Source organism: Etheostoma spectabile, chromosome 8 (genome assembly GCF_008692095.1).
Source record: "Etheostoma spectabile isolate EspeVRDwgs_2016 chromosome 8, UIUC_Espe_1.0, whole genome shotgun sequence".
NCBI classification, from domain to species: domain Eukaryota; kingdom Metazoa; phylum Chordata; class Actinopteri; order Perciformes; family Percidae; genus Etheostoma; species Etheostoma spectabile.
In genome coordinates this window covers 22,861,028-22,933,116 of record NC_045740.1, presented here as the reverse complement: position 1 = coordinate 22,933,116, position 72,089 = coordinate 22,861,028, and the positions used below count along the sequence as shown (strand labels likewise).

The 72,089-nt window shown below is 40.7% G+C and overlaps 2 long non-coding RNA genes across 2 annotated transcripts in view; both read right to left on the bottom strand.

Annotated features, from left to right (window-relative positions):
• LOC116694454 (uncharacterized) overlaps positions 1-23,784 on the bottom strand; it is a 26,263-nt gene extending 2,479 nt beyond the window's left edge. The window contains exons 1-3 of the long non-coding RNA XR_004333162.1: positions 23,774-23,784; positions 17,463-17,473; positions 3,195-3,202 (exon numbers count right to left, since the gene is read on the bottom strand). This is a non-coding gene — a long non-coding RNA (uncharacterized LOC116694454). The remainder of the gene's footprint in view (positions 1-3,194; positions 3,203-17,462; positions 17,474-23,773) is intronic.
• A 9,141-nt stretch (positions 23,785-32,925) lies between these two features.
• LOC116694451 (uncharacterized) lies at positions 32,926-52,045 on the bottom strand. Its single transcript, XR_004333158.1, has 3 exons — positions 52,026-52,045; positions 38,712-38,717; positions 32,926-32,979 (listed from the first exon to the last, which is right to left on the bottom strand). It is a non-coding gene; the product is annotated as an uncharacterized LOC116694451 (long non-coding RNA).
• Between the last annotated feature and the right edge of the window lie 20,044 nt (positions 52,046-72,089).

Here is a 72,089-nt window from a genome sequence, read left to right as displayed (position 1 = left end):
TGTCTTTCTAGCCTTTACATGTTATTTTTTATCCTGGCTGGAACTTGTGCCTTTTTCAGTGTTGTTGAGCATGAAATCCAAACTCTTACATTCAAGATTTATCCACTTGATGTCCATAATTTATCCCGTTTTTGGTCATTTCTGCCGCTAGCTCCGTGCTACTGTCTCCAGTAAATCCTGATGCATTGCGAGTTTGTTTTAAGAGTATAAAGCGGTAAACATAGATAACTCCAGGTCAGAATACTCTAATGTGATCAGAGATAGTCTGTTACCGTTCTACAGAGAAGAATGGTGTCACTGTTTTGAGATTTGGCATACATTTGGGCCATTTTTGAAGAAATGTAAATAGTTTGTTCATTATGTTTATTTTTGACCTGGATGACTCCAAATATATAGAACTGTTTTAGACAATTATTAATAAATATTTGATACTACATGAAAAATACTTATGCATTCAACACAATTTTGCTAATAATGGTTGTATATGTATTTTTTACTTTACTTTCTTTGTTTTCAATACAGGGTTACAGGATTCAGTGTAGGCTGTGCTGTTTGGGGCAACTGCCCCTCAATGAGGTAGTCCTGCAAGTTATGCAATTTCTGAAGAACTGTCATCAGGCAAGGAACTGTCCTCTTCCCTGTGTTTATGCAGACTGTGTGTGCTCCTTTAGGACAGAAACATCTCTGAAAAAATATTTAACTAGAGACCATAGTCAAGCCCTTTCAAAGCAGGTGACTGCAAGGTTAACTTGTGAACTGTGCTCTTTTTCAGAGACTTGTTGTGATACACAGTATTTTGCATATTTGAAAGTACACATGCACAATAAGGAAACTGTTAAATGTCCCTTTAAAGTCTATAGTTTTCAGTCAAGTGTGTACAGGACTTTTTGTGCACATAAGAGTCAGTAACATCCCCTCTGTACCGTTGACAGTTTCTGAGAAAACCTGTATCAAACTTGTATTCAAGGCACTTTAAACTCTGAAAGTACAGACTCTGAGACACATTCAGACAATCTAGACTTAACAGATTATTTCATTGAAGATCAAGACCTACATGACCTAAAACAACAACTCAGGAAATAATAAATGAGCTTTGTAGTATTAGCACAGTTGTAGAAGAGTGCACACCAAAAATAATTGAAAGTGTACTGATCAAGCAGAACTGTGCAGTCACTGCTGATATCACTGCTGCTATAACCGAGATAGTTAAAAAAGTAAACCCCCTAAGTTTCTTGTTGAAAGACGGGCCTTTTGGCTCTGAATACAAAAGAAAAACTTTTTACAAGAAACATTTGAAAGTGATTGAGCCGATTGAATATGTTTTAGATGCATCTTCAAGACGGAAATTTGTTAATATTCCAATTTTGAAAGTCCCGACAGAGCTCTCAAATCATAGTAACGCGTTAGATAAAATGTTGGAGACAGGACATATTGAAACAGTTGAACACTTGTCTCAGTACAACACATACAGACACAGTCTATATTACAAAGACAATATTTTGCCCTCATCAGGAGATCTTAGCATTGCCCTAAGACTGTATATAGACAACTTTGAAGTTTGCAACCCACTAGGAACATCAAAAAGCATAAGGTCTGTGCAGTCTATTGGGTGATTTCAAATGTACCTGTACAATATAGATCATCTTTACAGTCAATCTACCTCACACGTCTGTGTGAGCAATGATGTGAAGAAATATTGGTATGGAGCTTTTAACTGTTTGTACTTGTGTTTTATCTGTTTTAATGATTTTGTGTAAAGCACTTTGAATTGCCCTGTTGCTGAAATGTGCTATACAAATAAAGCTGCCTTGCCTTGCCTTGGAGCCAGTCTTGAACCACTGATTAAAGACCTTGAAGTATTTGAGCAGCAAGGATTGTATGTTCAGAAATTGGGAAAAACTGCTAGAGGTACAGTGCTGGACGTGTCTGCAGACGACTTGGGGGCCCACTCACTTGCTGGGTTTAATGAGAGTTTTAATATCAACAAATTTTGCCGGTTTTGTTTAGCTTCGGCAAGATATTGACTTTCACGAGGTAAAGGAGAGAGTAGTTCTTCTTCGGATAGTTGAAGCTCACAAACAGGACCTTCTGGAATTAAACAAACGTCAGTTTCCGTGAATGGAGTAAAGAGTGACTGTGTTCTCGATAGACTTTCTCATTTCCACACAATCCAGGGCATAATCCCAGATTTTATGCACAACCTTTTTGAAGGAATAATGCCAAGGGAATTAAGTCTATGCATAAAGTCTCTGGTATCTGTTGTGGTTTGGGATTTTTGTTTGGGTTTGTTTTTCCCTTCTTGCCTCCTTGTGTGTGTTCTCGGTTACCTCCCCAGTCTTGTGTGGTTGTCTCTTTCTTGTGATTCCCCGGTAAGTGTCTGTTTGTTCTACTTCCTGTTTTTATTTTGATAGTGTAGTTTCCTGTCTTGTCTAGTCTTGTCCAACTTTGCTTTGTGCTTGTCTGATTGTCCTGCCCCGCCCTAATGTGATACACCTGATGTCTCACCTGTTCCCCATTACATCGTTACCTCTTGTACTTAACCTCAGTGTTCCTTTTGTCGTGTGCTTTGTCGTTTTGCCCTGTCCCTGTATGCAGCCTGGCTCCGTGTCTTGTTGCATGCGGCATGTCTCCATTTTGCCTGTTATCCCGCCAGTCCTCCTGTCTGTGATCTCGTATGCCCTCCAGCCTTTCCCGTGAGTTTCCCTGTTGGCGTTTGGTTCCCGTTTGGGATTTTTGCCCTTCCCTGTGCCGGCTTTTGGATTTATGTTGAACTGTTCTACTCCTGTGTTTGCTCGGCCTAAGACAATAAAGCCTTTTTTACGTTTCCTGCCTCTCTGCGTTTGGGTCCTCCTTCCACAACCGTAACAGGTATCCAAAAGTACTTTACAATTGATGAGCTGAATTTAATTGAATCCTACCCTTTCAAGTTTACAGATAAAACCAACAGACCTCATCCAATTTCAAAGTCTTTTGCATCGAAAAAATATATTGGTGGGAATTGCCACTAAAACTGGACATTGAGACTTCAGATGATCGCTCCCATTATACCAGTAGATGACGTAGGTTATTCTATTAGATTTGCAAGATATAGTAGAGCTTTCGACTAATGGAAATTTTTCAGTAGACATTGACATACTTTGAGTGTAAAGTCTCAGATCACAGGTGCCTATTAGGAAGTGTTTCCTGATTTCCACCTCTTGCGCTAGCATCACTTCTTAGAACGTTATCCAGAAGTGATTTGGAGATTTGGTCCTCTGGTTGATTCCTGGGCCATTAGATTTGAAGCTTTTTTTCTAACGGTGGTGCAGGATTCTCACACTTTCAGAAACATCTTGCTCACTCTATCAACAGAACACCAGCTTACTTTAGCTTAACCTCTAGATTTGCCAAGTTTTTTCAGACCTGATCTGAAAGTTCAGACCTGATGCTCTTATATGGAAACATAAGTCTTGTGTCTCTTGCAACCAATGTCTGCCTTTATGGCAAAAGGGTATTCAAAGGGTAGGTTTGTGTCCGTAGGGCACACCAGTGGCCTGCCTGACTTTGGGAAGCTGGGTAAAATTGTAGTTGTGTCCAGCAAAGTGTCTTTCTTGATAGAGCCATATCATGCATGGTACATGAAGCACCTGCGGAGTTATGAGTTGATGAAAAATCAGTCTTCTGAACTGGTGATGGTGCAATTACACAAACTAACTGGATATCAACCCCTGTATCCATTCACAAAAGCAGGCAAACTGATGGTGACATCAAAAGTTTTGTACTTCATTAAGGTATAGTTGAGCTGTCATTTTACTTAAAATGGTCTGTTCTTCTCCTTGCCCTGAAAAACATATGCAGTATGTCTATAAACGTAAAAACAGGTTTTAAACAGAATAAAATGTGTCTGAATGTCCATGGTTATTAATGTTGGTTCATTTAGTCTTACATTCTTTTTTTTGCCAGAGAAGTCTTGAGAGTTTCAAGTTGTCACTAGAAGATGCTGTTGCATGAGATCATTTCCGTGATTGTTGCAGATTCTGTTGACGGCCTGAAACTGTTGAAAAACTGCAGTTACGCTCTTCATTTGACCTTCAATGTGAAGATAAGGATTTCAAAGACTTCTGTAATCTCACGTGTTGACAATCTACCAAAGGACAAGGTGACATTGCAAGTTGTTTCTGTCCCGTCTCTTCAGACTCAAGTTTGGACACTTTCAGTTCTGCTGTACCATCATCTCTGGCAGCATCCTCTTCAGCTCATTCATCATCTCCGACGACATCCTCTTCATTGAGGAGCCAAACAGAGTGGTTTGCAGGTTGGCTTTCACAGCAATGGCCAGCTCATTTTCCCATTCCCACCTTCTCATATGACGTTGATCTGAGGCTCAGGCAGGGCAATGATGCTTTTAGAGAAGGTGGAGCACTTCTATCCATTTCAAAGGACATGAAGTCTGAGATTCTGACTTGCTGAAACAATATATTCTTTCATGACCTACCCTACACTTGAACATTTTAGATGTGTAGCCAAGGCACTTGCTGAAAAACACCCTTGCCTTCAAGAACCTGGCTCCACATGTGGATGATATGGATGGAAACACAGCATAAAGTTCAAGATGGGCAATTACAGACAGAAATTTAAAAGTTTGGTCTGCCGAGAACTGGAGGTTACTTCTGAGAAAAGGAGGTGCTGGGGACACGCAAGGGAAGAGAAACAAAGTGAAGAAACCTAGACTGTCTGAAACAAATGAACTTCCAGAGCTCCCCCAGGGAAGAGACAGCAGAACTCTTGAAGAAGACAGAGAAAGGATGGTCCAGGAGATGAGAAAAAAAACCCCAAACCTGGCCTACATCAATGATGCAATCACTGCCACATACGCACTAAGAAGACAGGAGATCGTTGAAGAAGAGCCATCTGTAGCCAAAATGAGAGTCAGATTACCTGCCATTTTACTGAAAGACAGGTAAAATGTGTACATTTTTTTGTAGTCATAGCAAAGTAGTAATGTTGTATTGTGTATATTGCTGGGCTTTATGCTAACATTCCCCCAATTGAGCACGTGTACTCCTAAAGTAAAATATTTGACGTAGCTCCAAAAAATTTGGAATCATCTACGCATCCCAGATGCTTGTTCTCTTTTCAACTCATATTTCACACTCCTCTCTCATTCTTCAACAGAAAAACGGAATGCATTGCTCAATGTCCACAAAACATTTAATAATTTTTAGTCAATTTGTTTACTTATTACATTATGTACTTACACTCAGTAGTTCTGATCACTTTAATTTAGTTTATACTATTATACAATATGCAGAGTTTAATTAAATAGGTTCTGCTTACCTTTTTTTTTTGAGAGCTCTCTGTGACCAGTCTTTCTGAGTTTTGCACACAATGCCTCCTTCGTCCCGTTCCTTCAGACGTGGACAGTCCGTGGAATCTGGACCTGGAGTTTAACAACTATTAATCCTGATTCCGTGGGATTCCTAAAAATTTAATCACTACTCGAAACCATCCTCTGCTACCAAATTTGTTGCGAATCCCACTTGGAGTGTCCAAACGTCGGGACTCAATTAGCTAAGAAATCACTCTAGCTTTGATTATGTATTAAAATGATTTATTAATAAAAACAGAGCAATGCATTCCGGGCAGTTATACGTGCACGGTCCTATTAGGAACATGACTAGTTCAGAGGTTCCCAAAAAGGCCCTTAACCAGAGGTGCACAGAAGTTTATAAGGGTTCTCCTCAAGGGAGCCCTATTGGTTAAAAGCGTCACTGGGCAGATCATAACGCCTTAGCAACAGTATTTCTATTGGCTGGGTGGGCGCGGCATCCCGTTTCAGTCTTCAGGAATGTGTCTGTGTGTGTGTGTGTGTGTTTTGGGGGTCGTTTCCTGTGAAAGATCCCCTTTGTTCTCCTCATTGTGGAATCAGCACATGGCTTCTAGCCTTACTGAGTGTGTTGTCTTCCTGCTAGTCGTGGCTAATGCTTAACAATAGGATGTCGCTCCCACCTGGATGCCAAGTACAAGTATCAACATACTTCTCTTTTATTCAGTGTCTGACATGAGCTTTGTTTCATTTGCTTATGCATAAGTTTATTCACAGTACCTAAATATGATCACAATACCTGAGTATCATTTCCCACAAGTTCCACTATACCTGAGTATAATTTCCCACACCTTCATTTTGGTCCTCCTTCCCCTGCTAGCCATAACACTTGTGGCTAATTCTGGTGCATTTACAGCAATGTTAATTAATGTACATTGTCCCTGTCAAAAGAATTAATAAAATAAGTAAATGGAACTGTTTCATCCTCTTTTTTTCAATCAACAGACACAAGCAATAACTTGTTATGACTAACATAATATGACACATTAAACATAAATTGATCTTTCCTGTAGGCCACTCTTATACATTATATTAAATAATGCTTGAACTGATATGAATTAGATATTTTTATTTAACTACTTAAATCTTAGTAGTACATACTGATTTGTTAAATTTACTGCCTTGTTACTTGTATGTAATTAGCCTCTATGAATTATCATGACAATATAACAAAGCAGTGACATATCAGTCTGATGTAAACATTAATACAACTCAATAACCTGTCACACAAGCCAATCTGCCACAGGACACAGATTGTTGAGGTTGAAGTTAATATTAATGAAACATTTACCTTGAGACAGGTCTCTGCTGTACATCAAATGTCTGACAACGTGTCAGTTGAAGTGCTGCAATGTGAAAATTTAGGTGACTTTTAACTTGAACTAAAACTGTAATCGTCAAGGAATTCACCAGGCTCATGTCAATAGACATCAATAAGTTCTATGAGGGTCTGGACAGCCATCTGCATAAACGTCTTCAGTCAGTCCGGTTGAAGCGCTTCAAGGAAGTTCAAGAAAGGACATCCTTAATAGAGAGTGTCGACAAGGATGTAAGTACATACAGTATTTGTTGTAGTTGTAATCCGCAATAGTTGTGCATCCCCCCCCTGGGAAGAAGGACCAGGATGTAGATTATGACAGGCAGTAAACCTGTGATTAATGTGCTCTGATAGACACTTTGATGCAGACTGAACGAATAAGAAAATGCTCTGTAAGATGGAGGAGATGGAGAGAAATTCTGGGTTTGTTAAATAAAATCTGCCAATGAGAAGGTCAGAGTTTAAGTTACCTCTTTGAACTGAAAGCTCAGTTTCCATCATTTGAGGTTTGACAAAAATCAGAGTTCTGATATCAACTGATTTCACGTATTGTGTTTTTGCAGGCATCAAACCAAAAGGAAGAGAGCAGCAGCTATGCAGGGACTGCTGGGTACGTGAAGGAAAAGACATGAAATATACGTTTGAGGTGATTCACCGCCTGTTAATGGGAATCGGATCTGAGATGTCCACTCTCTAAAGAATAAACTGCTCAGTTAGAGACATGGCTCAGGAAGATGTGTCTGCATTTGGCCCTGCAAGTGTTCTAATTTTTTTTCCAATTTCTCCACTATGTCGTAAGAGGAAAATAAATGTAAAGCCGTTCTGTGGGTCACAACAGGTTTTTACATTTTTATGTTCTAACAGATATCTCCTGCTCTCTGTGGAGGAAATGTCTCTTGCAGACACTGATTTGTATTTTATATATTTGATATTACATCTACAGTATATTTAGATATTAGTTTGTAGGGATGAGCCGAGTACTCGGCTGAAACGAGTATCCGGTACGGATAAAGCACTTTTGCCGAGTACAAGTATTATACGAGTAATATGAGTCAATATCCGTGCTCGGATTGAATACCACTCCTCAACTGACCGCGCAGCGTTCTGTGATAGTCACAGCGCCCCCCCCACCCTACACACACACGCTCGGCTCAATCACACACACACAGAACACGGAGAACAGCGCTCCCTCTCCCTCCCTTTCTCTCTCTCTCTCTCTCTCTCTCTCTCTCTCTCCTCTCTCTCTCTCTCTCTCTCTCTGTCAATCAGGTCCGCGGATCTGTTCCGTTAACGTTTAGGGTTTCTTCAGCTTCAGGTTGGTTTTTAACTTCGGTTTGTAGTCCTTACATAGTAACCAGTAGGTTTCTGGTAACCGTGGGGTTTGTAGTCCTTACATAGTAACCAGTAGGTTTCTGGTAACCGTGGGGTTTCAGACATGCTGCTTGGTTTAAATGCGACTCGCGTTGCGTCTGTCGTCGAAGATATATTTTTTTTTTAACCGTCTGCTTGCTTTATTAAAGTCAATGCAGATCTGAGAAACAGCATCTCGATGCTGTCATGTAAATAGTTTTCTAATCAGCATAAATATAACAATTTCTGATCAACTCATATCAATTGCATGCTTAAATAACATACCGGTTAAAGCCCCGCACATTTCAAGAGAACCCGACACACTTCCGGGTTAAATTCTGTCCACTTCCGGTTTAGGCCCCGCCCAGTCCGAGTACAGATACGGATACAGATAATTCATGTGGTAAACAGGTACAGATACAGATAATGCTGTACTCGCTCATCCCTATTAGTTTGCTTGATTTTCAAATCTGGCAATTTCTGTAAACTCATGTAACTTGGCAATAAAGCATGAGAAAAAAATGTTGACTTAACTTGATGAAATAAGTTCAACCAACATCTTTTTTTAGTTCTATTAAGTAATGTTTTCCAGTCCACATTACTTGATACAGAAAGTTGAATCAACAAATCGCGAGTTGTATCAATTATTTATTCCATGTTGAGCCAACTTGATTTGTTGTAGGAACTTGATGAAATAAATTCAACCAACAGCTCTTAAAGTTATCTCATAATATTTTCAAGTCCAATTTACTTGATACAGGAAGTTGAGTCAACAGATTGCATGTTGCATCAACTAGTGTTTTGAAGTGTATAACCTTGACACTGTAAGTTGACTCAAATTAATTCTGTCAAAGCTACGAAATGACTTGACGTAGTTAAGTTGAGTCAACTAATCATTTAAAAAAAGGAAAGGGATCATTTTTGTACTTGTCCGTAGGATAAACTGTTTTTTCTATTTAAACACTGCATATTATAGCTTATGTTAGATTACTTTGTGTAGACAGCGACTGCCAGACACTCCATGCTGTACCTTTTTCTGTTATCTTTCCTCTCCTTCTCTGTCCTCTTTGTCACTTTCTCTCCACCCGCTCTCTGTGTCTCCTGCGGTATGAAAACTTTATTAGATGCCGGCAGAGCCCTTGAGGGTAAACACTTTGAATGTCTCTACAATTATACTTCTAATAATGGCTTCACACACAGGCACGCACACACACTGAGACACACATGCAGCCGGGGGCTGACAGTGACACAGAGGAAGTGTAAGTTACTCTGTCAGTCAGTAAGGCTATTAATCTATGTCACCTAAAGCTGGCGCGTGTGTGTGTGTGCATTTTTGTGTGTAAATGGGAGCCAACAGTTGGCAAGAAACCGCTGTGTGTGTGTGTGTGTATATCTTGACCTAGACAATCTGTAGCTGGTCAACAGCAGGGAGCAGTTTAGTCAGCACGTCACCTCAGATTTAACTTCCACCCGTTGTTTCTGTGTGGGAGAAAGATTATCTATCTATCTATCTATCTATCTATCTCTCTATCTACAGAGGTTAATGCTTGTGAAAGGTAACATTTTTCAGGTCTCAGTAGCAAATAGCACAGACTGAGGTCAAGGTGATCCTGTCATGTCTCCTCAGCTGCAGTTTTCATACACAGTCCTCAGCCTCTTCATCATCTCAGCATTGATTCCTGTTCAGTGGGCTGAACCAGGCAGCTTCAAAGCGCCATAATCACATTCTGATGTAAAGAGAGAGTGAGCAGGATTCTAAAACTGAGTGTGTGACTCGAGCATCTTTGAAGCAGCGCTAATAAATGTCCAAATTTCGTCGCCCACACTAAAGAAGCACAAATAAACTTGCTGCCTCATCAGAAAGCTGTGAAAAACTCTTTTCAAAACTGGAAATGGTTGTCCTCCTGTGTGTGTGTGTGTGTGTGTGTGAGAGAAAGTTACACCTCCACATGGAACAGAAAATGCAATGTTTTGCAAAGAACAGGGGTAAAATGTATTTACTCCAATTACTATAGCTTTCCTGAGCATTTTTGTGTTTTAGTTTATCAACAAGAATTTCCCATTAGGTGGTAATGATACTCCCCACTAAAGAGGCAAAAACACTCTTCTAGGCTTTCTATCACTTTATTTTAGAATCTGGATCAACACTGCACAAACAAGTGGAGAAAACAAAGTTAATTAAATGCTTAAAATCCTCCATTCCACTTCCCCATCTTGCTAAAAAGATCCCATTGGTGCTCTTTGGATGCTTTTATATAGACCTTAGTGGTCCCCTTATACTGTATCTGAAGTGTCTTTCCCAAAATTCAGTCTTGGTGCAGAATTCCAGCCACTAGATTCAGTCCCACAATGAGATTTTCTTAGGATATGCCATTTCTGAGTCTGTAGTTTTTTTTGGGGGGGGGGGGGGCAACAAGGTGGAAGCTGTGGGTGTGGACTTGACCAACTGCCACTTTGCTTGTTTGAAAGCCATGATGTCTCCCTTTCATGGGTGGGCCAAATTCTCTGGATGTGCAAAGCAGAGAAAGACCTTTGCCCCTTATGACGGGCAAGGTTACCTCTTCAGGCTCAGAAAAATGTAACATCCTTGACCAGAAAAAACAAAAACAGTCTTCAGTTCAAGGCCAACAATAACATTTCACTTCATGAAGCATGTTTTGAGGGTTATGAACTTGTGGGTTGGTTTTGGGCGCAGTGCATAAAGTTCCACAAAAACGTCTTTGAAATACCTCATAAGTTCTCAAACGTTGCATGGATACTGGAGATTCAGCATGCACGTCACTCAGAGTAACAAGCAGCGTGCTCTGGCCAGATTGCAGAGATTTGTAAGCACTGGGTTTCTCTCTCTTGCTCCACTGCATGTGATTCATGGCAAGCACACAGCTTCATTCAGTGCATTCTCAGGACCTTGTGCACACTACTCTCTGTATGACAGACAGAATACCAAAATTAAGAAACTGTCTCATTTACTGTCATTTAACTCATTAAAATGACTTTTATTTTGCCTTGGTTTACAGATTGTTAAATGTGCGTGCTAGGATCACCTGACGCATGTGAGAGGTAACATTAGCATGTGGCTTTTTGAGACCTAGATTCACCAATGAATGCTGGACATTAGCGTACCGATAATAAGTAAATGGGGCTTTAAAAGTTGATGCAAACTTACTTCCAAAAATTGTCTTTATAAGAAGTGTATGTATTTAGGACTGTCAAATGTATTTGGGAATGAACTGGTAGTTTTTTTTAATGTTAAAATTTGTTATGAGCTGTAAACCAGTTGTAACTTTTTATAAAACAAAGTTACTTGCAACACGCCAACTGAGGCAAGAAAACAAAACAACAAACTTGTTTAATGCACGTGTTCCTAAAACATTAAACTTATTTTAACCACTTTTGCCTGTGTCAGCTCCATCAACAAGTTGTTGATGTACTGATCAACCACTCTCCTCCGTTCAAACTGAACAGCTCCAGGAACTTGTCTAGCTGAGACGTACATGTAGATTCCAGTGGAACTGCACTGCACCTTCCAAACGCCCCCCCCCCCCACAATTAAACGGTTTTGGATAACATAATTTCTCACAATATGTATTATTATACACACTCTATATGTGTTACTCTGAGAACGAGCCTTGGGGGGAGTGGCAATGCTCCCTGGAGTAGCTCTGACGGTCTCCTTGAGAAACAAAAATCAAAAGGTAAATACTATTACAATACAATAATTTTATATGGAAAGAGTTTACAAAAAATGTACACATGCGTTTGAAGTTTTTATTTACCAAACCTGTAATGACTAAAAGAAAAATGTTCCAGTTCTTGTAAGGGTCTTGTCATGTTACTTTAAGCTTATGAATTCATAAATGCTTCGATAAAAATTTGCACACACAATCAAATCAATCTGTTTGCTGATGCTGAAAGCCAAAAAAACTATAATTACAAAACAGAAAAACTTTCATTGCCTATATTTTTTCTCTAAATGGACATTCTTTCCGAGTTCACCTGTTACTGTGGGCGTGTCCTGACAATTATTTTGCCATAAGTCCTAAAACTGAGTTTTGTGGAGTCAGTTTATTGTAAAAAAGAACAATTTTATGGCAGAAAGGTGCATGTTCCTAAAACATTTACACTTTTCATGTTTCTGCAACTTAATCTTAATTGAAAGAAACAAACATTTTAAAATAACGTATGGCCAGTTCCGGTGAAGGACTCTGAGTGTAACAGAATTTCTATGTCAGTATGATTTATTTTTTATTTATGACATTATTCACTAGGTATGACAGAAAAAAATAAGGTCCAACTTTGGATTCCAAAACAACTCAAAATGAGGAACTAGGAAGCTCTACTTGAGTACACTAGTTAAGGTTTTTTTCACTCCTGATGGAGGTACAGGAAGAAATGCTCTGCTTTGGATCATCTCTACACCCTATCCATCTCTCTCTCTTCCACTGACCTTCTGCCTCCCCCGTCCTCCCTCCCTCCATCCTTCTCTCTGTTTGATGAAGAGAATGAGAGGAAAGATAGAGATTGCACCCTGACGTGAAAGATGCCAAATGTCTGGGTCACTAACACACTGAGAGCCCACCGCTCTGTGTGTGTGTGAAAGTAGAACAGTAGGGGAATCAAATGAGGGAGTTGAAGTGTTTTGTTAAACCCTCAAATGCGCGCACACACAAAAACTTGCAGGGTAAATTGTGGGTTCTGAGGTGATCTTTCACCTTTGTTAGTAGAACCACTTTAGTATTAAATACTGAAATTACACCAGACTGCTTTGTACTGTACTCATCTAACATGACATTTTGAAAGGAAAGCTCGTAGAAATAGACAGTTCTAGTTTCCTTTCTATTCAACATACTCAACGTGAGATCATTGAGAAACAATACTGAGATCCAAGGCATTGCCTAAAGCCTGAAATTGCACTTTTACCCTCAGGGTGAATGTACCGTTGGATTAATGTATACCATTTTTTTGTATTTGTTGAAGGTGTTTTCCATTTATAGATTACACATTTACAAACGGATTGTCCATCGGTTCATGCATATAATATAGACAAATCTATATCCATAGTAAAGTCTTTATAATAAGTAACTTTAGCTGTAAGTATCACATACACAGAAAATGGACCCACGGATACACAACTCAAAAATGTAAAACAATAGTTTATTAACAATGATTGAACTCAGCAACCAGGAAATCCAGAAAAAAGACAAGAGTCAAAATCCAAAGGAATAAAAAAACTCAGGCAAAAACGCTCAAAAGCTGTAAACATGGGAAGACAGAACTTAAGCACACAAGACAGGGGAGACAATGAGACACAGGTGCAACACATTAGGGCGGGGACAGGTAATCACACAGGCAGGGAAGATATAACAGAAAGCAAAACAAGACAACTCAAAGTAGAACAGAATAAAACAGGAAATGGAAAACCAACATACACAGGGAGGGGCCATGACAGTACTCTTCCCTTACAGGCCGACACGAGGCGGCCCAGGGTCCTCAGGATGTTACTAGTGGAATTCCCTAATGAGTTCAATGGCAAGGATATTGGTGGCTGACACCACCAGATCTTTCTTGTAATCCTCCCAGTCCACAAGGTATTGACAACCTCTCCGGAAGAGCGTGAGTCTCTGTAGTAATGTTCCCCTCAGAAGAAGGCAAACCTGTGGAAGTCCAGAGATGTATATCAGACCAGGGTCTAGAGGGCACAGAAAGGGGACGCAAGAACCCTGCTGGAGGTTAATGAGATTTGTTCTGAGCACAAACAGGACAGGCTGCCAAGTACATCTTCACAGAATCCCCAAATTCCGGGCCACCAGAACCATTGCCGCACTACAAAATAGTCCTCTTTACTTCTGGATGACATAAGAACAGAACACTGGAGTGGACCCATGGATGATTTGAGATCTAAGCTCTGGAGGAACAAACAGGAGAGTCGGCAGACAGGCAAGGCAACAGCAGTTTGTGTGACTCTTTCCTCCACCTCCCATGAAATAGCACCAACAACACAGGATATTTGGAGAATGGTCTCTTCTGACTTCAGGGGAGACCCAGAGTCAAACAGTCTAGATAAAGCATCTTGGTTTGACATTCTTGGAGCAAGGACGATATGACGTGTGTGAAGTTGAATCGGTTGAAAAACAGGGCCCAACTGGCTTGACAAGAGTTCAGTTGTTTCTCAGACTGTAGATACTCCAAGTTCTCATGATCCGTACAAACCAGGCACGGCATATCAGCATCTCAGAGTACATCATTAACAAATGCTTGGAAAACAGCAGCGGCATTAGTTAATCCAAAAGGCCCGACTCATAGTCAATCAATAGATTAAAAATAACGTGACCATTTCACAAACTGCTGTGAGACCGTGTTATGACATAATACACATCGTACAGCCAGAGATACTGCTTTACGGCCAGCTCTGAGTCACTTCCTTTTTTGTCTCGAGGCATCAACAACACAGCTGACAGGTTAGGCTCTCCCTGTCAATGCACGTGCTACAAAGAGCTTTGGTTTGCTAATGTTTTAAAGGCCACGCTGAAATATTCGCACGCACGCTTTGGATGTCATCAAGCAGGATCTCTAGTTCTAAACCTGTAACAAATTGAAAGGACATAAGTACTCATTCATTCAACTTTCAACCTATAATCCATCTTGAACTTGTAAAAACTGCAATCAAATTTGAGATTTCTCAACAACTTAGCTGTCTAGCTCCATAGACTCCCATAGGATCACCCCCAGTGGAACTCTAGTGGCACAGTAACCAAATTCGGTACATACAATGGAGCTTAATAGGGAGTGAACAGGCGCTCCGTAGAAGGGCTCTGGTTGTAACACAAAATAATCCGAGCAGCCTGAGTGTAAGGAAAAGGGCCAAAGCTGAGAGCAGGAAATCTGTTCAAGCAGCAACATATGAGTCCAAGCAGAAAGGTTGAGCACAAGCAGAGCAAATCCAAGCGCGAGCAGTGGCTATTTGAGTGTGAGAACAAGATTTTGAGGGAAATTATTACAAAATCTGAACGTAAAATCAATGACAAATGCTCTCAAATTGAAAGAATGCGCTCTTGAATAAAGATAGGAACTAAACTCTACATGTTAACTGGCACAAAACCAATGAAAGTGTTAACACTCTTTGCAAACGACTCTGCTGAGAAGGTGAAGATCAGGAGGATCACAATATCATGAAGCACGTCTTAGCAATCAAGAAAAGAATTCTAATATGCACTGCATCAAGCTGACAGTGAAGACAGAGACACGCCGAATGGTTCCGTCGGTAGGTGTCCTTGCATACGAAAGGGAAGGGGTTGTAGATAAATGTTGTTCTCCACACAGCTCGCTTCTCTCATATATCTCCTTTAGTCCACAGCCAGCCATGACTGCACCAGACAAGGCCAAGCTCTCAGTCCGTGTGTCTGTGTGTGTGCGCTACATGTGAGTGTTTATGAGAATGGATGGGAAGGGTGTGTTTTCTGACTCTGAGGCCAACCGATAACTCTTGAGATTTGCTGCTGTGTTGCGTGTGGGGATTGTTTGTGTGTTGTTGCGTGTTTGTCTGTGTGAAATGTTAAGCAGTACCTGAAACACCTGCCCCTCACACTGAGAACTTCTAAGATTCCACTAAAGTTCTGCAAGAGCTGCATTCACTGATTTGTGAAATGTAGATGTTTATTTATAGTTAAAGATTCTTTTAAGTTTCCAATGTCCATTTTTACTTTCTAGCCAGTGTCGACGGGGACAGAGAGCTGAAATGTGACTAAACATGAAATATGTATCTTACCTCTCCCCCTCTTATCACAACACTACACGTCTTCTCTGTCAGAATTCTTTGGCACTGCTTGCTTCTGTATTTCCCCAACAAAGCATTCACACAACACGTAGCAAATGGATTCTTTTGTATAGATTTTTGAGAAAATGTGTTTAATGTTTCTGTATATTGGACAGTTTATTGTAGTAAATAGCAATGTCACACCACCTGAAACGTCGACTCACACATGTTGGAGAGGCTGGATAAGCAAAAAGCAAAAACTGTGACACACGCAAACAGTGCAGAACGTAGGGTGGTTATGGCACAGTGAATATGCTACATGCCTTGGGTGTGGTAAACCTGGATTTGAATCCCACTCCGTTACATCTACCAACGTGTCCCTGAGCAAGACACTTAACGCATCTAGTTGCTCCAGAGGCGTGTGACCTCTGACTTATGTATAGCAATTGTAAGTCGCTTTGGCTAAATAAGATGAAATGAAATGAAAATAAAATCTAATTTAACTGAGGCAAAGTAATAAACAAATAAAGTAAACAGCAAAGCCACAGCAAGCTGCCAAGTTTTCCCCTTCTGCTGAAGGCACTTTAAAATCTCAGCCTCACCTGACTGGAACATACCAATAGCACATGTAAGTATAGGGTTAGCTAACATAGAACGAAAGAGCAACATTAGGCTCGTTCGAGATGAACTGCGCCTCGCCTGTAAAGTAGACGAGAGCAGGCGGGACAAAAAGCTGCGGTAAAGACGGACAGTTTCCAGCCGATTCCAGCCGCCTTCAGACTGGACAGGAAGTGACAAAAACACTGTGGTGCGATTCCGATTTAATAAAATATAATCAGACCCACATATCAGCTGGTACACAGTCTCTAGTTGTTTTAATTATGACAGAGTAGCTTTCAGAATCCTCTACATGCGATCTGTTGCTGATTTTAATTAACAACACACTGAACATGATCTGTGATCTGCTCAGATTTAGTTTCTCTGACTTCTAAACGTCACTATCAGCCACACAACGTGAGTTCTGTACAGAATAAACCTTTATATCAGACAAACAGCAAATTAAAATCCCTCTGATTCAAAAACAATAAAAAGTTTATATAAAACGTCATCATGTTGTAAACCAATCAGGTGTTAAATCAGCTGAGAAGCCGGCGTTTCCCAGCATGCTCTGGGTCCGCCTGGCTCTTGCAGTCGGTGAAAAGCAACTGCGCCGCCCGCGTCTCAGAACTGCGGCCGCCTTGCTCTCGTGAGGTTATCGTTGCCTACGTGTGCATGACGTCAGAGCAAGTCGGGGTCAAGTCGGACACAAATCTAACCGGCATGCAACGGGCGCCGATCGCCGGTGATCCATTCAGCGCAGACCTGGCTCATCTCGAACGAGCCTATTAACACTGGGGATCTGGAAAATATCATTACATGTACATCAATCAGTTGCTGCTGACATTCATACATTTATGGGTGCCCATAACAATTAGCACCCCAGATATGGTAAAAATGTCATTCACAGCAGAACTGTCTTACCTATTGTTCTACAACTTAGGAGTGGCCAGCCTCTCCCAGCTGAAAGGACCTAATCAGGCACACCTGTAAGTACTCGCCTTGATTAAGCTGGTGAGCAGCTGATCTACTATAGGCAGAACCTAGGGCTGCACAGTTAATCTAATTTTGACCACAACCACGATTTTGGCTTCCCACGATCAAATTTGCAATATTTAAAATGCATGATTCCATTCATAGAACGCTTCGGTTTTTTTGCAAAGCCCATCTACCGCTCCATAAACCACTGTCTAATCATGAGCCAGTCTGAGTTGTTCCCCGCACAGCGTAGCTTAGTTTCTAGATGGAGACGATAGGCTCGTTCGAGATGAGCCAGGTCTGCGCTGAATCGATCACCGGCGATCGGCGCCCGTTGCATGCCGGTTAGATTTGTGTCCGACTTGATCCCGACTTGCTCTGACGTCATGCACACGTAGGCAACGGACATCTCACGAGAGCAAGGCGGCCGCAGTTCTGAGACGCAGGCGGCGCAGTTGCTTTTCACCGACTGCAAGAGCCAGGCGGACCCAGGCGGACCCAGAGCATGCTGGGAAACGCCGGCTTCTCAGCTGATTTAAAATCTGATTGGTTTACAACATGATGACGTTTTATATAAACTTTTGTATCGTTTTTGAATCGGAGGGATTTTAATTTGCTATTTGTCTGATTTAAAGACTTATTCTGTCCAGAACACATGTTGTGTGACTGATAGTTACGTTTAGAAGTCAGAGAGATTAAATCTTTAATCTCGTTGCACAAGAACCGTGTACTTGTGTATAATGACAATAAAGGCCTTCTATTCTATCTGAGCAGATCACGTATCATCTACAGTGTGTTGTTCATTAAAATCAGCATCAGATCGCATGTAGAGCACTTTGCCAGCTACTCTGTCATAACTAAAACAACTGGAGACTGTGTACCAGCTGATATGTGGGTCTGATTATATTTTATTAAATCGGAATCGCACCACAGTGTTTTCGTCACTTCCTGTCCAGCCTGAAGGCGGCTGGAATCGGCTGGAAACTGTCCGTCTTTACCGCAGCTTTTTGTCCCCGCCTCCGGCTGCTGCCGCCTGCTCTCGTCCACTTTACAGGCGAGGCGCAGTTCATCTCGAACGAGCCTAGTCACGGAGGATAGAGCAACAGGAGGAAAATTCAACAGAAAGCAGTCGGTTACACGTCGGTCACAAGGTTTACCAGTCTACCAGTAAACGCAGCTTTTGGCTTTTTGTAGCTGGATATATTTGTCGTTTCTAAATATAAATCTGGATCACATTAACAATAGTGAGATGCTAGCTAGAGTTGCATTTCAATTTGAGTGAGAAATCGGCAAAAAAAGTTTTTTATTTCTCTGATTTACTGCTTTGTTTTTATGCCGCCCAGCGCTCTCTCTCTCTCTCTTAAGTCAATCTCTACCTTGCTTGTCCACACACCATTACGTGCACGCGGGTGCTCGTTGAGCCTCCATCTCTGCCTTTTCCACCAACTGACAGTTCGTGAAGTATAAATAAAACATTAGTATTTGGGGTAACTAAGGAACATGCTGGAGTAGCTTCAGCAGCCCTAAAATAGGCCTAACAATGTGCCAGTCTACCCATATTGAATTGGTTGAAATGAAGGATTTAGCAAAAAGCAAAACTTTATTAATTTTGGGCACAGGGCCTAGTAAAAAGGGAGAAAGGCAGCATTTCACAAGCAGATTCTGCCTTTACACCAATAGAAGCTTTTTTCTTTTGCATGCACAGACTTTAGACTACTCAGGATTAACTGCCAATATGGTCATATCCTCCCATGTCACAATGCCTGAATTTTTGTCCAATACAGCAGAGATACTCTTAGTTCTCTGGCACTAGAACATGTATGCTGCGCCACAGGGAGAAGAAATATGTCTGTGTGTTTCAGTTAGTGGGCGTGTGTGTGTGTGTGTGTGTGTGTCTGCCTGTTAAATGTGAACACCTTTTTATGAGGGACTGTGTAAAACCGGCAGGGCCACAATTTACCCCTTTCACTTAACACTCTATCACACTATCTCTGTGTTTCCCCACACTCATCCCTCTCTCCTCATAAATCTATCTCTCGTTCTCTCCACTCAAAAGTCCATTATAGCCTCCTGCCTGCAGCTTTCTGTGTTTGTTATCAGTCCCACTCACATTATCTTGGCCACTCTTTTCGACTCTCTTTTCTCTCTTCATTATATTGGTAAAATCAGACCTGATGTTCTTTCTCCATCACTTATTTTATATTTGGTCCTATTCATCTAACTGCCTACATGTCACCGCTTCCTCTCACGCTCCAGACATTTTTCTTGCACACCTATTTTTGTCCCTGTGCAGTGCGTCTAGTCTTCGGCATTCTCTGTTATTTTATACTTACTTTACTGTTTTCCTTCTGCTACCTATAACCCCGTTCCCCCTCTTTGCTTTTCTTCATGCACCACCCCCCCCTCTCTCCCTGATTCTCCTCCCTGGTGCTGCATGCACTTTATCACTTTTGGCAGCGCCAACTTAAAAAAAGAAGAGAATTTATGCAAATGTGGGGCTGAAAAATGAGTGTTCACCTCCATTGCAATGTGCAGAGGAAAGTAGCGAAGCGCCTCATTACAATATTTTCTCTTTGTTGTGGATCCGCTGGATAATAATTAAGAATGATTTGTGATGTTGGAAAGAAGCTGAGTCTCTTCTCCCAGGAAATTCACCTTATACTTTAGTTTCTATACATGTAGACAGACATGGAGCTAGAGTCATAACCAACAATCTGATTGGAAAGCAATTTGACAGAGTCAGAAGAGGGACAGACCAACTGCTCTCAAAAAATGATTCAAGCCCTTCTTAGAGGTGACACATTTCAATTTAATTTTCTTTATTTCAATATATCTATTTGATATCGTAATCACACACTCAATAACCGGCAAAACACGTTCACTGACATCTCCTAAAACTGGGAAAACACATTTACTGACTAACTGCCTTCACGTAACTGCAAAGCTATAGGCAGTTTGTCAGTGAACGCGTTCTGCCTGTTAGTGAGTGTGTGATTTGCCTAGAAACCTGTCAGTCAGCAGTTACACATGTGATTGGAGGAGGGTTATGGGGGAGGGGTGTTAAGGATCGGTGCCAGTGCTAGTGGCAGGTAGGTTAATGCATCCATGATGGTGCTAATGAGAGACACAAGCAAGTCAACCCTTGTGCACCAGCAGTAACACTGGCCCTAGCAGTCGTAAAAGACTTTGAAGGAATTTGACCTACAACAGAAAACCACAGAGTTTGAGACTAATGGAACATCCTTTAACCATGGCCCAAAGCTGAAGGGGGTCATGCTTGATGGCCTTGCACAAGAAACAATGAAATACACAAAGTATCCAAAAGACCATCAGTGTGAAGAGGTAGCAGCAGCTTCGACAAGGGCCCATCCTTGTCTGGGGCAGCTGGGGTCCAAGACAGGATTATGGGGATGGAAACAGTCATTTAAGTGTAAAATGCAGAACTATCGTACAAAACTCAGCCGACCTGGACATCCTGAAATCCCTGTGAAGTCTTTTAAACACAAACGAGAAGGCCAAAATCAAGAAGCCTAGAAAGGCTGAAGTTGACTATATTCCGCTGCACCTAAAAGGCGAGACCACAGACAGCTAAGAGAACGAGAGAACTGATTTATTAGGCTCGTTCGAGATGAACTGCGCCTCGCCTGTAAAGTAGACGAGAGCAGGCGGCAGCAGCCGGGGGCGGGGACAAAAAGCTGCTGTAATGTTGGACAGTTTCCAGCCGTTTTCAGGCTGGACAGGAAGTGACAAAAACAATGTGGTGCGATTCCAATTTAATAAAATATAATCAGACTCACATATCAGCTGGTACACAGTCTCTAGTTGTTTTAATTATGACAGAGTTGCTCTCGGAATGTTCTACATGCAATCTGTTGCTGATTTTAATTAACAGGCTGTTAACAGAGGGGTGGATCCCTCTCTCTCTCTCTCTCTCTCTCTCTCTCTCTCTTCCCATCTCCTCTAGAAAAGATAAATCAGATAGATCAAGTTGGGGGGAGTTCTAGCCCGACCAGGCTCCTCTCTTTACCCTGTCTCTCTTAGTTATGCTGTAATAGTTTTAGACTGCTGGGGGACTTCTTTTGACACACAGAGTTCCTCTCTCATCTTTCTATCTTTCCATTTATGTGCATCCATGTCCCAGAAATGCCTGTTGCTAACCTAGCTCCGGGGAGTTATTCCCCGGAGTCCTTCTGTTCTTTTTCGCCCAGCATGTTTCCTCGGATCAGGGAGGCGCCAAAAATCAGGGTAGCAGCTGTCGCCACACGTCCTGCGATGCCATGTTACATCCTACCACACTCTGCTACGCCCAGCTACGTCCTGCTGTGCCTTGTAACGCCCACAGTGCCCTGCTATGCTACAAAGAACTACTACAAACAAACTACTATTTTATTTATTTATTTTCTGTGACTGTTACCGCCACTCTTCATTCTAATCCCAACCGGCCCATCAGACACCGCCTACCAAGAGCCTGGGTCTGTCCCAGGTTTCTGCCTAAAAGGAAGTTTTTCCTCGCCACTGTCACACTGTTGCTTGCTCTGGAGGAAACTACTAGAACTGTTGGGTCCTTGTAAATTCTGGAGTGTGGTCTAGACCTACTCTATCTGTAAAGTGTCTTGAGATAACGCTTGTTATGAATTGATACTATAAATAAAATTGAATTGAAATTGAATTGAATAGATGATCAGTGATCTGATCAGATTTAGTCTCTGACTTCATAACGTCTCTGTCAGCCACACAACGTGAGTTCTGTACAGAATAAATCTTTAAATCAGACAAATAGCAATTAAATCCCCTCCGATTCAAAAACACAGGCCTTTTGTCAAGCCTATTGTCAGAACTGAAAAAGCGTCACCATGAAGTGATGATAAAAAAATGGGAAAAACCTTTTCCCACAGACGACTAGAGATTGAAGACCCTGATTGAAGATTTTGTAAACAAATGGCCTGCTTTATTCCAGGAGAGTGAAGTAAGTAAGTGTACATGTTTGTATGAGTTGATATTTTTTATGGTCAATCATGATAACTATCTGCACCATTGTATTGTGACACTACTAGGGCTATAGATTTACACACGTCAAATCAGACTTGTCAAATCTAGCCTATACTCGACCTATCGTTGAATCGTGTGCATATAATCTTGAGAAGCTGCAGTCTCTATTCACTGACTACTGGTCACTGTGCATTTCCAGCTGAACTGAGGCTTAGCATTAACTATTTTCTCTCTGCTCGCCTGCCATTCACCAGTCTTGTGCTGAGTTGTGCATGTCCGCTGACAATTGCATTCATGCGGCGGTTCCTTGCGAGTATTCTAACTAGGCTTCTGTTTAAAATATGATTTAATAATCTTTGATGTTCATTAATGCTGATAAATGATTGGAACATCCCGCAAGGTGCACGCAGCCAAACAACATCTGCCTTTTTTTTCTCTTCTACCACACACATACATATGGAGGCTATGCCCACACATGCAGACTGTACTATGTAAAATCCGACGTTGAGCTCCCCAATAGAACCAAAATGGTGGTAATTATAACACATTTAAAAAAATGGCTGCATTTTGTTTATTTTTCTGGTAAAATGCAGAGTTTATGCGGCTCACCACCAAGCCACTGCAGTCAAAGTTCGTGTCACAGCTGGACCACTTCTCAGATAAGCTGATGCAGATCTTTAAGAGCAAAGGAGGAGTGAAGGGGCAGTGGATTAAGGAAGTCCTGTCTATCACAGATTTGGTTAGTAGATATGCATATAATGTACTAAGCTGCTTATTTAAGCACATTTTATAAATGTTTTCCAAATATGGGCTGGTTTCTGCTGGGGCAAACTGGATATAAGTAGGAGTATTACTGATTGTAGGCACCAGAACTGTGGCCACATTGTGACTCTGTTCATTGTGAAAGCTGTTCTCGTCATTTGATTGTTCTCTGCAGAAAACAATTAAACCCTTCCACCGAATACCTAAACCCTTTAACTCAGTTTGCAGCTTGTCTTTATTTTGTTTCAACAAAGTCTCTTCTTTCAACACAAATTCCTCCCTCGCTGTACGTGAAACTTCCACAACACCTACTTGTATAGTGCTTTTATCCAAATAGTATGTTTTTTCATTTTGTTCACCCACTCACACCATTGGCTAAGTAAAACATGCAAGACAACTACAAACTTGCAAGGCAACTTACTACAAAAATGACCGACAGATCTTAAGACAACCTGCTCCTTTCCTGTGCCACCTTGACAACCACATTTGGCTAAATTGTGTCTACCTTTTACACCCCTACTTCAGTGTGACAACATCAACACCAGGAGGGAGTGTATCCTGAGAAGCCTCGTCATCTACCACAATGAAGACAGACGCCTTCTTCAAAGAATATCTGGTAAATTCACCACAATATGTTTGTCATGTAGTGTTAAACAGTTACTCCTTCATACTTCTTCCATTTCACACTATATTACAAAGCCTTATGGTTAATTGGATAATTATTGTCACTTCCAGCAATGTGATGAAGTTTCTGCTGTTGATGATGTATGCCCTGCATCACTGTGTGTGTGTCCCCTTATTTCTCTGTTTCTCTTCTCTGCTTCGTCATGGTTTTTTAGATTTTGTTGATGCTTTTTTACGTGTTTTCCAGACAACCTCAAATACACCTTTGAGTTTTTCTAGAGGATCATAATGAATTTGGAGAGGCATAAGCTGAATGCAAAGATACAACAGCTTAAAATCAAGTGCGTTGCATAAGAGAACAAAACCATGTGATAATCTACCTTGATGGAGGGTTTAACACTGAGATTACTTGGGCTTGGACAAGTATTTACACCCAGAAAGTTTAACCATTTCACCTCTCCATCAGAATTTCTTGACTCTACCTCCTCGATGCCATTCATGTCTACTTATTTGATTTCATGACTCTCAAGATGGATTGAAATTGATCTAACAGCTCAGCATGCTGTATTTTACTTTGATTGTAAGTGGATTCTTTTTTTTTTTCCATGTTGCAAGTGACATTTACGTGAAGTTATATTTAAAAGACTTTCTTGCTGGTTAATCACTCAGTGTTTTGTGATAATTTTTTTTCTTCTTTTGCTAGTCTTAACAGTGCTCCAAAAACGTGTATTTGCCATAGCCTATTGGTTGTATATGCCAATTGCAGATGTTTTTCTTTCCCTATTATGTAATGGTAGTTCAATGCAAGCAACTACAATGCACTTATCCAAATACAGAGTCATGGCAGTGCATTCTGTGCAGCTATAGTAGGAGTGTCAAACTCAACTTCACTAAGGGACACACTGAAAAACGGGCCATCATGTATAGTTTATTGACAAGCTTTTATTTAATCGAAAGTCAACAATTGAGTGTATTATTGCATGTCTCATATAGCTTTCTTAGTTACGGTTTGGTCGGCATTAAGCTCTAAAAAGTCAGCAAAAAAGTTATTTAGCCATCATGGAGTTTAGCAAATTCAGCAAAACAATGATTACATTTTTTACACTAGCCTGTTTCACAGCCTGAATATGAAAACTCTGCGTCTGTAGGAATTTCTGAGTGTGTCAAAGTTGGCAAATCTTCCAAATTCTGCTATGAGTGTCCCGTAATTACAGTTTGAAAACGGTTCCCTATATTTTTGTTTTCGTGCACATGTAGGCATGCCAAATTGATTGTGATATGCATGGCTGGACCAACACTTGCATGGGGCCGGATTTGGCCCGCGGGCTTTGAGTTTGACACGTGTTAGCTATACTATCTATGTTGTTTATGATTTGGGATAGCTTGGTATTTACTTGCAACAGTATACAGTTAACTCAAGTTCATATACTTGTGTTTTATCTAGTAAAAATGGTTATATCTTGATATTTTTTGGTTAAAGATACCCTCCAGACATCATTAGTATTAAGATACAAATCTGCTTGGAACATTATTTTTTTATTTTTTATTTTTATGCAGAAAAAGTATACTTTTCACATGTAAATCCTTAAAAGCGGAATTTACTCCTACCTCATTAGCATTTCCAGAATTTTCACATTTATAAAGTTTTCCTGCTCTTGAACGCAAGATGTCCAGTGGTGCAGTAACATGCACGTTATTGCGTGCGTGTGTTACATGCATGAAGTACTGCACCCCCATGTTCAGTGTATGTGCACTTTACAGCTTCAAGTTTCTACATCACATTGATATTAACTGAATATTGGATCAGACTTGAATTCCAAATTGTTTGTGATATCACAGATCATGCCAGTAGGACTGCCCCTTAAAACTGGATTTTCACTGAGCTTGAAGAAAATTCCCACTTTCAGCAAATGAGTGTGAAAACTTTTTCCTTTTACCTTTTTATGGTAAAACGCTGCACATACATGTTTGAGATTCACTGTGTACAATAATCTAGACTAGATGGCACTTCAGTGATCCCCACAGGAGACGTTCACATATTATCGCAGCTATGTTTTGTAAGCTGTGGTAATATGTCCCTGTGGGGATCATTAAATCTCATTCTATTTCACATCATTCAGCACGGTGAAGCTCAAACATCCAACACGAGGAACTAGAATTAAAACATTTTTGAATGGAGTGGGCTCTAAGCAAAAGATGATAAAATCTTTATCTATTTCAAAAAAAAAAGTGTCAACCAGGTTTGTCTCATGTGTATGTTAATGGGGTTCAAATGAATTATATAATTTATATATTAATATCTTTTCCAATAATTATGTATGTTTTGAGTTGGATAAATGTAAATCCTTTTTTTCAGCTTTACATAAAAAATTGTTAGGCCAACTCAATTAAATATTTTTGTATCTATTTGAAAAAATGATTTACTTACTCATTTATAATCTGTTGTATTTATTTGATATAAATTAGTTAGGCTACCTGATTAACATTCTGTTGAATGGAGTTACTTAGCTTGAGTTGGGGCGACATGTATTTACTGGATGGAAATCCTGCCCACAATTTGAGTTCATTCATTAAGTTATTTCTTTGTGTGGTCGCAGCACACACAGAATTACAATTTTAATAATTAAACGGCACGCAAAAACATATTTAACTCTGCTTTATTGTTTAAGTTAGCGGCTAATTGCCTAAATTAGATTTAAACTACACTTGTTATACTCAAGCTCTAATAGTTCTAGCTTACAGTAGCTCTTAGCTCTTCTTTACAGCGACAGCCTCACTGATCTCACAGTTGTTAAAATGCTGTTAGTTTCTTTAGCTTAGCCATTAGCAATGGCTAATTCTTCTCCCTCTCCTGCTGTTTCTTGCTTGGTGTGTCAAATGTTTAGCTATTCTTCTGCCTCCTTTAATGATAAAGATACATGCAATAAATGTAGTTCATTGTTGCTCTGGTGGCAAGGCTTAGTGAGTTTGAGGCACGGCTCCACACCATGGAATCAAAATACTATTCCCTACAACTAGCCAGCGCTCTGTAGCTGGTGCGGGTCGACATACTTTAGCTTCTGTTAGCAGTCCCCCGGCAGGCCAGTGGATAACTGTTCGAAGGAAGCGTATCGCTAGCTCTAAACCGGGGAGTGCACATGGCCGCGGTCGCTCCAAACCAAAGCCTATGGCTAACCACCAACCTCTTCACCTTTCTAACAGTTTCTCCCCACTCAGTGACACACCCGCTGAGAAGCCAACTCTGGTTATTAGGAGCTCTATACTGCTGAACGTGAAGTTGGTGGCTCTATCGGCCGCGGTGTGAAATCCTATATAAAGCTGCTGGCTAAAGATAACTGTAAATACAAAAAGATCATACTTCACGTAGGTGGTAATAATACCCGATAACCTACATCGGAGATCACTAAAATTAATGTTTAGTCACTTTGTGCGTATTCTAAGACAATGTCGGACTCAGCAGTTTTCTCTGGACCTCTGCCAAACCTGATTAGAAATGACATGTACAGCCGCATGTCATCTTTCCACCGCCGGTTGTTGGGGTGGTGCCCAGCTAATAATGTGGGCTACATAGATAACTGAAGGGTGTTCTGGGGAAAGCTTGGTATGATTAGGAGGGACGGCATTCGTCCCACTTTGGGCGGAGCTGCTCTCGTGTCAAGAAATCTGACTGAGTCTATCATCGGTCATAAACCATGACAACCCAGAGTTGAAATCAGTAATCAGAGGTGCAGTGCTACGTGCTTCTCTTTGCTTCTGTTGGAGCAGTCGCCCAATCATAGATCCACAACCACGGTGTTTGTCCCCCGACTCAAATCAGTTAAATCAAAGGTAAACAAAAGAGGAGCCATACTAACTAATTAAGGAACCTAATTAAAACCACCACTGCAATGATAGAACAGAATAGCAAATTAGATGTGGACTATTAAATATTAGATCTTGGTCTTCTAAAGCAGTACTAGTAAACAATTTGATGTCAGATAATGAAATTGATTTACTCTGTCTTACCAAAACATGGCTGTGCCATTAAGGATATGTTAGTCCAAATGAAGCCGCTCCTCCCAGTTATAATAAGACTAATATTCCTTGACGCTCTGGCCGAAGAGGGGGAGTTGGAGCAATCTATGATTCAAGCCTGTTAATTAATCCTAAACCTTAACTAAATTATAACTCATTTGAAAGCCTTGTTCTTAATCTTCTACATCCAACATGAAAAACATTACAGCCAATTATATTAGTTTTTTCTTACTGAGCTCCAGGTCCGTATTCAGATTTTTTTCAATCTGAAATCTTTGATTTTTTATCAAGTCTAGTCCTTTATTTTAATATCCATATGGACGTTGACAACAATGGCCTTAGTATTGCTTTCAACTCACTACTTGATGCAATTGGTTTCAGCCACTCACTGTTTTAACCACACCCTTGACCTTGTACTGGCATATGGCATCGGAATTGAAGATGCAATAGTATTTTCACAGAATTCTTTATTAATCAGACAATTCTTTAATAACTTTCAAATTCGTACTATTCTTAAATTAGATTAAAGCTTCTACACTAGATGCATACCTGACAGTTCTATAGCTAAATTTAGGGAAGATACTACATTTTTAACAGCATTTAATTCAATGCCGTGCCTTGATATAACAGATAACTCTTATGTTAACTTTAGTCCCTCCCAAATTGATAATTGTGTAGAGGATGCTACAGCCTCGCTACAGATGACTTTAAACTCTGTTGCTGTTGTGATCCGTTGCATTTCTCCCAACCTGTGTTTTCTCCCTGTCCTCTGTGTGTCTGTCTGGTTGTCTGTCATTTTACGAGGGGTGTTCCTGGAAAAAAGAGGTCAAGAGGTGTGGCCACTCATCTCTGCTCTATCACCTACTCAGCTGTTTTCCATCTACTCATTATACCACTACAGTATTTAATCCCAGGCTGACCACCCCTTCAGCGCCAGATTGTTACATACACCATTGTGGTAACTTGACTCTCTAGTTGAAGTATAGTTGTCTCAGGGTTTGCGTTTGTGGATTTTCTTGTGTTACCCTATATTCTCCATGCAGATTCAGCTGTTTCCTGTTTTCCTCCGAGCTGCCTTCCACCCCACGCCGACCTGCCACATGTTTCACCCTTGTTGGAGTTTTACTTACAAACATTAAACTACCTGAACTTTATTCTGACTCCTGGTTTTGTATCTCTGTGTTCTGGGTCAAACAAAATTGTAACAGTTGCTCCTCTCAAAAAGAAGTTATATAACAGTAAGAAGTAAAATAACACCTTGGAATAACTTCCAAACTCGCAAATTAAAACAAATCTTGGGAAAACTTGAAAGAAAATGGTGTTTCACTAAACTGGAAGAATCTCATTTAGACTGTCAAGACAGTCTGAAAGCATATAGGAAGGCCCTCAGAAATGACAGAACAGCCTATTACTCATTAGTAATAAATAAAAACAACCCAAGGTTTGTTTTCAGAACTGTAGCCAGGCTGACAGAGTCACAGCTCTATTGCGCCATCTATTCCTATGGCTGAGTAGTGACGACTTCACTATAAAATAATAACATTTAGAGGTAAAATTCATCACATCTTGCCCTCAAATTCTAACAGTTCACCTTTAAATGCAAGGCTACTGGAAAGAACGACAAGACCTTGCATACACTTAGACTGCTTATATCCTTCAGACAAGGACTTAAAGAACTTGTCTTGTCTCTGTACTTGTCGTACTAGATCTTAGTGCTGCATTTGACTCCATAACTGTACCATCCTGTTACAGAGACTAGAACATTTAGTTGGCATTACAGGAATCCCACTAAGCTGGTTTAAGTCCCATTTATTTGATCAGTCTCAATTTGTTAATGTTAACGATGAAACTTCCAGGGACGCTAAAGTTAGCCATGGCGTTCCACAAGGCTCAGTGCTTGGACCAATTCTGTTCACCTTATATATGACTCCTCTAGGCAATATTATTAGGAAACACTCAATTAACTTTTACTGTCATGGGGATGACACCCAATTATACCTCAAGCCAGACAGAACCAGTCAGTCAGTTAGTTAAAAACACATAAAATCCTGGATGACCTACAATTTTCTGATGTTAAACTTAGAAAAACAATGAGGTTGTTGTGCTGGGCCCTAAACATCTCCAAACCTCATTATCCAAAGAAATATAGCTCTGGATGCCTACTTTAAGCCTACTAGAAATCTAGGAGGTATTTTTGATCAGGATATATCCTTTAACGCCCATTTAAAACAAACCTCAAGAACAGCCTTTTTTCATCTTCAAAACAATCAATCCATGCATTTGTTACTTCCAGGCTGGACTATTGTAATTCCTTACGAACAGGTTGCTCAAATAAGTCCCTTAAGACTTCTCAGCTGATCCAGAATGCTGCAGCACGTGTTCTGACAAGAACTAAGAAAATTAGCTTCTCTGCATTTGCTTCCTGTAAAATCCAGGATTAAATTTAAAATCTTTCTCCTGACCTTCAAAGCTCTAAATGGTCAAGCACTATCATATCATAAAGAGCTCTTAGTATCTTGTTGTCCCACTAGAGCACTGCGCTTCCAGAATACAGAGTCACTTCTGGTTCCTAGAGTCTGTAGAAGTAGAATGGGAGCCAGAGCATCTTGCTATTAGAATCATCTCCTGTTGAACTCCCAGTCTGAGTTCAGGGGGGTAGACTTAAAGGTGCTCTAACCAATGTTGCGCGTGTTTTAGGCTAAAGAATTTGTCACATACAGCAATCATCACCTCACTATCTGCTAGCTGCCTGTCCCCAGAACACACTGTAAAAAAACGCGGCCTCTGTAGAAAGCCCAGGGTCTACAAAATGCAACAAAAACAAACTGTGCCCACCTGCACCACAAAGCATACACACACAGTGTTCCCGCATTCCAGCCAATAATTGACAAGAAGGATTTGGAGGTGGGGGGGTTAGTGTGCAGAAGCTAGGGGTGATCGAGTATCCGGTACGGATAAAGCCCTTTTGCCGAGTACAAGTATATACGAGTAATGAGTCATATCCGGCTCGGATTGAATAAAAACTCCTCAACTGGCCGCGCAGCGTTCTGTGATAATCACAGGCCCCCCACCCCCCCCGCCTACACACACACTCAGCTCAATCACACACCACACAGAACATGGAGAAATGCGCTCCATCGGCCTCTCTCTCTCTCTCTCTCTCTCTCTCTCTCTCCCCGCTCTCTCTCTCTCCCGCTCCATCAGTCAACCGGGTCTGCGGATCTGTTCCGTTAACGTTTAGGGTTTCTTCAGCTTCAGGTTTGTTTTTAACTTTGGTTTGTAGTCCTTACATAGTAACCAACAATCCTGCTCCATCTCAAGGTTCATTCAATTAGTAGTCAAAATCTCAGATGTGGATGTGTGAATCCATTTTATTACATAGGATATCCTAGAGACAAATACAGAGTCACCTAACACGGCTCAACCCCAAATCTGTCTGACTCTCTGCTCCTGGACCCCCTGGTCTTATTCACAAAGGGTGGGGTCTCTTGGCCACAGTGGTGTGTGTGTGTGCCTATTCGTTATCTTTCAATTGGAAGGTGACTTAAAGTTTATGACCCTCAGTTCAGGACTGGCAAAGCAAAAGATCAGTGGGCCATAAAGAAGACATCACGATTAACTTCTGACACATTTGTAGAGCTGGATTATACAAAATGTAGCAGAACATCTTATATTATAAAACAGAAGTATTGCAAAACGTCTTAATGTAACAAACAACAAACAACAAACTATATAGGGCTACTTATGACAACAAACTTAACGCATGACCAACATGTCTTCATTTATGCTGAAATAATGCTTTTACCTTTTGACTTGAATGTATAATGCAATCACCCACAATGTTTAAGCACATATAACATTTTAAATTCCAACACCAGTAGATTTCTGGTGAACGTGGGGTTTGTAGTCCTTACATAGTAACCAGTAGATTTCTGGTGAACGTGGGGCTTGTAGTACTTACATAGTAACCAGTAGATTTCTGGTGAACGTGGGGTTTGTAGTCCTTACATAGTAACCAGTAGATTTCTGGTGAACGTGGGTTTTTCACTGTCAGCTGCCCCCCGCCCCCTCTCTTTCTGTGTCTCTCTCTTACACACACACACACACACACACACACACACACACACACACACACACACACCTGGTGTGGAAATAAAAAATCACACTGATCATAAAAAAATAAAAAGTTAAAAAAAGAAAGTTATATTGAGTATGAAAACTCTTGTTCATTACATTTCACTTCATAATTGCAACCGCATGTGTTGTATTCATTGTTGCAAAACGTTCTGTATATAGTTTGTTTGTTACCATGACAACACCATTGATCTGAAGCTCGATGCTGTCATGTAAATAGTTTTCAAATCAGCAATAAATATAACAATTTCTGATCAACTCATATCCATTGCATGCTTAAATAACATACCGGTTAAAGCCCCGCACATTTCAAGAGAACCCGACCCACTTCCGGGTTAAATCTGACAACTTCCGGTTTAGGCCCCGCCCAGTCTGAGTACGGATCCGGATACAGATAATTCATGTGGTAAACAGATACAGATACAGATACAGATAATGCTGTACTCGCTCATCCCTAGCAGAAGCACAGAAGGGAGAGGGAGGGGCAAGCTAGTCTTGTTTTGTTTGAAAATACTTCAAACGTCAACAAGAAGTAACGTCACCCAACATCGCTTAGAGCACCTTTAACCCTTGTGTTGTCTTCCCGTCAAAATTGAAAATTTCTGTTTTTAACTTTTTCTTCTGTTTTGCCCTTTTTTTCAACACTTTTGATGCTTTTTTTCAATGTTTGTCACTTTTCTTTACATTTTCACAACTTAACACTAACTTATTAACTCTAGCTTTACAGTTACTTTTGGAATTTATGGTCAATAAACCTTATTTATAGGAAATTTTACCTAATGTTAGAAAAGCAGAAATTAGTATGTGGATGGATAATCACAGACAGGAATATGTCAACTTTTACTCAATACTATTTCAAAAACACTTCAATTTGTTTTTCAAATGCTTTAAATTAACTAAAACACCCCAAAATTAATGAACATAGCGATTTCTACTTGCCAAAGAGCGTTGTGTGGAATCATTCATGTTATTTTGGGTAATTAAAAAAGAACATTGATCTAGGAAAATGGGTCAATTTGACCCAAGGACAACATGAGGGTGAAAACTCTCCTCTTTGATAAAGCTTATAGTTATGAAGTGAGGAGTTGCAGTGTCCTGAGGGGAGGGTGTGTAGCCACAGTCATGGCACGCTTCCTCCCTATCTCTGCTTCTATTCATAGAAAATTAATATTTAGAGGGAAGAGTTGCACTGTTCACCTAGACCGGCGGCGGGGGTTGTGTAGCCTCAGTTACGGCTCCCTCCCTCCCCATCTGAGCTTCTCTGCAGCTCTAAGCTACGCTGTTATAGTTTTACAATGCCGGTGGACTTCCCTTGACAATACTGAGCTCCTCTTTACATTCTCTTTTCATCTGTGTGCGAATGGTTGTTGCTAAGGTAGGTCTGAGGAGCTTGTTTCCTGGAGCCCTAATGTTTTCTTGCCCCGCAGTTTTCCCTGGATTAGGGTGGCACCTAAATCATGGTTGGAACTGTCTCAATGGTCCTGCTAGGCGCCCTGCCATGCCCTACTACAACCTGCTATGCCCTGTAGTCCCCTGCAGTGCTACACCGCGCAGTGCCCTGCACTGTCCAAGGTTTCTTCCTAAAAAGAAGTTTTCCCACCACCAAAGGTTTTTGCCAACAAAGAGTTCTTCCTCACTACTGTCACACTAAATGCTTGCTCTTGTGGGAATTATTGGAATTGTTGGGTTTTCTAGTTTTCTAGTGTGGTTTAGACCTACCTGTGAAGTGTCTCGAGATAGCTCTTGTTATGATTTGATACTATGATAAATTTGAATTGTATGGTTTCTCAAGTTCTTGTGCATAGATTTTTTGTGATTCTCTTCCTTCCCCTGTGAGTTAGCTGCTCTTGTGACTTCTGAAACTGACGCATCACAGCTGAGGCCAAATATAAAAAATTGTCAAGGGTTAAAGGAGGATGTGCTCTCTTCACACACATACATACTGTATATTTTCCCAGTCAAAAAAACCTAGAAGAAGTATAAGGAATGTATGTAATGATGTAGCGCCCAAGTTTAAAACCCTTATGCCATCACGCAATCTGTTCCTTTACATTGTCTCACAATTCAAAGAAGGTAATAGCAAGTCAATTTGGCTCGTCACTTGTTGCCACGTAACCTGACCTCAAACCCCAACCTCAAAGTTCATTTTCAGTTTTCTTAAGGACAGACAGCAGTCATCTCGGCAATACTAACGTTGGTTTTCCATCTAGGCAGTGGTTAGAGCTTTCTGAGCTTTAAAGCAGTTTTTACCTGCGCTAGAATACTCTTATTGGTTAAGATGTAAAGTGTGAGTCAACAAACACACACACACACACACACACACACACACACACACACACACACACACACACGGACGGACACGCGCACTCACACACACATACATAACTGTAAATATAGAGATCTGTGGGGCTGTCTGCATTCATTAATAAAGAGAACAACCAAAAGTATGGGAAGTGGTAGAGAGGGACCGACAGACAGGACAGGACAGGACAGGACGGCACAGACAGGTAGGGAAAATAATAGCCAATTTAGCCTTGTCGTCCTTATGCTACACCTTGGCATTTTGAATTTTTCTTGGTTATTTTTCTTCAAAAGACACTTGTCATATGGTGCGGGGAAAAAGTTTCACTTTCACTAATGTCACATTGAAACCAAAGGGGAACAGTAAGCGTTCCCTTTAAAATCCTCAAAAAAAAGAAAGGCAGTAATAGGAAGAAGGAATGGGACGAGGAGGTGAGACGGATGAAGAGGAGGGGAGGGTCACGGTGTGTGTCCTCGCTCTGTTTTTATTCCATCGCTGCTCGATGTCGGCTGTGGCAGAATAGGATAATGAGGAGAGAGAAAAGGAGGTATCAGAGGGATGAAGATGATGAGAGGAAGGGGAAAAAAGATTTAAGGTGGGAGAAAGAGAGAAAATTATCTGGATCAGGGGAAAGATTTTATTTAAAATGGATGTGTTTTAGATGTGTGTATGAGGTCTGCGAGGGACATCTTGAGCTCCTTAATTGTGTGTTTGTAAAACTAAAGGTCTTTACACAACGGGGATGTTTTGGATTAATTCACACATCATTACATTTTAGAACTGTTGTTTTTGTGATGAGTACTTTCACAAAGAACATGAATATTACACGGCGATAAAGCAACACCATTTTTTTTCTCGGCACAAGGCCAATGTTTCAGATTTTTTTTTGCAAATACATAAATCAACCAATCACATTGGGTTTTTAACTTAATATGAGGATCATAATACAACAACAGGAGGCTGTATAGACAGCAAACTTTACTACTTGCATTTACTAATACTTGCAATCTTGACAAAGACAGCGTTTACCAGATACACTCTTTCCATTCTTACCTTTCACAATAAAAGCCCCAGACATATGCCACCTTGTGTAACTTTTTACCAGAGGGAGATAAAATTAATTATAAAGATAATATAAAAACACGCCTCCAGTAGTTTTGAGGAGCTGCATCATTTATTTGTACTCAAACTGCAGATTCTGTACATTCACTTTGTATCTACACTGCTAAACGTTAACGCTCTCTTTTGTCCACGTACACCCTATCCCCTGTGTCTTTCTCTCTCTCTTCAGCCAGAAGAACCTCAAACTCTCCCACCGTCATGGCAGACGACAGAGCTAAATATTTGAACCTTTTGTTGCAATTGTTCCAAATTCGCATTGCTGGCGGTATAGTTTTGCATTGCCAGACCCTTCTCCAAAGTGCGCTGAAGGAAGGTCCGGCTACTCCACACAGCAGGAAAACAGGCTTTGGTTTAAGGGAATTTCTTTAAACCAATCAGAATCGTCCTGGGCGGTGCTAAACTCCGCACAGAGCCGCTGCAAAATAGTCGTGCAGAAGAAAACTCTTGGACCGATAGTCTTGCTAGCTGTCTCAGTTTACCCTGCAGAGATCTGAGGAGCAGTCAACAACAGTCCTCATAAATCAACCAGAATTAAAATCCCAACACAAAGGAGGCCCTCGGTGGGAAAAGGCCATGAATTGAATATTCGTTGAATGTGTGTGTAGACTGAATGTATGTTACATACTTTTGTCAGTGACTACATTTGTGTGGTTGTACGTGTCTGTGTGTCACCTTTTTACGCAACCCAGCATTTCAATTAAAGGCTGAAAGCAGTCCTTTGTTTGGCATACTGTTGAGGAGAGAGAAAGACAGAGTGAAGCGCATTACTCTTTTCTAACGTTCAGTGGAACAAAAAGGAGAGATTCAGTTGTGTCCCTGTCAGCCGGCCATGAAGGACAAACTCTTTTCATTGACGTTCAGAGGACACGCACACGCACACGCCACGCACACGCACACGCACACGCACACGCACACGCACACACACACACAATGCAACTCTTTCACCCTTATGCCAGCTCCTTCTACAGTGTGCCCTGCCACACATTCCCAGTATGCACACAATGGGTGGTCTGTATGTATAGTGTCCTGCCTCCAGTTTTAACGATAAAGGTAAAGCACGGCCGTCTCTCTCAGTGGTGTATCTGCACGCTCTGGCTAAACTAATAAAAAAGGCTCCAAACTCTATTTCACTGAAAGAATTATTGGAACATCATTTGTAAAATTACATTCTCTGGCAATGAAAGTTTAACATTTTACGAGAAAATCTCTTGTTCACGCTGCTACATTGATCCTTTAATGTCTGACTCAATGGTCCACAGTACCGGTGTGAGACAAATAGTGTCACAGTAGGAGTACTGGTGCTAACAATGGTTATTATGAAATCTACACATATTTAGCATATTTAGAATTAGTCAGGGAAATACCCTAAAAACATGTCTTGCCGGTCAACTGAGCATAACAACAGTCTAAAGAAAAATAACTTGCATTGTCTTCACAATCTGCAATTTCTCTTATTCTGTCAGGTTTGTTTATCCACTTTGCAATGCTGCATATTTCTTATGGAAAAACATGAAAAGGAATCCTTTTGACTTTTGCTTCTAAATGACCAACATCCTAAGCCATGTCTTATATTGTGAAAGACCACAAAAAGCAGTGAGTTTAGCATATACGTTATCTGTTACCTTTCAGGAAGAAGTGGGTGTGAAATGGGAAAAGATTGTAACCATTTGTATCTTGTATAGTTTTTTTAGATGTAGGCTGTTTTCTAAACCACCATTAACTAGCCTACTGATTTGGCCGAAATAGCATGTATGCAGAGTGTAAATAAAGCAAAAAATATCCAGATGTACTGAAAAGATCTTCATGAATGCATTGGACTAGACTACTTCGCCCACTGTATCCCACAATGCAAAGTGCTGGAGCAGTCCCAATATATGTGGCCTGCCATTGTGGCTAACAACTGGAAGCTTTTCATAATGTTCATCTGGGATTTCATCACTAAATTCACTTCTAAGATTTTTTTTAGGTGAGAAATCTTCTGTGTAGGTTTCGAATAAAGACAGTTATTCAAAAATGTATGGCAAATCCCAAATATCTTCTAGAGTATGTATCTAGAGCTGAGGCGCTCTTAACCTGACGAGACAGCCAGCTAGCGCTTGCCGGGGTTGTTACCTTGCTAACAGGCTGCTATTTTTCACATCTCCATCCGGCGCTTAGAGCTGCCCATGACGACTGTGATTGGTTTAAAATAAAATGCCAATTATCCAGGGCAGGTTTTTCTCCCATCGTGGATTGCTGGGTGGACTAGCCAGACCCGGGGAAGGGAAGGAAGGTCTGGCAAATCAAGACTAGTCTTCATCTGACTGTTTGTGCGTAGACTCATTTTTATGTGTGGTTTCATTAAGGAAAAAGTCAAGTTGACATTCCAGTCTGTGATTATCCATCAACATCCATTCCTTTAATTTTAGCCTATATAATTCCTAATTTCTGCTTTTCTAACTCAAATTTAGGAATAATTTCCTATAAATGAGGTTTGTTGACCATAAATTCCAAAAATAACTGTAAAGCTAGAGGTAACAAGTCTGAGCTGGTGTAATTGGACCAAAACACCAACTCAATTTTCCAGTTCCAGTTATTGATGTAAATGTCTTCTTTCCCTTACTGACTGTTGTGTGATGTTTTGAAATAAGTAAATATTGATTGAGAATGAAAGAGACAGAGGGTGGTATTGGGGCCCAATCAAAGGGATAATCCAGACATGGCCATAACCAAACTGATAATATCATAAATAATTACAGCCACAGAGTCAGCTTATCTGATCTTTTAGGGTTTATTTTCCTTTTGGTGTCTTCAAGAGCTTATTCCCTCCAAACATGTGAGTACAGCGCTCTGAGTGACACCCTGTCACTGGGGTTACTATGTGGGAACTTGTGTGTTCTTTTCATCCATCTTTGTGATCTGGACGTGTCAGTAGTGCTTCTTGTCTTCATTTAACTGTCATCTGTCACAATTTTCTTGGAGTCAGAAGGGATTGCGTGGGTGTGGGAGCAAATAGACAAATATCTCTGAATCAAGTGGGATACAAGGTGGTTTCATCATCAATGACAGATTTATAGAGGTTTGAATGAATGAGAAGTTCAACCAAATAATGTATGTGTTTCATGAGAAAAAGATGATCAGCAACGTTTCAATTCATTTCAGTTTTATTTATAGTATCAATTCATAACAAGAGTGGTCTCAAGACACTTTACAGATAGATTAGGTCTAGACCACACTCTATAATTTACAAGGACCCAACAGTTCTAGTAGTTCCCTCCAGAGCAAGCAACAGTGGTGAGTGGTGAGAACTCCTTTTAGGAAGAAACCTCAAACAGACCAAATTAATATAAATGGTTCTATAGTCATGTGATTGCTGTAGTATGTTTTTTCCAATGCCACAGAAGTTAGTGAAAATATTTAATACCACTTACTAAAAATTCCCAAGCTCCCATAAGGTCTGAAACAGACTACAGGTGTTTGAGACAATATTAGTATTAGTGGTGATTAGCAGAGTATGACATAAAGCAGGTCTTAGTACTTGTTGCTCAAAATGTGACTTATAATAGACAAGGACCAAAAACACCTTTTTGAAACATATTTAAACTGATGTAGTTCAGGCTGTTTTAATCACATGATGAACAAGCACATATTCAGAAACTAGAAGAATTTAAGTTTCGAATGTATTCTCACACATGCATTTCGGCCTTGCGGTTCTTTTGTAGGAAGCTTTTCAATTTGGGTATGGCGAATAGGCGTAAAAAAGAAAGTTGGTTTGCAACCAGTAGGAAAAAGCTGTTTTTGACAGTTAACTGTGTGTTTTCATCATACTCAGACTCTAGTCAGAATATGAGTCTGCTACATTGGGCAGTGATTATGGGGCATTTGTCAATTGTCAAATGCAGTCGACCGGGGTTCTCTGTTTGTCTTTTAAAATTAAATGCGCTGTCGATATTTTCTATAACAGACGCAATGGTGGAATCTTCACATCTCGATTCTCCAGCTGCATCCGCCTTCGTTTTAAACAGATTCAACCCAAGCGCTCTGTGGTGATGTATTAAGCTCTCTCTGACATTTTGATTGGTCTGAACAGCTCTGGTTGGAGCATAGTTGCTCCACATCGGAACAAGTCCAGACCAAACTTTCCGACCTCAAATGTTGTGGGCGGGGCTAAGTTCGGCTGGCATCCAGGCTAGTGTATCCAGTAATAATCTCATTTTTTTTGTCAAGGCAATGCCCTTCAGGCAATTTTGGAAAAATTAAGAAACGAATGATGCCAAAATGCATGACTGGCATCCATCGCAAAAAAACAAAAGAAATTGACCATCTTTGATGTGAAAATCTTCAGTTGAAGATTTAATGTGAATATAATATTGGTTGATTAGTGCTCATGTAAATTTCAGCCGTTATTTACCTGTTATAATGTGAAGCAGCAGACCTTGCACATATCTTGCATTAATTGCCAACGTCAATAAAGGCGAGAACTGTTCAGAAAGAAGATTGTTACAGAGTCAAGAACTTGTTTTCATATCCATGGAAACAAGTGAGGTTTGAAGTCCTGTCCCATATAGCATATATGATGACAATGACCTCTTCAGACCCATAGTTCTTCGTATAGTCAAAGTCAGCCGAGGCTCAGGCTGCAATCCAGACATTTGGAGTGTGTGTGTGTGTGTGTGTGTGTGTGTGTGTGCGCGTGCGCATGTTCCCTTGGATCAGAGAGGCTCCGAAATCAGGGTAGCAGCTGTCGCCATGGTCCCGCTACACGTTCTGTGATGCCATGTTCAACTGCTACACTGCGGTGCCCTGCTACGTCCTGCTACGTCCTGCTGTGCCTTGTAATGCCGCACAGCGTCCTGCTATGCCATGAACTACTACAAAGAACTTCTACAAACTACTAATTTTTTCTATTTTTATTGCCACTCTTCATTCTAACCCCAACCGGCCCGTCAGACACCGCCTACCAAGAGCCTGGGTCTGACCGAGGTTTCTGCCTAAAAGGAAGTTTTTCCTCGCCACTGTCGCACTGTTGCTTGCTCTGGAGGAAACTACTAGAACTGTTGGGTCCTTGTAAATTCTGGAGTGTGGTCTATCTGTAAAGTGTCTTGAGATAACTATTGTTATGAATTGATACTATAAATAAAATTGAATTGAAATTGAATTGAATGTGTGTGCGTGTGCGGTTTGTTGTTACATCCAGAGACCAGAGAGTTGTGATGGTGGTTATGAATTATAAGGTCTGTAGTAATTATTCGTACACTACAGAAGCAACGTATGCAGAAAGCATGATAAATGCTTTACAAAAAGACTAAAATAACTTTGGGCTGGAGCAATGTATTCTCCAAACATGGGAAGCTGCAGACCAGAAGTGAGAAAGCAGAACGTCAACACTGGACACAAGGGACACTAGGTGGGGATGTGAGCTAGGTGTGGACGGTGTGTACCTGAGGCTGCTCAGTTTGGTAGTAGTACACTATCTTTTCTTGTTGATCTATAAAGGAGAGGATTTTTTGGGCTTTTACTGTTTTTTTTTAATATATATATATGCTTAACAAAGTTTTTAGCAACCATTACCAAGGTATTATAATCATTATTTAAGTTTAATTAACTTTTAATTTACAATTCATTAGTAATGGATATTATCCTGTGTTACCAGTCTGTCTTAGCTAATAGTTTAGCCTTGAATTAGCTGCTGCTGCGAGTCTTTGGCTGCGGTTACCAAAGGGACGTGTATCTGCATCTGTGGAACAGCCAATAGGAATGCTCTCTCTCGCTCACTCTCCCACTGTAATGACCTGTGATTGGCCAAAGTCTCCCGTCATAGGCTAGATTTTCAAAAGCCTGATAACAGAGCTAAGGAGGAAGTGCAGGAGTCTAGTTTTCTCTCAGACCACTTGAATATAAATATGCTTAAATATACCTATACAGACCTATACTGTAAAGACCCACTACTATTCTATTCTGTTCTCACAAGTGGCACACCTTTATGAGCCAGGTAACACACAAAACTAATCTTTTTGATTACAGTTTTTTAAGGTAAATCACATAAATGAAACAAAAAAAAATCTAAAATGAGAATAATGCAGATTGGTGATGAGGAAGTGACTTTGTGGCTCCCGTATGAAGAAAAGATAATTGCATGTTGGACTATCACTGGAATCTTCTCTTCTCTCTCTTTCATACCTCTTTCACTCCGTCTGAATCATTTACCACTGTTTCCAAAACAACGCTACTTCATTTGGGTTCATCCAGAGGTGTCAGCGTCTGTAAGGTGAGAAACCTGCCTGAGGTTTTCAATCTTCTCAGCTTTTTCGTCACGTTTTTTTAAAGAGGGAAAGGAGAGAAAAGATCCAATTAAGGTGGTAACATAATTACAGATAAAACACACCGCTGCTATGCTTGGGTAAATTTAGGGCTATTGCATTTTCACATCACAGATGATCAAATCTCTGGTGTCTGAAAACAATAGATACACAGGTAGACCAAGCGACAAAACCGATCTGTTAATGAAGTAGATACGTGCAAATAAAGTACTTAGCATTCTTTCTAGTTGTTTTTCACAGCTTACGTTAAAATACAATTAGATCTTAGGGAGCAGACTTTATTCCAAATAACTCCGACACTATTGCAATGCATTGATGGAATGTGTGAATAGAATAGATGTGCAATCCTGGACCTCCTTAGGCTTATACAGTGCCTTGCGAAAGTATTTGGCCCCCTTGAACTTTTCAACCTTTTGACGCATTTCAGGATTTACACATAAAGATATAACATTTTTATTTTTTGTGAAGAATCACTAACAAGTGGGACACAATTGTGAAGTGGAACGAAATCTATTGGATATTTTAAACTTTTTTAGCAAATAAAAAACTGAAAATGTGCGTGCAAAATTATTAGGCCCCCTTGCGTTAATACTTTGTAGAGCCACCTTTTGCTGCGATTCCAGCTGCAAGTCGCTTGGGGTATGTCTCTATCAGTTTTGCACATCGAGAGACTGAAATTCTTGCCCATTCTTCCTTGCAAAACAGCTCGAGCTCAGTGAGGTTGGATGGAGAGCGTTTGTGAACAGCAGTTTTCAGTTCTTTCCACAGATTCTCGATTGGATTCAGGTCTGGACTTTGACTTGGCCATTCTAACACCTGGATACGTTTATTTGTGAACCATTCCTTTGTAGATGTTGCTGTATGTTTGGGATCATTGTCTTGTTGGAAGATAAATCTCCGTCCCAGTTTCAGGTCTTTTGCAGACTCCAACAGGTTTTCATCCAGAATGGTCCTGTATTTGGCTGCACCCACCTTCCCCTCAATTTTAACCATCTTCCCTGTCCCTGCTGAAGAAAAGCAGGCCCAAACCATGATGCTGCCACCACCATGTTTGACAGTGGGGATGGTGTGTTGAGGGTGATGAGCTGTGTTGCTTTTACGCCAAACATATCGTTTTGCATTGTGGCCAAAAAGTTCCATTTTGGTTTCATCTGACCAGAGAACCTTCTTCCACATGTTTGGTGTGTCTCCCAGGTGGCTTGTGGCAAACTTTAGACGAGACTTTTTATGGATATCTTTGAGAAATGGCTTTCTTCTTGCCACTCTTCCATGAAGGCCAGATTTGTGCAGTGTACGACTGATTGTTGTCCTATGGACAGACTCTCCCACCTCAGCTGGAGTTCTCTGCAGTTCATCCAGAGTGATCATGGGGCTCTTGGCTGCATCTCTGATCAGTCTTCTCCTTGTCTGAGCTGAAAGTTTACAGGGACGGCCAGGTCTTGGAAGGAGTATCAGACCACTGCAAATCTACCATTTCAAAATGATCGCTTGCACTCCTTGGGATGATGATCGCAGTGCTCCTTGGGATGTTTAACCCTCTGAGCCCAAGACACTCGCCCACGAGTAAAAAAGTACCTCTGATTCATAGTTTAATAACTTTTGAACCATACAAGCGATTTACTCACTTTCCGTTTCGTTTAAATCCTGACGTTTTTGCGTTTACAGCGGTCTTTCCCCTGTCTTTCTAGCCTCTACAGGGGATTTTCTATCCAGCCTGGAACTTCAGCCTCTTTGGGCTTTAAATCCATACTGTTATATCCAAGATTGATTCACTTTATGTCCATAATTCATTGCGTTTTGGCTCATGTCTGCTGCTGGCTCGCTCCTCCATCTCTGCCCTGTCTCTCCCGTCTATTGTTTCAGGAAGTACATGCCCATATATGGGAGATAAAGGCACCCCTCTTGTTTGGAAGGCCAGAGGGGACAAAAATGCCTATATACTCTATGGAAGGCCAAATAAAGCACTTTTTAGACACATATTTGCTTGTATAACATTGCTGTGGGTGTAATATCAATAAATATGACATTATTATGTTATTATTGGCATAAGTAAATGTCATGAGAGCAAAACGTCTTGAATTTTTTGGAAAAAAATGCATGTATTTTGTCAACTGTTATAATATAATATAAGTTATAATAATTATTTCTTCACAGTGTGACTCCCAAGACATATGAGAAGTGTTTTAGAATGAAAAATGGCATAGGTTTTACTTATGTCTGTGATATCAATATATATCTGGAAGATTCATTTATTTATTTATTTATCTTTAAGGCCCTACAACCATTTTTAACATGCAAGTGACCTCACTGCAACCCAAATATTCTAATAACCCAGTTTGTCCTAAAAAAAATGATGTTCATATCTTGACTGTAGACAACAGGGTTGATGTTTTACAAGCTTTTTTATAAAATAAATCCAGACGGAAATTAAACTGTAAAAATGGCCTCAGGGCCCCCAGGGTTAAAGCTTGGGAAATCTTTTTGTATCCAAATCCGGCTTTAAACTTCTCCACAACAGTATTACGGACCTGCCTGGTGTGTTCCTTGGTCTTCATGATGCTCTCTGCGCTTTCAACAGAACCCTGAGACTATCACAGAGCAGGTGCATTTATACAGAGACTTGATCACACAGGTGGATTCTATTTATCCCCATCAGTCATTTAGGACAACATTGGATCATTCAGAGATCCTCGCTGAACTTCTGGAGTGAGTTTGCTGCACTGAAAGTAAAGGGGCCGAATAATTTTGCACGCACCACTTTTCAGATTTTTATTTGCTAAAAAAGTTTAAAATATCCAATAGATTTCGTTCCTCTTCACAATTGTGTCCCACTTGTTGGTGATTCTTCACAAAAAATAAAAATGTTATATCTTTGTTTGAAGCCTGAAATGTGTCAAAAGGTTGAAAAGTTCAAGGGGGCCGAATACTTTCGCAAGGCACTGTATTAGCGGCGCTGGAGCTACCCCAAAATGTTCCTAAGCACGCCCAAATAATATGTTTTTTTTTTTAATATCACAAACTGTCAACTGGTGGAAAAGGCAGAGATGGAGGATCAACGAGAGCCCGCGTACATGTAACGGTATGTGGACAAGCGAGGTAGAGAGCGACTGAAGAGAGAGAGCGCAGGGCGACATTAAAACAAAGCAGTAAATCAGAGAAATGAAACGTTGATTTCTCACTCGAAATGCAACTCCAGCAAGAATCTCACTATTGCTAACGTTATCCACATTCATTTTTAGAAACAACAAATAATATAGCTAGTAGGGATGAGCGAGTACAGCATTATCTGTATCTGTATCTGTTTACCACATGGATTATCTGTATCCGGATCCGTACTCAGACTGGGCGGGGCCTAAACCGGAAGTGGTCAGATTTAACCCGGAAGTGGGTCGGGTTCTCTTGAAAGGTGCGGGGCTTTAACCGGTATATTATTTTAAGCATGCAATTGATATGAGTTGATCAAAAATTGTTATATTTATTGCTGATTTGAAAACTATTTACATGACAGCATCAAGCTTCAGATCAATGGTGTTGTCATGGTAACAAACAAACTATATACAGAACGTTTTGCAACAATGAATACAACACATGCGGTTGCAATTATGAAGGAAAATGTAATGAACAAGAGTTTTCATACTCAATATAACTTTCTTTTTTTTACTTTTTATTTTTTTATGATCGGTGTGATTTTTTTTTGGGGTTCTTTTTTATTTTTTTTATTTTATTTTTTTATATTTCCACACCAGGTATATGTGTGTGTGTGTGTGTGTGTGTGTGTATGTGTGTTGTGTGTGTGTGTAAGAGAGAGACACAGAGAGAGAGGGGGCGGGGGGAGGGGGGGGCAGCTGACAGTAAAAAAAAAATAATCTCCGATGGCAGAGACGCAACGGGAGTCACATTTAAACCGAGCAACACGTCTGAAACCCCACGAGCCCAGAAATCTACTGGTTACTATGTAAGGACTACAAACCAAAGTTAAAAACAAACCTGAAGCTGAAGAACGGAACAGATCCGCAGACCCGACTGCCTGCCTGACGGAGAGAGAGCGGGAGCGAGAGAGAGACAGAGCGAGAGAGAGAGAGAGAGAGAGAGGGAGCGCATTTCTCCATGTTCTGTGTGTGTGTGTGATTGATCCGAGCGTGTGTGTAGGCGGGGGGGGGCGCTGTGATTATCACAGAACGCAGCGCGGCCAGTTGAGGAGTTGTATTCAAATCCGAGCACGGATATTGACTCATATTACTCGTATAATACTTGTACTCGGCAAAAGTGCTTTATCCGTACCGGATACTCGTTTCAGCCGGATACTCGGATCACCCCTAATAGCTAGCTTTAAAAAGCCTGAAACTCAAAAGTTAGACAGAAGTTCAAAGAGTCAATGGCTATGAAGATGATACACCGTTCTATCTCGTCTCATTGGTGTAAACTGGCAGCTTTCGGAAGCGTGTGTCACTCCTCGCTGTACAGATTTGAGTCACCCATGCCTCACTTTGCAACGAGTGAAGACCTGAGTTGGGCATTTCACTTTGCGAAAAGTAGCATACAAAATGCTAACAAGAGACTTGGTGAAAATGGATCTACTTTACGAAGTTCGTTCACTGCTGGCTACAAGTTAGCAATCAAACCCAACAAGGCTGTCAGTTGAATGATGTTTTGAGCTAACGTTAGCAATCAAACAACCATAGATAGCTAAAACGTGTTTGAAATAACTGCTAGCTTAGCTACAAGCTAGCAATCAAATACAACAAAGGCTTTCACATCAATGGCGTTCAGTGTCCGTGACAATGTCCCTCTTTCTAAAAGCCACGGTCAGCAATATTTATGAAGAAAAGTTTTAAAACCAAGTTTTCACAGGCATCAAATCTTGCATGACCATAATTTGTTGTTCTTGGGAGTGGTATTAGTCCGTCAACACGTCTGTCAGTCAGGCACTTTGAACAATATATCTCAATATCTATAAACTGTTTTCATTTCTCTAGTGGACAATTGGACATTTGTGGTTCTATCTACTGTGAGACTTTGAGTTAAAAGCATGTCTGTAGACTAGAGTGGACTGAGAATATGATAATTTGCTTCTACAGGTAAACATTTTCTTACTAAAGACCGCAGTAGACAAAAGAAGTGAAGACCAGATTATTAATTAGAGGGGATGAGATGAAAGGGAGAAAAAAGAAACGAGAGGAGAAATGAAGAAAAGAAAGAGGAAGGAACTTTAAGAATTTCAAAAAGGATGAAAAGTGAAGTTCAATGGAAAAGAGAAATGTACAGTATGTGTGTACTTGGAACAGCTGATTTACTTGCTGTCATTAGCCACAAAACACTAGAACACACACACACACACACACACACACACACACACACACACACACACACACACACACACACACACACACACACAATGCAATGTATTGCAGGAAAAATCCAGCGCCAATTAGCCAAACTAAACCTTCCTCTTATTAGACAGGAAGGAACGTGACATAAGTGGGCAAAATATTTGTTGTCTACTGAACACTACCCTCATATCTAAACACACAACTAGCAAAGTCTCTGTAATTTGAATATCCTGAGCAGAAGTGTAATGTGCATTTTGCACTAGAGAAACGGCAGTCTCTGCAGGCTGGTCAGCTAATTAAACGACTGCTTGGCCTCAGCAGCAGTTAATGCTGGTCAATTATGAATGAGAGAGATGGGGTGAAGAGGGCAGCACGATCAATGCGAGGGAGAGTTGGAGAGATGGATGAAAGGACGGCGCAGAGATGGGATAAAAGGGATAAAAAGCAGGACAGGAGGAAGGAAGGATTTTAAAGAGAGGAGCAAATAAAGGATGAAGGGTAAGAAGAACTCAAAGATGAGAGGGCAAGTTTGAATTTGCTAATGCACTTTAATAATAAACAGGATCATACTGCATTCTATGTTGTATGTCTTTTTTAGCACTGTTATAAAAAAAAAAAAAGCACTTTAATGATTGCACTACTGGTTAGATGTAAAGCTGCATTTCATTGGACTGGTTGTCCTTTCTTGTGCAATGACACTAAAGTTCAATCTAATCTAATTTAGAGACCAGAGAAGACGGAAAGAAAAAAAGACAAAAACACAATCTCTTCAAACACATGCAGGCGGAGGTTCACACTTGATGTCGTGGTTGTGTTTTGCTGCTTTGAACTAAACAGTGGAGGTTGTAATTTAGTGTCAGTCTGCCTTTGGCGACATGGCACCCGGTGTTTGTTTTGGTCTACCCGACAGCTAGAGGCACCTCTCTTTATCTCTCTCTCTCTCTCTCTCTCTTTCTCACTGTCTCTCTGTCTCTTGTCACACGTCTAGATGTAAGTTGTTTCTCTCTGCTGCTGTCACCTTCTCGTCTGTCTGTTGTTTATGTCTCGGCCTCTCATTTTGTCGTCTGTCTCTACAATTCTATCTCTTCTTGTCCTATTATTTTTCTCAGTTTGATTCTACTGAATAACCTGCAGTCTGGCAGTGTTAATTAATTCTCCGTATTATGTGACTTGTGGTTATTTTGTCTGTTCACTGAGACCTGCCCCCTTAGGTTACTGCTACCACAATATGTCTGTTGGCAATTGTTGGCAGCTTGGAGATTTTCTCACTAGATTTAACAAATTTCTTTTCTTTTATAAACAAAAAACACCTGGCAACAAACCTGACTTTCTGGCCAGTCTTTGATTCCTCTCCCTTGAATAGAGTTGTCAATATTTCTCAGTGAATGTGCTCTAATGTGACGATGGCTCTCTGTACCGACTGTGTTCACTAAGTGGAGGAGAGCAGCAAGTTCAGTCGACCAATCATCAGCCAGACAGAAATGGGAATGAGCGGAGTAAATTTGGAGTTTGCAGAACGGCAAATCACTGATCCCCATTGTTTGTCTAGGGAACTATTCCTCTGTTTTAGCTCTGATCTCTGTTTTTTTTTTTTTTTAAGCGCCAATATATGCTCATTTTCAGGTTTATAATTTTGAGTTCATTATTTTGGGGTTGTACCAGAATAGATTTACATGGTTTCATTTACAAAAAAAACACCAAATTTTTTGTTGTACTGCACATTGCTGCAGGTCCTGTTTTCACCCTGTGTTTAGGACTCTGTTTTAGCGAAAGAGTGAGACATCTCACTTCTTTGCTATCTTTGTTGATAGTCGCACATAAGATCAGCTAGCTACTGTTTTTCCAACTTTGGTCAGTACAAGGCAGGATTAGCTGGGAGACTTCTTCTAGACGAGGGCACACTAGTGGAATACCTGCAGAACAGGGACATGGAAGTAGTTCTTTTGGATTTTATGGTGAACTAGTGTGTGTTGTAGCAGTGTTTTGCCATTGAGAACAAGCTAGCATGCTAGCACTAGCATGTGCTATGGTTAGCCACCTCATCTCAGCTAGTGACGTAGGAAGCCGTGCAGATTTTGAACAGCTCACCCAGAGACTAAAGGCAGAGGACATTCAGAAACCGTATCTCACTCAAAACAACGTTAATGTTTTTTTCCAAGTTTGTATGCATGTTGAAGCACCAGAGACACAAAATAACACCCCAAATCCCAGAAAATGTGTTTTTTTTTCATAATATGGGCACTTTAAAATACAGAGTTTACAAGAATTAGTTTATTCCAGTGTCTTTTCTATTCATGACACTTCAGCTCTTTTGTCTGTACATTAGTTTTTCCAATTGCTAACACACTAAATCGGCATGCATAGCACAATTATTTACACACAGAAAGCAAAACCTCTTCTCAAGTCTCCAAAAGTCTAAACACATTTTTAGCTTTTCACACATTTTGCAATTCAAAATGGCACTTTGTAAATGCATTGAACACGGTTCTCTGCATGAGACACAACAATCTGACACAAAGTCACATGTTTGCCATTTCAAAACACTACACTACACTACACTACACGACAAAAAGGACACTACATGAGCTAATTGGCAAATATATGTGCAACCTGGCCAAATACCTCATTGGTTAACACTTCAATCCGGAAGTAAACACTATGAACCACCACTGGTCAGACCACAGGTGAGCACATTTTTTATCTATATATATTTACATATATATACTTTTTTTTTTTTGTACCAGGTTGTAAACACGTTTAATTCTGCTGTAAATTTGGGCATTTTAGCACGGGGTTCAATGGGACACTGCAGTTTTTGACACTGCATTGGCTTTATTATCCGGCACCAGAGGTACAACTACTTTAGACAGTAAGCTAGTTTGCAGCTTAACAAGAGCAAATACACAAATGAAGTTAAAATTCCTTTGACTACAGCATCATACACACTGTTTTGGCATTGTATCCAAAGCTTGACAGATCTGATGTGCCTTGCCCTTGCTGCAGTGCTAAGCTGTGATTGGACAATCTCTGTTTGGGGGAGGGGTTTAGCAAATGGTCAAAATGAATCCCTATGCAGAGTCTGCAGCACAAATCATTCCAGAAATACAAAAAAAAGAGAATCCCCTGTTTTTTTTGGCATTTCTGGAGTTTTAAACACATTTTATTAGACACCAGTACATATAATGTGACCTAAACAAAAGAAAAATAAACCATGATCATGGGTATTTTATTCTGTAGAAAACAGTTCTGGGTGGAGAACTGAACAGAGTGCAGGTTGTAGGTTGTGTAGGTAATATTTTGTCTCTATCACCCTTGTTTTTGTTCTTCACTGTACGACTTAATATTTTCCTACACTCACTTTACACTAGGAATAGAATAAACAAAATATAATACAGCAGCATATAGTAGAGCTGCTGAAGTGGTCAGTTTATCACTGGTTTCTTTGAATATTTCCCTCTGCAAGACAGAGCCATATGTACACAATGCTGCATATGTAGTATAGACACGTACGCACATCTGTATAGACAAATGTACACACCACACACACACACACACACACACACACACACACACCACACACACACCACACACAGAATTAAATTGGTGTAGAACTTGGCACTTGTGCCTCCCTGGCCCCCAACCTGGTGGCTGATTCAATTTTCTGGGCAGATCTGCCGACAGCGACCGCTAACATTCACCTTTAGATGGAGGGAGAAAGAGAAAGAGTGAGGGAGAGAGAGGAAGCAATGGGGATGGCAGGTTGGGAGAGGCAAAGAGGGGGTAAGAGAAAAGGTGACTGTTACTGCGTACTTTTAGAGTTGGATGGGGGTGGGTGACGAATGTGAATGCCAATACTGTTCCTGAAGGGAAGTGGAAAGGGAGAAGAGTCTGCCAACACTCGGCTTTATTTTGGAGTAAAACAGTGGGGAGGGAGGGAGAGAGAAGAGAGAGAGAGAGAGAGAGATTTATGTCACATTTCTGGTTTCACTTTGTTGGTGCTGAACTTACCGTTAAAGGGCCGGCTTTTACTGTAAACATGCAGGAAGTACCACTTGTAGCACTGATGGAATTATTGCAATGTTTATTATTTTAATGAACATTTAAAATTGTATTATATTCTACTGGTTGACGTGGCTCAGGAAAGGGCTCCCCTGCTGGATTTGCTGCCCCCGTTACCCAATACCGGATAAGCGGATGAAGATGGATGGATGGATGGATAAAATTCTATTTCTTTATCACCAGCATTTACTTTTTAAAGGGCTAAGAAGGCAAAAGGTAGGGAAGGTCCATACAAAGGCAAAACACACACACACACACACACACACACAATACATTGTTTAATTTACACAATTCACCTTTAATTTTCAGTCTAAATTTAACATATACACACAAACCGGGCTGTAATACACAAGTGCAGAGGAAAGCCAGTCTTTGCAAATGACAAATGTGGATACACTTTTCTATAGTGCTTTGAATATGAAAGTGGTGAGGACCACCTTGATTTTCAGCAAGATTTTGCACCCAAAGTTCAACTTCAAAGTAGCTTCGCTACACAAGTGGCATCCACTTTCATTCTGGCAGACAAGAGGTGTACATTTTTAAGAAGGCCAACATTCTGCATAGTAGAATGACAAATTTCATGTTAGTTTACAGAATATAACTATCAGTGTAACTGTTAGATACTGGACGCAAAAGAATATGCTATGTTGCCATTTCTTGAAGGTGGATGTACTAAAGGGATAGATATGGTGAGAAAGGGGAAAGGGATCAAAAGAAGACAGGCTGTCAGACAAAAAGAGAAACAGGAAGCCATGAGACTGACACACTGATACATTGATAGACAGCGAGGCAGGCAGGGGAGAAAGCACTAAAAAACAGAGGAGGTCACATATGCTCACTTCCATAGACATAAGCCCTGATTAAATTGAGTGTGTAGTAGCTGGTTGCTCTCAAGATGTGTGCGTGTGTTGGTGTACGCGCACAGAGGCAAGAGTGTGAGTCCTGTAATATTGTCTGCAGTCCCATGGGCTGTAGCTGAGCAAACTCAATCAACTCCCACTCACGCCAGTGTCTAGGCCAGGACTAGACACTGGCCCACCCTCTCCTCTGGCCTGAGAGAGAGCGCGACAGAGTGTGTGTGTGTCTGAGGGGGAGGGTATGTAAGAGAGAGCGTAGGAAATGCACTGTGTATATGAGTATGTATTGGTGTGTGTGTGTGTGTGTGTGTGTGTGTGTGTGTGTGTGTGTGTGTGTGTGTGTGTGTGTGTGTGTGTGTGTGTGTGTGTGTGTGTGTGTGTGGGCACATGTTCAGGTGTGCCCTTGAAAGAATCAAAAGCCTCTGCAGATTGAATGCATTAGTATGAGAGACAGAGGTTTCTGCGTGTTTAGCTTTCACGTGTGTGTGTGCGCACACAATCTGAACATACTGTACATGTTTTCTGTATATCATAGCATAAAAAAGCAAAGCAAGTGTAACATTAAAGAATTAATGGAACGAAACACATTTTCTTGTACGTATTCCGATTGTTTCATTGTTTTACAGTTTCTCAGTCCCTTTCGTGCGTTTTTCACATCATCCCTAACATGTGCAAAATAATAAGTGCATTTCTCAGAACAATTTATTATTATTTAAAGTGCATTATACTATAGATATGTTTTAAAAGCTAGTCAGTCACTAAAAATCCTTGGGAAATCTCTCAAAAGTAAATATTCATGCCAATGATCATATCAGTGTCATCAAAATGATAAGTCATGGTTCCCGAACAAGGTCGTCATGTAGGCATGTTGTCAAGGTAACTGTGTACTTTGACAGCATTTTACCTGATGTAAACTTAAGCGACAGTTTGGATGACAGTTACTGTATTGAAAATTTTACAAGGCTGCACTTCTATGGCGTATATCAATTTCAACAGTACTATTTACATATTACTGTATGTGGGTTATTGATTGAAAGAGACTGGACAGGATTTTCTTTTCCACAGCTTCAACTAGTGCTACTTTATGAAAGGAAAAAAACTAAAAATAATTTACAGTAAGAAAAAGACAAGGGGCACAAAGAAAAAAAAAAAAAAAAAAAACTAAATTAGAAAGAAACACAGGAAATATCCCTAAGGCACAACTTGGTCTGCAGCAGTGTTCTAGTGCTAGTCTCCACACATCCAGACAATCCTGTCTGTCGGCCCACATATTCTCATCCACATCACACCGGATGTTTTCCCTTGCAATGCAACGTGGAAAGAACCTTTTGGAGTGAGTTATCCATCCTTTGCAGGCGTCTGTGATGTCCTCGCATGCTGCATCCATTGCAGCCAGCAGGGTCATCTGTGTGTGGCTGACGCTCGTACACCTTCCACCTCCATGCTGAAAAGAACTCCTCAATTGGGTTAAGGAATGGTGAATAAGGTGGGAGGAATTCTATGAGCATCCTCGGGTGGGTCCCAAACCATTGCCTTATGATGTTTGATCGATGGAAACTCACATTATCACAAATGACCACGTACACACATCTCTAAAAAGTTGAATAGATGCTCAGTGTTGTATGGCCCTATAAGGGGGGGATATGGTGATACATGTTAGGACACCATGGTCCGAAATAGCAGCACACATTGTTATAATCCCAGGAAAGGAGGACCCAAACACAGGAAAAACTCACAGGTAAGGGATACAAAATAGCAACAACCGGAACATGCCACACACCAAACAGAAAAAGGATCTGACTCAGGACAAAGAAGGCACAAAGACTAAATACAAGGGTATACACTACTATTTCAAAAGGCCTTTTAAACAGTCATTGTTTTAATTTTAGTTTTATGGTGCTTTATTATTGCTTGTCAATTGTATCTTACTCTGGAAACTGTTTTTAACTCCCTATTAATTGTAGCATTTTGAGATTTCTTTTTGAAATGTAAAGGGCATTATAAATAAAATTATTATTATTATTAGGGTGACAAGGAAACAAGAGGCAGGTGACGAGAGGGCTGGGAAACAGGTGGAAAACTTCAAGTAATCACGGAGGCAGGGAAAACACAGGAAGTAGAACTAAAAACAAGATGAGACAGAGACCAGACTTTAAAATAAGACAGGAAACAGAACACATACAAGACCAGACCAAAAAAAACGTACAAAAAGACAAGACAGAACCAGGCTAGAACATAAACACAGGAAAACAGACAAACACCAAACCATCACACACAAGGTGATATTTCCTCCCCATTGGCCTGGCAAATCCACAGTAGCTCTGTGAAAGATGATATTCTGACCACGCCTTCTACATTTGGTCAGGTTGAAGCCAGCCTCATCCACGTATACAAAGTTGTGAGAGGGTTCACTTGATTCCAACTCCATAATACGCTACAGTGCCTTGCGAAAGTATTCGGCCCCCTTCAACTTTTCAACCTTTTGACACATTTCAGGCTTCAAACATAAAGATATAACATTTTTATTTTTTGTGAAGAATCACCAACAAGTGGGACACAATTGTGAAGTGGAACGAAATCTATTGGATATTTTAAACTTTTTTAGCAAATAAAAAACTGAAAAGTGGTGCGAGCAAAATTATTGGGCCCCCTTGCGTTAATACTTTGTAGAGCCACCTTTTGCTGCGATTCCAGCTGCAAGTCGCTTGGGGTATGTCTCTATCAGTTTTGCACATCGAGAGACTGAAATTCTTGCCCATTCTTCCTTGCAAAACAGCTGGAGCTCGTGAGGTTGGATGGAGAGCGTTTGTGAACAGCAGCTTTCAGTTCTTTCCACAGATTCTCGATTGGATTCAGGTCTGGACTTTGACTTGGCCATTCTAACACCTGGATACGTTTATTTGTGAACCATTCCTTTGTAGATTTTGCTGTATGTTTGGGATCATTGTCTTGTTGGAAGATAAATCTCCGTCCCAGTTTCAGGTCTTTTGCAGACTCCAACAGGTTTTCATCCAGAATGGTCCTGTATTTGGCTGCACCCACCTTCCCCTCAATTTTAACCATCTTCCCTGTCCCTGCTGAAGAAAAGCAGGCCCAAACCATGATGCTGCCACCACCATGTTTGACAGTGGGGATGGTGTGTTGAGGGTGATGAGCTGTGTTGCTTTTACGCCAAACATATCGTTTTGCATTGTGGCCAAAAAGTTCCATTTTGGTTTCATCTGACCAGAGCACCTTCTTCCACATGTTTGGTGTGTCTCCCAGGTGGCTTGTGGTCAACTTTAGACAAGACTTTTTATGGATATCTTTGATAAATGGCTTTCTTCTTGCCACTCTTCCATGAAGGCCAGATTTGTGCAGTGTACGACTGATTGTTGTCCTATGGACAGACTCTCCCACCTCAGCTGTAGTTCTCTGCAGTTCATCCAGAGTGATCATGGGCCTCTTGGCTGCATCTCTGATCAGTCTTCTCCTTGTCTGAGCTGAAAGTTTACAGGGACGGCCAGGTCTTGGTAGATTTGCAGTGGTCTGATACTCCTTCCATTTCAAAATTATTGCTTGCACAGTGCTCCTTGGGATGTTTAAAGCTTGGGAAATCTTTTTCTATCCAAATCCGGCTTTAAACTTCTCCACAACAGTATTACGGACCTGCCTGGTGTGTTCCTTGGTCTTCATGATGCTCTCTGCGCTTTCAACAGAACCCTGAGACTATCACAGAGCAGGTGCATTTATACAGAGACTTGATCACACACACAGGTGGATTCTATTTATCCCCATCAGTCATTTAGGACAACATTGGATCATTCAGAGATCCTCGCTGAACTTCTGGAGTGAGTTTGCTGCACTGAAAGTAAAGGGGCCGAATAATTTTGCACGCACCAATTTTCAGTTTTTTATTTGATAAAACAGTTTAAAATATCCAATAGATTTCGTTCCACTTCACAATTGTGTCCCACTTGTTGGTGATTCTTCACAAAAAATAAAAATGTTATGTCTTTATGTTTGAAGCCTGAAATGTGTCAAAAGGTTGAAAAGTTCAAGGGGGTCGAATACTTTCGCAAGGCACTGTATATCCCAGAACATGCAGTTGATATTGTTTTGGTAAGGAAGACATAAAATGTACATATATTGCATGTTCCTGCCACAGCAATGGAAATGTGTGCAGTTTATGCTTACTGTACAACGTATCACTATAAACTGTTGCTGTAAAGTAGTTCCATAGATATATGTTTTACCTGTGCATACTGGTACAAGTAGCTCCTTAACTCTGTCCTCATTCCTTTGGAACGGTACGCAGTACAGCTGTTTCATGCTCAACTGGTTTCTATGCAGCACCCTGTCGATGATTGCAATGCTACCCATATGGACGTTTTCAAAGACATCGTTGTCCTCTACAAATGGTCCTTTGTATTCATTTCCCTGAGTCTCATGGCATTGTTTGCTCGGACCATGGTGCAAACAGCCTCCTCCTGTCGAGGTGTGGAAAGGCGTCCTCTGCCAGCTGTTTGAGAGGAAAAAATGCCGTGATGCACAATTTCACAAAGACAAAAACTACGCAAACACACATTACTGTAAAACATACAGGTGGGTGCATGTAAGGTGCAGTATGTATCTGTATAGAGTATATTTCTGTATGCTGTAAAATACAAGTGGACTATTGTAATTTGAAGCATTGTTGGAAGGATACAGTGTACTGCTTATCTACAACAGCGCACTGCACATTACATTACATACAAACCAGAGTCATATGCACTAAATGAAGCCCGCCCCCCAGGATACACATACCTGGAGAAGGCCACAACCACCGGCCGGGGTGGAGGTCTTGCTGTCACTCATCGCAAAGACCTAATTGCCACCCCCTTCCCACTGCCAGAGCTGACCAAATTTGAGTGTCTTCCATTCAAATACAGATCTCATAAAGTGGTAATACTCCTCATCTATCGCCCCCCAAAACCACACCCTGGTTTTATCACTAAGCTGCAAGATCTACTCACATCACTCTGTGCAATAACCCATAATATACTCATTATAGGAGATTTCAACCTCCATGTTGACTCCCCCACAAATCGTCCTGCTGCAGAGTTCCTTGAACTCCTGGGCTGCTTACATCTCGCACAACATGTCACAGTACCTACACATACAAAAGGCCACACTCTTGATCTAGTAATAACAGACAATGCCCCCATCACCAACATGAGAGTCTATGACTTGGGCATCTCTGACCATAAGGTTATCGCCCTGAAAATGCCCATAGCAAGTCCCTACTTTAAAACAAAACGTCAAATCCAGTTCAGAAACTTAAAAGCAATAGACACCACCCTCTTTAACTAAGACATACAGCAATTTCCACTAGTCACACAGTTCGCATCAGTTAATGGCTCTGTTGACCACTATAATTCCTGCCTTTTCAATATCCTTGAGTTACATGCACCAATCAAAACGAAACCAGTTACTTTTTCCAGGTCAGCCCCTTGGTACACAACAAAGCTCCGTAGGATGAAAACAACTGGCCGTGCCCTGGAACGTAAATTCATCTCCAGTGGTTTACATGTACATAAACAGGCCTACCGTAAACACCAAAATCATAATCCAAAGCACTCACCACAGCCAGGTCTCAATATCTTTCTCAAAAAATCTCAAACTGCACTGGAAATTCAAAACAGTTTTTTGCATCAATAACCTCTCTTCTCAAAGCTCCTACATATGCACATGCTGACACCAGTACAGGTCAGTGCAATAGGTTCATGGACTTTTTCACCAACAAGGTGGCTTCAATCCGGTCCAACCTCTCTGCCACAGTCTCACAAACCCGTTTAACACATTGTCCGTTTTCTCAGGGACTTCTCAGACAGAGGTGGAGACGATCATAAAGTGTATGAGAACCTCCACATGCTCACTGGACCCTCTCCCCACACCATTATTAAAATCCAACATTACAGCCATCAGTCCACTGATCACAGCAATCCTCAACCAGTCACTCAAATCCGGTCAGGTTCCTCATGCTCTCAAAACTGCAGTTATCTGCCCCCATCTGAAAAAGCCGTCACTTGACCCTGACATCCTGGCTCATTACAGATCCATTTCAAACCTGCCGTTTTTGTCTAAAGTCCTGGAAAAAGTTGTTGCAGCCCAACTCCACAATCACCTTCACATCTATAACCTATAAGAAAAATTTCAGTCCGGTTTTCGAGCAGCACACAGCACTGAGACAGCCCTGGTCCGCGTCATGAATGACCTACTTATGACTGCAGACCAAGGCTTACCATTTCTCCTCCTCCTACTGGACCTGTCGGCCGCCTTTGACACCGTGGATCACACCATCTTGCTTCATTGTCTCCAGTCTGTGGTAGGACGCTCTGGGACCACACTAAGCTGGTTCCAGTCTTACCTCACAGGCAGGACGGAGTATGTGGCTCTAGGACGGTCTAAATCATCACCCCACAGTCAGCTGTGGAGTGCCACAAGGGTCCGTCCTCGCTCCAACCATTTTTACCATCTACTTACTACCCCTGGGTCACATCATCCATAAACACAAAGTTTCATTCCACTGTTACGCAGACGATACACAACTATACATAAAAATGGACTCCACACTCCCCTAAGCTCTGCCGTCTGCACTTCAGGTTTGCCTGGGGGAGATAAGGGCATGGATGTCTGACAACTTTCTTCAACTAAATAGCAGCAAAACCAAAGCCATCCTGATCGGTACCCCACACAAAACCCAGTCCTCCTCCCTCAGCAGTATATCCATTTTTGGTCATCACATTGCCCTGTCTACCTCTGTTACAAACCTTGGAGTCAGACTTGACTCAAATCTTACTTTTGACACCCACATCCGCCACCTCTGTAAGGTCTCCTTCCTCCACCTCAAAAACATTGCCAAACTCCGTCCCTCCCTCTCCCAACCAGATGCTGAGAAGTTGCTCCATGCCTTTGTCTCCTCCAGGTTGGACTACTGTAAAGCCCTCCTTGTCGGGATACCTGGCAGGAGCCTGCAGAAGCTCCAGCATATGCAGAATTGCGCTGCCCGGGTCCTGACAAGGAGGCGCAAATATGATCATATCACTCCAGTCCTGAAATCCCTCCACTGGCTGCCCATTAAACACATAATTCAGTACAAAATCTGTCTCCTTACCCACCAGTGTTTAATATTTATTATTATTTATTATTATTATTATTATTATTACATTGGTGGACATGCCTGTTCTCTCTTCAAACCGTTTGAACTATTGAGGACACGGTTGATCTCCCAATATTGGGCTGCCTTAGCCATTGTAAGGCCATGATTGACAACATGGTCTACAACAGTGGCCCTTGTGTCATCAGATATGCGCTTATGTCCTCTTCTGCCTCGTCCTGTTTTGACTTCCACCACGCATCTTTGCTCCTCTTCTTCCTCCTCCTCCTCCTCCTCCTCCTCCTCCTCTTGGCTGTTGACCCTGTTCGTTTCCTGGTCCATCCATTATTATTATCCATTATTATCCATTGTTGAAAAATTGGAACTCTGTGTTGTGGTCTGTCTATATATGCTTGCCAATTGATTGTTCATGAGATGCACCTTTGAGCAGTTTAGACAACTGGTTGATCATTGGTTGAACTAACACTTTACATTCCTTCATGAGTGAGGGTCAATTTCACCTGCACGGTTCATCAATTCACGTTGTTGTACAAAAAGATATACAATAGAAATGTGTAAAACTATGCTTGACAGTTTATGATTAATAGTTCAACAATTTAGCATGTAATGGCTTATGCAAGGAACTAATGCATAGATGTTTTGAGGGATAAGACTATTCAACAGAGAACCATCTACTATATTTTAATCAACATGACATGAGCAATTGAAAATGTGGAAAAAAGCTGACACTTGTACATTATCAATTGCAATATGTACAAAAACAATTACACTTTGTTCAAAGGAATGATAAATTGCTTCAATGATGTGCACAAGTGACTAGATTAATTTTTATTTGTACAAGTATTATCAAGAAGTGCACTTTTGATCTAAGAAATGCACCAAAACAACTGCCAGAAAACTCGGGTAAGGGTACCGAAACGCACAGACACACACCCTCAAGTGTCACTAACCTCTGGCCCTACCTGCACACCTGTCAATCCGCAATAACTGCCACGACAAGCCGCTGCCATGGGAATGGAAGGTCTACTTGCAAAGCTGGCACGCTGGGACGGGCAGTACAGGCAGAGACAACACCCATCAATCAGCTGATCAATCATAATTGGCTCATTTGCATATTTGCCATTCATTTATGTAAATGTGGAGCAGCATATAGGCTCCGGGGAGAGAGAGGGGTCAGGACTGAACCCGGACCTGTTGGTTGCTCAGAGATCAAATTAGAGCTTTATTTAGATTTATGCACATGTTAAAAGTAATGATATACAGCAGGCGCGGCGCCATTGTGAGTCAGTGAAGACATTAATGCATCTATAGCCGGAGCATCGAATCACTCTGTCTCACTGTTAAAAAACTCGGTTTAAAATACAAGAATAACCTGTGAGCCTCATTTGTATTGCAACCTAAAGCAGGATTCATATATTCATGTTATTCCTAAGTTTGGACTTGACAATGACACAGAGTCTTACATAGTCTGAAGAATTGGTCCTGCATGGCTTTCTTACAGTGTCAGCAGTTGGTCTCACTGTGCTGAACAAGAACTCCGCAACAACTGCTTGACTTGGAGCATTTTGAGTCTCAGCCCAAGAACTCCTGGATTTAAAGTCTAGATTTAGTTTTCTTTTATTGTCACACACAAAAGTCTAGGTAATGATGGGTGGTGCATGTGTGACATTCTTCAAACATGGTAGTTTAGGCAACTGGAGTAAAGCCCAATAGAGCACCATTATAAGCCCTACACACAAACACAATAGGCTTGCCTAGTAGTCGGTGATTGGGTGATCACATAGCTTTACTAGTGTTTAAAAAAATAGGAATAAAAAAACCCATTTACTTTTTTTTTTTACTTTAGTGCACACATTCATAAAAACTAGGGATGAGCCGAGTACTCGGCTGAAACGAGTATCCGGTACGGATAAAGCACTTTTGCAGAGTACAAGTATTATCCGAGTAATGCGAGTCAATATCTGTACTCGGATTCAATGAAATTCTCCATTGACTGTGTCTCCGTTCTGTGATAGGCTAGTCACAGTGCCAGTCACAACGCCTCTCCCTTACACTATTCTATGATAGGCTAGTCCCAGCGCCCCTCCCTACACACACAGACTCCTTCTGTTGCTGTGTGCCTCTCACTCGCACACGGACACGGAGAAGTGAACAGCTCACCCTTTCTGTCCGCGGGCTTTTTCTGTTAACATTTAGGGTTTCTTCAAGCTTCAGTTTGTTTTATACTTCAGTTTGAACTAGTACCTAGTACCAGGAGACTTCTGGTAACCGGGGGTTTGTTCAGACACAGTGCTGGGTAGAATGCTACTCGTGTTGCATCTCTGCCGTCGTTTTATTTTTTTTTTTTTTAACTGCCTTCTGGCTCTAACCAGTTTTTTTGAATGTCTGAAACTTTCTTGTGTGTTTTTATAAAAAAATAAAGCGTTTGCGGTATAATGATAATATTACAAATTAAGATACACACACAAACACATTCCAACCCCCCGCCCCCCTCCTCTCTTGTTTCTCTCTCTCTCTCTCTCTATCTTATATATATATATATATATATATATATATATATATACACAGTATATAATATCTTACTCACTCCAGGCACAGACACTCACACATACCTGGTGGGAAATAAAAAAGAACCAAAAAAAAAAAAATTGATCACACTGATAATAGAAAAATTAAAAGTTAAAAAATAAAGTTATATTATTGAGTATGAAATTCTTGTTCATTACATTTTACTTAATAATTGCAACCACATTGCTGTATTTATTGTTGCAAAAATTGTTATATACTGTAGGCCTATATAGTTTTTTTACCATGACAACACCATTGATCTGAAGCTTGATGCTGTCATGTAAATAGTTTTCTAATCAGCAATAAATATAACAATTTCTGATCAACTCATATCAATTGCAAGCTTAAATAACTACCGGTTAAAGCCCTGCACATTTCAAGAGAACCCGACACACTTCCGGGTTAAATCTGACCACTTCCGGTTTAGGCCCCGCCCACTCCGAGTACGGATCCGGATACAGATAATTAGTGTGGTAAACAGATACAGATACAGATAATGCTGTACTCGCTCATCCCTAATAAAAACCCTCTAATTAGTATAATACAAACTTTACCTGCCTCATTAACCTAAACCTGCCCATTCCACATACTATATATTTTTTTAACTTAATCCATTCAGCCTCCTTTTTATGTTTAAAAAGCTATTTTGTATATTCTATCTCTCTCTCTCTCTCTCTCTCTCTATTTTATATATATATATATATATATATATATATATACATCATTTTCTTTCATGTTTTTAAATCTGTTATTCTCGTTTTGGGGGGAATATGTTTGGCTTCTCTACCCCTTTAAACTATTTTTAACAATGGAGTCTAATCCCCAATACTCACATGCATTTCATATTATGCTTATGTACAAAAATTATTGGCATTTCTAAATCAAAAACTCTCCTGATAGTAATGGAACTCAGCACAGATTCTTTCAGAAAGACTTCTAAATAACTTCAATCACCATCTCTTCCTCGCGTTCACGTTTTAGTAAACCAACCAAAATTGGCCACAAAATTCACGATCCAATCACAGCACGACATCCTGCTTTAATTGTCCTTTCTCTTGCTATCAGCTGTCTTTTGAGGCAAACGTGCAACCCTCCGTCTCCCCTTCTTCCTCTGGTCATCATCCACGGCAACCTAAGTCCCTTTCCGGCAGACAGCGCCTTCGTTTGGTCTCCACCAGTGTCTAAGCTCCATTGGGGGGGAATATGTCTGGCTTCTCGACCCCTTTGAAATATTTTTAACGATGGAGTCAAATCCCCAAAGACTGTAAATGTCATATTATGCTGTACAATAAATCAGTCTCTCCTGATTGAAATGGGTATTATCATGTACAATACTGTGCACTAGTTAGTCCTGTAGGCAAAGAGCAATACAAAGACGTTTTACTGTGTTAAGATTTTCTTCTGCTATTCTTACAGTATGTAAGTCAGCATGTTGTGGATGTACGGTGCAAGGCATTGATGTATAAATGTAAATGGATAAGGTAGAAACAAAATACACAAGTACAATAAACTTTAGCTGTGGTTCCTATATTGCAGGGTCTATTTAATGTGGTATGTGTTTTTCCATTCATACATGGTGTGTGCATGCAGGTACATATTTTAAAAATATATGTATATGCCATTTGATGTGAGGGTGTGTGTGCCTCCATAGGCTACAGGAGTGCTTACTGTCTAAGACATGCCAAAAGGTTACTGGCTTCAAAACGGTTCAATATGTCAAATAAACACACAGCTCAGTGAACAGCTGGAGAACAGAGTGAGAGGATAGAGAGAAAAAACTAGACAAGATGAAAAGGAAGATAGAACAGAGACATAGAGGCTGTGTAAGGGAGGGGGAAAACGTTTGTACAAAGATTTGATGTAGGCTAATTATGTTTTGTTTTTATAATTATTCCATTTATGTTTTGTGTCACCATAAAGTTCATCGAAGTGTCTTCACGTATTGGGCGGTGTGCGCTAACCTTGGTGACGTACTTTCAGCCAGACCGTAAGCTCAGTAGCTATTGGGAACATACGTATTGTAGCGCTTGCGGCTCCGCCTGATGGCTAGCTAAATGGTTAGGGGAGACGTGGCTAACGTTTAAAGGAATACCAGGTTTTAGCCTCTAGCAGAGATGGGTTCGGAACAGTGTTCAAAACAACAAAAAGACTGGTTGCTGAAACTAGCTAGTTAGCCAGGGAAATCTCTCTTTAGGCTTCTTATTCCATCCCACTCTCTCTCTCTCCCCTTCTCCGCCCCCTCCCTTTTTCTGAACCTGATCTATCAGCTAAACTACGGGCAACATCTTTCCTCTATGAACTCCCCAAGAGTATCTCTCATGTCACTACATTATGTACAGTTGATGCAATGGTAATCTCGCTTTGCCAGACCATCCGCCACCGTGGCACTGCAGAAGAGGGTCTGGCTAGTGTTGGAATTTAAAATTTTATATGGGCTTAAACATTGTGTGTGATTTGCATTATACATTTAAGCTAAAAGGCAAAAGCATTATTTTAACATAAATGAAGACATGTTGGTCATGCATTAAGTTTCTTTACAATACTCTGTTCTATAACATAAGATGTTCTGGTACATTCCATTATAATTCAGCTCTCCTAAATGTGTCGGAAGCAGAATTGATTGTTAGGGACACTTCCTGAATCTGGTTTCAGTCCCACTTTTACAGTCCACTGATCTTTTGCTCTGCAAGTCCTGAACTGAGGGTCATAAACTTTCAGTCACATTCCAACTTAAAGATACCGAATAAGCACACAAACACATCACATCACTGTGACCTGGAGACCCCACCCTTAGACTACGGTACCATAAGACTAGGGGTCCAAGAGCCGAAGAGCCAGACAAAGGAAGGGGAGAGCTGTGATAGCTCTCTTTGTCTCAGGATATCCTATGTAATAAAAAGGATTCACAGATCAATATCTGAGATTCTGACTACTAATTGACTGAACACTGAGAATGGAGCAGGATTTAGCTCCAACACTAGTCCATACAGCATTCTGGGATGGGAGAAAAACATGCTCTGATTTATTGGAATTTCTTTAAACCAATCAGAATCGTCTTGGGTGGTACTGGGAAAAGCTGCAATGCCGCTGCAACTTGTTTTGGTGGAACGTGTACTTTCAAAAGTTGTTTTAGTCGTGCAACATAAAACTCAGATTGGACATAAATCTAGCTATCTGTCTGGATTTACAGAGATCTGAGAAAAGGTTAACCATAGTCCTCAAACAAAGGAAGCCCAAGGCAACCAATATCCGGCCTAAATGAGGGAACTCAGGCGGAATTTCCATTGGCAACGGAGCAATCCTGAAAGTGAAACGTCAGTGCAAGGGTTAAAGAAAAGTGGATGGTTCACCAGATAACAAGTCCTCCTTTTTGGACTGTTCCTGAATGACATGTATTTGTGTATCAAAGGACACCTTGATAATTGGCTTCACACTAATGAGTAAATCCACTGACTCCATTGATGAATTTGATTACATTGCAAAATATTTTACTGTTTTGAATGCTGGTGTGTCCTCAAAAATGTAACTGAAGTTCTGCATTTAAGAGACAGTTGCAATGGATGGGTCCCTGGGAGAGATGGAGCAGAGGTACTCGAGGAAGCAGAAGTAAGGCAAGCAAACCAGGATCCGGGCTAGGCTAAGAGTGGCCCTGCATAAACCTGCCGTACCCAGTGTCATTCTCACCAAGCCCCATGCTATCTTGTCAACAAACTGGAAAACACTGAGACTACGGATTACCAACTGCCGCTTCATCACACCCTCTCGTCAAACAAAAAACAGTAATGTTAGCTAGTTAAACCCGCACAATTAAAAAGTTCAAAAGTAAGGGCCTGTTTTTCTGACCTGTGTATAAGTAGCGTGAATGCATCAAGGCTTGGAAGATGCATTTTCCACTTTTGACTTTACATATTCTACCACAGATTAACAGCAGCCTGGGTAGTTGTCATAGTCACCAAGGTTGAAACAAATAAAATTAAATACTAACTCAAAAGGAAAGAAAACAAACAACTGAATCTCTGTGTTGTTGCAGTCATCTGGAAGTGTGTGTGTGTGTGTGTGTGTGGCTATATGCCTGTGGGTCAAGGTGCCAGAGCGATCACATGCACATACGCTGGTGTCTGTCAAGTCTAAGCCACAGCCATAATACCGTCTGTTTATCAGTCTTTTATATATGACAGCTTAACACAAAAACATCACCAAAATCAAAACAAAAGGATTATCGCATTCTCTGAAACCAGAGGGGTAGAGTTTGGGACCAGGCAATTTTCAACACCTTCAGCACAAAACAAACTGTTATACCCTGTGAGGCAGTTTATGTGGCTGTCTAAAGTGAGAAAAACATTAAGAAACATAGTAATCTGCTTTCTGTTTGTTTCCCCCCCCTTTCATTTCCTTTCATGGGTTTTTGTTAGGGCTATAACGATATACCAAACTTTGGTTCAATTTGGTTCACGATTTTGACCCACGATTCAATAAAAACCTCGCTTCTTTTTTCTTTTGGGGGGGGGGGGGGGTCGTAATACAACATTTTTCGCACATAGCATTGTTTTGTATTGATTGTACCCAGTTTGTAACCCTAATACAACATTCCTTATTTTATTTATTAAATTGGTTCAATGTTGTTTGATAGATTGTTTGTAACCTTTAATGTTTTTCAAATCATGTTTTTTGGTCTTACTTGTTGAATGAGACATAAATACTGGTATGGTACAGTAATGGAAAACTCCCGTCCCAACCTGTAGGGGAACAAGAGAAATCTTTGGTTTTTATTACAAGGTTGTGGTTAACAAGAAGTAGCTAATGTCATTCTTAGTGGTGGTACACAAGTTTACAACGTTAACACCTCATCTTATTTTTAGTAAAAGAGGTGTTTTTGCCCATTTACCTCGGGCAACCCAAACAACTTCATCAGAACGGCCCTGATTAGACACCCTCAATGTAATTTACACTACACCCTCGTCTTTGCCTCATTCCCCCCGCAACCAAGCTCAGCCCGAATGATATGACAAAAGCCCCGGACACATCCAGTCAACCCCCACCCGCTAGAAACCATCCATATCATACACCCCGGACACACAAACTCCAAGCAGACCAACCAAATACAACCCGGGGACACATCCACAGTCACCCCCCAGCCGCTAGCAACATCCACTATCATTACAACCCCGGGACACATCCACATCAGCCCCCCCAGCTACAGCCATCCCGGTTGCACTTAACTCCGGTGCTAAGGACGCTAACGGCAGTTTACTGAAGCGTCGGGAAACAGACCCAGATACCGAGTCAGATCATTCATAACATTAGCTACACCTCTGTTAGCGTTACCGGTGCCCCCTCTTTCGCTTTTAGCCGTCTGTACAGTTAGCTAAATTTACCAGACAAAACAGGACAAAATCACCAAAAGGACAACTAGTAAGTTAAACATGTGGTAGCATGGGATCTGGACAAGAAGGATAACTCTGGAGTTGCCTTCTCCCACCGCAACACAGGTTCGTGGAGCGATTTTGGTTTTATTTTCCATATCGTTCCAGCCCTAGTTTTTTTAGTTGCTTTTGGTTTTTGGATTTTATTCTTTGAGCCTGCCTGCCTTCCTCAGGACGCCTTAAGTTAAGTCATTTGTTTAATAAATCCTCTACTCTGCATTTTTGGGTTTGAGCCTGGTTTTCCCTGACAGAAACGTACATAAACCTGAAACTAAACCTTGCTGTCCCGTTTTTGTCCCGCATGTCAGTTAAATGTACTGTACATTTCGCCCCAGAGCATCAAAAAGTTACGCCAAAAGTCTTTACCAGGAGCGTCTATAAATGACGCCATACGGCTAGACGCTAAAAACTTTTTGCGTCAGTAACAACGGCCAAAGGCCCCTGACCAACCGTTGCTTTTTCATGCTTTGGGACTAATAATGTGTTGGCGGAAAGTATAATGATCACACATGCAGTCACTCCTATGCAGAGTAACATGTGGAAGCCAGCATTTCTCTTTAACAAATACAGATGATGGATGCATTAAGAAGTGACCTTGAGACAAACAATATAAAGAAGCAGGAATTATGTTTTTCGTTGTTGTTGTGTTTTTGGGTGAAGCAGTTGCGTAGGCAAAAATCCCAGTGTGCGTGGGCAAAGAGAAAATCAGGTGGGCTTAGCCCGTCCAAGACCAATTAATCTTAAAATAGGTCCGTTTCAACTATACAGTACTTGACTGAATGCACCACAGTTTATTCATACAAGCATTATTGGCTACATCATTGTAGGTAATGTTACAGGCACTAAGACGAACATTTGATAGCATTGCATACGTTGTATGGAGAGTTAATGCATTTTTGTGCAAAAAATTGCACTTTTAGTGTGGCTTCGGGCGGGCACTCAGGTATTTTACATCCTCTGGTGCAGAGAAGATGTTATTGTCATTGAGCCACAGTGCTGTCAATACAGTTACATTATGGAGGCAACCCAACAGTCGTTCAATTACAAAGGTCAGTTTCAGGTTTCTTCTGTCTGGTTTAATTGTTGGCTAGAACTTTGTTACTGCATCCACATTCTTGTGTGTGTGTGTGTGTGTGTGTGTGTGTATGGGTGGGCGTGCGTTTGGACACTCTCAACCTGTGTGTGAAAGCATGCAGAGAATCATAGTTCATGCACAGGGAGAAGGAGTAAGCTTCCTGAGTGTCTGGGCAAGGACAGAGTAGGACATTAGAATCAGAATCAGTAAAAGGTTTATTGGCACAATAATAAGTACACTTATATGCAATTTGCCTTGGTAAATGGTGCAAACATAAATAAAAAGGGGGTTGAGCTGAATGGCTTGAGTGCAGAATTTGCAAAGAATATACTGTATATCTATGCAATGGGCAGATGCATAGTCAAGGATGAAGGTTAGTGCAAAGTGTAATTTGCAGTGCTGGAGAAACAGAAAATTTAACTCAAGCTCAATTTTTTTGAGATCCAGTATCAGATTCAAGAGATGGCTATCGACAATGACAACAAGCTAACTGCTATCCATGCTCAGCTAGAATCTCAGAGGGGGGGCACCGTGGAGGAAGACCAAGACTGAAACAACTGCCTGATGAACACGGCGGACCGTTGATTTGTCTTGTTCTCTTGATGCGTCCTGATTTTTGTCGTTTAGTTGTCTGATATGATTCCAGAGACTGTGTTTCGGAATGCTATGTCAACCTAGCTTAATTGTCTACTCTCCACAGGTTAGCTGGGCCACTGCTAGGCTAGAGTTTCCTTCCAAGGTTGTGTTTCTTGTTTCTGTTGACACAAAATGTGTTTATTCTGATGTTAATTTAGTGCGGAACCAGTTGCTTTTGCAACCAGATATTTATGGACTAGTGTTCCATTTTTGCTGCCCCGTATCCAATCTTGAACACAACCTATTTCATATGTTAGCTTCTCTGGCTATGTTTCCCCCCTTCCCTCCCTTCTGTATCAATGTCTCGTCTGTTCTGTGTTTTACATGTTTTGTGTGTTAAGGGGCTTAACTTTGGTTGCACTACTGTTAGGATTTATAGCAACACCCACATGTACTCACATTTTGAACGCAGCTTTTTAGATAATGGGTGATCTCTCATTTTAAGTTTGGAATTGTGGCGGACTGAATGCTCCTCATGAACAAGCCAGCACTCTAGGCTTACTAAAAAACAGAAATGTTGAGATTGCATTATTACAGGAGACACATTTACAGCAGGTGGACGCCAGCCGTTTACCCATTAGATTCTACCATAAAATTGGGGTGTCAATTGTTGTCCAATGGAATGTCCCACTTAAAGTGTTGTCCTCCTGGTCAGATGATACAGGCAGGATTGTGATCTCCACAACTTTTTGAGTTTGGTGCCAGGACATTTGTGTCAGCTTACGCGCCTAATGTGTTTGATGGCAATTTCCATGATATGCTCACCAATCCTCTGCTTGAGTTAACAGACTGTTCTTTGAGCTTGGGCAAATTAATTTCTATTGGGGAATTAAAATCATCAGTGTAGAATATACAAAAAGGAAAATCACCAGGCTTTGATGGGATTCCCCCTGAATTTTACGCAACTTTTTAGGAAAAGCTGGGCCCTGCGTGATCCGATTTGCGCATGCACCAAAATACGTAGATGAAAACCTGACGGTTTCCCACCACTATTGGTACCACTCGGAACACTTGACGGCCAAGCGTTGCAACAAAGACCGTTTTTTTTTGTATGCTAGACTTTTTTATAGTTCACAAGACTGTTTTGTAGTACTTAAGTGCTTGACATGTAATCTAAACTTTTTAGTAGTACAGAATTTTTTTTGATAAAGATATTTTAACTAAGACTTGTTGTCACTGATCCAAAACCGCGTAGCGACATCTGTGTACTATGCACAGGCGACATTGTTATTAAGTGATCAACATGTAATCTGGGGATGTTTTTAAATGATGTTTATGCCAGGCTATGAATTACGAGGTGTTTACGTGGTGGCCAATCCAAAAAAATAAGGAGTTATTAACGTTAACAAGCCTCAATACATGTTTTTTTGTTATGTTACATTAACATACACTTATTATATACATCTCAATTACAATTGATTCAATCCAATTAATTTTGACTGATGGAAAGTCAAAAGCATTTTAGTAAGTAAAAAGAACATACCAGCACCTCTGAACATTAAAAAACACGTTTTATTGTACACCTGCTTTCAGTGTTTACGTGTATGCAATAGTTCCTAGATCTCAGTCCTTCCAGAAAAACATGATTATGCGATCGCATAATTCAATGCATAATCAGCCAAAGGCCTCATTTTTTCAAAACGCTGCACTTTTGCTGCATAAATTGCCGATTTCCGCTTAAAATAATGCAGGGCTAGCATGATTTCAATCCCTGCATTTTCATTGCAAAAAAGTCACTTATAGCTTAGCAGCTCCTCACAATGTACACTTCACTGTGTACATCTCTTTCAAAGTTAATGGGAGCTCCTCCACTTCTACCTGCTCCACCTTTGATAAAGTAAAATAAGTTAAGACTACTCTATGACATGAGATGTTTATGCCATTTCCATACAGCAGTAACATCACCAACATGGAATTTATTATAAATTCAAGACATTTTCTCAGTGGTGTTCTTAGTTTTGGTTCTTTATAAAGGGCCCTAAACACATCTTTTCAGCATAAATTAATTAAGTAGTCCTTATGAATAATGGTTAATATATTATGATATTTTCATTAAGCTAGTGATCATTGAAATTACATTGGCATTGTTTTTCATACTGCTATTTTCCTTACTGTAGTCTTACTCACATTTTAAAACTGTTGATTTTTAACTTTTGCATTGTTTTTATTTGTCACTTTGGTGACAAGCATCTGCTAACTCATATAACCATAATCATTACATGCTCAAAGAAAATATAGGTTGCAAACATAAAAATGGTTGTCTGGTTAGTTTGGCCATACCTTGACTGTGCGGGGTCGAGGTATCCTATAAATAGGTGGTAGGGTGAATGCCATCAACTGTGTTGACTCCTCTGTCCAGAAGGCAAAGCGCTGTCCGAAGTGCTGCCAATGCCTATTCAGAGTATGGTATTATTAATATGAAGCAGACCAATGTTTACTGCTTGAAATGTGTCCTACCTTGTGATTGGGAATTTCTCGAGAATCTGGAGACACCACCACTTGTGAATGGATGGTATGTATGTAATACTAATGTAGTATTGGAGACAGAGCGCTGTTTATTTTTTAACATTCTTGGATACAAATGGGAAATTCTATGAATTACAACTTACATCCAAAAAAGTGAAACTGGGTACTTGTTAAAGCGAAAGATACCAATTACAGATATGTAGGACAAACAGGAACAAATGTTTGGAAATTGTATAAGCTTATCATAAGCATGAAAATGCCACAGCTCTGTCCATCTGTTTGAACTGGAAATGGCAGGAAAGTAATACACAGTTACTCAGATGTAGTGTTCAACCATTACAATACACTGTGTCTGTTGTGCAACATTAAATGCTGAAATATTACATAGTAAGTAAAGTTACATCAAAATCTTTGCCTGTCTTCTCCACCCACGGCCCATTAGCCACTGCTCCTGCAAGATGTCTGGGGAAAAAAATATCCAAGTTGTTAGATTAAAAACTGAAGCCATAGAACAAGGCTTTTGCTGAAACCTGAAGCCATAGAACGAGGCTTTTGCTGAAACCTGAAGCCATTGAACAAGGCTTTGCCTAAACAGGATATAAGTCCGTTTAACTCAGTTTGATGAGTATTTGTTAAGGCTGTCAAACAGTGTCATCGGAATGACGATTTTCAGAGTGCTGTTCAGGCTTAACTGGATGAAAGAACTGTATAAAAAGGCACCCTTCATGTGTTAACTTCAATTACCATAGTAGCATGTAACTACATGCACTGTCTGTTCTCTGTGTGATTCTTAGACAATCACAGTTCAAACCTTGCTAATGTCCTCTGCTTATTTGGTCTCAAGCCTGAATATGGTTCCGTACTCCTCATCTCAAAACCAATTTGGACATAATGAGTCCAGAAAAATGTAATCATTTGAAGCACACCAAC